Raw genomic sequence first — 64,205 nt, forward strand, 5'->3', positions numbered from 1 at the left:
AGCATGCTCCCTCTTTGCATTTTGTGTGTCGTTGGACTTGATTAATTATGTTCTTTTAATAATCTGAGGTGTTCGCGACCAATATTTCAGACGTATTTAGTGGGCATGGATCATCACGGAGAGAGCGATGTATTGTATTATTTCTAATTAATACATCTCGTGGGTTCCAAGCACTGACATGCTGGTCAAAGAATGTTCTTGCCTTTTCAACCTCCTCATTATTTTCCCAATCAAGATTGTCCATTCTTGGTGCATCTTGGAGCCAAAGGAATCCATGTATGTGGGTCGTTCCTCGATGCTATCATTCATATCTATACCAGTAGTCTTTTGCATTCAGGAGTTTCTCGATGACTTCTTCACGAAAGATAGTAAATCGTTGATGCAAGTATAATGATGTGTATGTGGGTTATTGATCACATTTGTAGATGGTGCTTGTTTGATTGCTTTGTTAAACTCATTTCATATGTGAGTAGTTGTTGCAAATCTGGCTACTTTGTGTCAGTTGCACTTAGTGTGAAGAACAGTGTGAGTGATCCTATTTGGTTAATCATGTTGGATAATTCAGAGCAACACTTGCTCCAATATGGCCTCGTCCCTCTCATTGATGACCCAAAATGCATAATCTCTTCAGCTAGTTGTGTGTTTGAGAGAGTTTTGAAGTGTGCACGTAGGTTTTCAATAGTGGCCGATATGTTCTCTTCTACGTATTTTTTAATGAAAATTGTTGCAAGTCGCTGACTGTGATGCCGCATCATAAGATTGAATACAAAATATTGAAACCTTGGATGCCTTCCAAACCTTTGTTCATGAAACCTTATTAGGTGTAATACATAATCATGCATTTTTACCTCTTTTAATCATGGTTGGGGTTGTAGAACAATACCATTTGGAAAAAGTGTAGGGAACGTTATCTCAAGTAAGCCCTCAGTATTATATTCATTAACTCGAGACATGTCAATTGTAAACCAAGCAATACTTTCACTTACACTATCTTCAAGCTCCAATGTTTGCTTCATGATTTCAATTTCACAGTGTTTATTTGGTAATTTAGCCACAAAGGATGATGTGCTTGTTATATCATTTTTGGATTGTTCTTCATCACTCTCATCACCGGTATTTAGCTCCATAAATTCATCATTAGTTTCAATGGTATGTAATATGCCAGAAATATTAGTTCTTCTTTCAGGGAGTTCTAACAAGCGACCATCATTGATTACAACATCTTTATAGTACAGATCATTTCTAACTTTATATTCCAATGCATCTCTAACATGTGACCTCCTCACGTAGCATTCATAACATTGACCTTGAGTATTTAATTGACGTATTATAAGTACATCTAAGTCATAAACTCTTCGTGGAAGCTCCTTTGCTATACTTTTTATGTCATGTGGGAAGCTAATTGTGTGTCCACTATACTTGTATTGACCTCCAATAGTATGGCTCACTTGCAAGATAGGATTTACTCTAGCAATAAGCATTTCTTCTATCTGAGTTAGCTTTTTTAGGACTACTGGCTGCTCTCCAGGGTCCATGTTATTGGCTAGTGAGAAGCAATGCGTGCCTTTTTCATTAAAGAACCTTCGACAAGTGGTAGCAGGGTTTGACGAACAAAAGAGCATGTCTGGGTAGGACTCCTTACACACATTGCATGTTCGTAGGCTACCTATTGTGTCTAATCTTTGACAAAATCTCTTCAATGTCATTGCAAAGTTAGGATTATTTCTAAATGTAGGCATGTGTATTATTTGTTGTTGTCGTTGGGTAGCTTGTTCTTCTTTTCTGAGGTGCCTACGTGCAGCTATTTGATCTTTGTGATGTGCATAATAAGCTTGACTTTTTTTTTGGCGTTTCTCTCTTCTTATTTATATTTGCCTTGGGCTAAGTTGGGTGTATTTAAACAACAAGAGAGTGGTGGGCGGCAAACAAATTATGTTTTTATCTCACCACAAATTCTCTAGATAAATTTTCTAAATTCATGACACGCATAAGTTTATCCCAGGGAGAAGTTTCCTTCACCAAACAGTAGGCTTTAGGTTTTACCATCCATTTTCCAGTTTCACGCCATGCTAAAGTTAACCTGACAAAGTAAATGGGTGCATGGCAGTCTTTCAATTAATTGATTGTGTAAAACAAATGTGTGTGTCAGTTGGTGGTTTTTTTAATTAACCGCTATGGTAAAAAATAAACTAGTTTTATTCTTGTCATTTTATAGATTATGAAAAAATATTTTAAAAAAATATTTTCATCGCTCTTCAAAATAGAATGAGCCCTAATGGTTAAATTAATATTAAATTGATATATTAATCTAATTTTCTCTTTCGGTAAACCATGCGATTTCATGTTTTTAGTAAATAGAAAGTCCTATAATTATTTTTATCATTATTCTTATGATATTCTAATGCATGTAACATTATTGTTAATTTCGTGCATTTGACAATGTAGTTGTAGTCCAATTAATTTTTTATTTAATAATATGGCGGTGATGCATTGACCTGACAAAGTAAATGGGTGTGTGGCAGTCTTTCAATTAACCGATTGTGTAAAATGGATGTGCATGCCAGTTGGTGGTTTTTTAATTAGTCACTATGGTAAAAAATAAACCAGTTTTATTCTTGTCATTTTATAGATTATGAAAAAATCTTTTAATTTTTTTTTTCATCCCTCTTCAAAATAGAATGAGCCCTAACGATTAAATTAATCTTAAATTGATATATTAATCTAATCTTTTCTTTCAGTAAACCATGCGATTTCACGTGTTTAGTAAATAGAAAGTCCTCTAATTATTTTTATCATTATTTAAATGATATTCTAATGCATGTAACTTTATTGTTAATTGTGTGCATTTAATGTTGTAGTTGTAGTCCAATTAGTTTTTAATTTAATAATATGGCGGTGATTCACTAGAAGCCCGTGGACAACGTTTGTGTTTAAATAAACCTCTAATTTTCCCGGGTACTTCCACTTTGCCCAAATTTAAGCAAACTGTCTCCGTCCAACTTTTTCCAGGTGCGTGAGACATTTCAAGTGGGCTATGCCCACGTTATAATAGCCTATCAACTAATAAAATCAACCATTACTAATCAAGTCATTGTCCATTGTCAAACAAATCTAAAGCTATAGGATATGGAACGGCTTCACATACACTAAGTTTACACTTTTAGACTTAAAAGTGTTAAAAACTCAGAGTTCATTGCTTATTAGTTTGATTGTTTGTTTGTTTGTTTGTTTTTATCTTGTAATCAATTTAAACCAGTTCATCTTGTAATCACATCTTTTATCTTTGTTTTATAAATCGTTGCTTATGTTTGGATTATATACTTCTTAATAATATACATATTGCTGCCTTCTTTACTCAATACATATCCATATATCTAATATAAGATTGGGCTATGTAGTATTGTTCTTTGCTCTGACTTCATCGCTGCACCTTAGCAAAGTATTGTCATTGTGAGGAATACTTCCATAATGCAGTAACAAAACTTCCACAAAAGGCTTCAAGACCCCATGGTGAGCATGGATTTCATCACCCATCATTTGTCTTAATAAAACTCCACAAAATGTTGAATACTGCGTTGATCAAAAACAAATTTGAAATATTGAAAAAATATTTTTTATATTTTTTCTAGTTTTTTCTACATGTTAATAATTGGGTTTTTTGAAGGCCTTCGAGGCATTTTCAGCCCTTGAAACTTTGGCGAATCCTTTAGAATGTTGTCGTAGGCATGTTCTTTGAGGACTTCACCTTCAACTCTTGGAGACCTTTCCAATGAGTTAAACGACTCGCAATTTCAAGTCCTGATTAGAAAGTTATGTCTAGTCAAAGTTGGGACAAAATTTGATATAGTTTTTTTGAAAATTTCTTAGTTTGGGATTTTATTATGTAATAAACAAATATGATTGTTGATTTTCGATTCTCAAGGGTTTTTTGTGACCCTTGGAATCTCATGAGCTGTTATATGTGTTGGAAACCAATAACACTGAGAGGGGGGAGGTGTGAATCAATGTTATACCGAAATAGTAGATTTTAGCCTTAACAAAATATTCATACACCAACCAGTATACCGATATAAACAGAATTGAAAGAAGTAAAGCAACCAATAAGCCAAACACATAAATGAGAATCACAACACAGATTTATACGTGGAAAACCTCAATGAGGAAAAACCACGGTGGGATTTGTGACCCACAATATCAATCCACTGGCCATATGAAAAAATATTACAATATATGAGGGGCCTACACTTGCAGAAAGGCTTACAACCTAGAGCACACTGCTCAATCACAATAGGAGCCTCACTGACTACAAAAAATTCTAGACAACAATCTGGAGAAGTGTGAACTGCTAAGATAGCATCTTTAATGCCAGAATACAGTTCCGGTTTAAGCTTTGTCTGTTCTGGTTAGAAACCCTAAACCCCTTTACCGGAATAACCCTTACAATAAATTCCTCACATACATAATCTCTTTGATATATTTTGCATCACATTTCATTTACATCATCATCCATTACATCTATATCATGTCTATCTCCTTATATCAAAATGATATAATCAAACTGCCTTATATACCCTACACAAATTTATACCTTATGTCGGCTTACAAAGATATATACAATACCAAATTACATGTCGACCAGATAACATAAATGTATAAACATTAAAATCAATTGCCGATGTCGGATCCAAGATATGTCAGCCTCCAATACCGATAACCTTTACTATATCATGTCGACTTGCATTGTCAGTGACCAAAGAAATCTTCTGACCCGCTGGTGCCGGTGCTGGTGTAGAATCTGTGAAGTGTCTGTCGATACACCATAGAATCAAAACATGAAGCCGGAACACAAAATCATGTTGCCATCAATGACAACATAGTGAAACCAACCAATAGAGTGTCAATTGTCAGCAATATGTTGGATTTTCGAATTGAATGGATTACTTTTTTGCTTGCTTTGATTATGTGTTTACCTTGTTTGTGTAAGCAAATTCACAATACCGCAGGTTCTCACTTAGGTGTTGTCATCAGAATCCATAATTTGGATTAGTGGTACTAGAGCAAGTTCGCTCCTGTATGTCATATCACACGCGATCAACATATCAAAGATTGGGGTTGGAAACAATAAATCCTTCATACTACCTTCCTTTGAGACACACATGATCCCAGATGGATAAGTTGCAGACCGACGATGACATTAAAGCGTTGGTTGCAAATGCATTAACAAAACAACGTGAAGAAATGATGGAGCAGTTCAAGCAAATGCTGGAAAGTCGTGGGTCACAAGCAAACCCACCATTCACAGGTTATACACCATTCAAGGTGCAAGTGAATTTCGATATACCCACATTTCAAGGAAAGATTGATGTGGACATTGTTGATAATTGGGTTTCAAAACTAGAAAGATATTTCTCTATCAACCAGTTCTCAGATGAAGAGAAAATAACTCTTCTCAAAGATGAAAATCATTTGAAAGATTTGTGGGAAGCAAAGTTAGCATCCAAGGCAGAAAAAATTGGTAGTACTTTTATTTTTTATCAAAAACCCACATGGGGAGAATTCATGGAGCACGTAAAGGACAAATATTTTCCTATAGATACATATGAACAAAAATATATGCAGTGGCAATTGCTTCAACAGAAAAAGGACCAAACTATTCGGGAATATACTAATATGTTTCATGCTTTAGGAGCAAAGCTTGACATCAAAGATTGTGAGAAGCACCGAGTTCTAAAATATCAAAGTGGGCTCCATAGGTATATCCAAACCGAAATGGAATTCCTGAACATAGAGACTTTACCTAGTGAATAGTGAATATAAATTTGCTACAAAAATTGAGGAGAAATTCAAACAGAAAGGAAGGAGGGATAACTTCACAAATAACAAATTGAAGGGTGAAGGTGGCAAAACTACATGGAAACAAACCTCCAAGGAATCTTCTCCCAATTCACCACTAAAAAAGGCATGGGGTATGAAGAAGGCACAAGAGAACGGTATGTAATGTGAATTCCACAAAATTCCCTCTCATAACACAAAAGATTGCAGAACCATAAAGAGTTTAATGATGGAGACGCATGAGGACAAGGCAGAACCTAAGGTGGTAGAATCTTGCACAGAAGAAAGTCATGAACAAGTCATTGAAGTTGATCCATATGCAACAGTATCTACTACAAAGATATTGCCTCGGGAGGATGAGGAAAGATTGTTCAACTCATAGATGTGGGTTGGAGGAAAAGCCTTGCACTTTATTGTTGATAGTGGAAGTCAAACGAAACTAATATCAGCAGAGACTATGAAGAGATTGAATCTGAAAACAACAGCACACCTGCAACCCTATTTAATGGGATGGGTAAGTCAAGGGAGAGATATTCAAGTGCACCAGCAGTGTCACCTTTCATACTCTATAAAGCGTTTCAAAGATGAGGTAATATGTGATGTAGCTCCTCTAGATGTTTGTGATGTTCTATTGGGACAACCATATATGTACCAACACCATGGTGTTTATGAGTCTAGACCTCGCAGCATGACAATCAGATTAGGTGAGCAGAAATACCAAATACCAAAGGTAATCCCTGCATACTCTACATCTTTGATTAGTGCTAATCAATGTAGGAGGTTGGTTGCCAGAACGAGAACATTCATATTATAGATGATTCATTCTAAAGAAGAAAGGAAAACAATATATAATTCCCATGCCATCACAAACACCACAACACTATTGAAAAGATCAATGGATCAGATTTTGATAAAATATGAGAATCTGTTTAAGTTACCAACTGGTATACCTTCACACTGCCAAGTAAGACACACTATTGATTTGATACAGGGAACTTCATTACCTAATGAACCAGTCTACCGTAGATCACTATTAGAAAATAATGAAATTAAGAGGCAAATACAAGAATTGATTGAGAAGGCACATATTCATCCAAGTGCATCACCTTGTGGTAGTCCCATTGTTCTGACAAAGAAAAAGGATGGAACTTGGAGACTTTGTATTGACTATAGGGCCTTGAACAAGATTTCAGTCAAAAATAGGTATCCACTTTCCCGGATAGATGACCTTTTGAACCATCTTAGAGGGGCCCGATTCTTCACAAAAATTGATTTGAAATCAGGATACCATCAAGTACCAATTGACTCAGCTGATGTATGGAAGACAACTTTCAAATCTAAATAGGGATCGTTTGAATGACTAGTGATGCCTTTCGGTCTAACAAATGCCCCAACGACATCCATGAGAATGATGAATGATGTACTCAGACCGTTCACTAATTATTTTGTGGTGGTATATCTGGATGACATACTCATCTTCAACAAAACTTGGGAGGAACATTTGCAACATGTGGAAAAAAATCTCTCAACTTTACAAGATCATGGGCTTTATGCAAACAAAGAAAATTGCTCCTTTGGTATGAAGAGTATTAGATACTTAGGGTATGTTATTGACAGTGAGGGTGTCCATGTTGATCCTGAGAAGATACAAGTGATTAAGGATTGGCCATCTCCTAGAAATCTCACAGAGTTACAAATTTTGCTCAGGTTGGCAAATTTTTATCGCAGATTTGTGTTGGGGTTTTTCCATTTGTCTTGGCCTTTAAATCAGTCATTGTAGGGGGAACACAAACAAAGTTCAAATGGACAAGTGCTCAACAAAAAGCATTCGAGGAGTTAAAACGAAGGTTATGTTCTGCACTAGTTTTATCTCTTCCTGACCTACAACAGTCATTTGAAATACAAACTGATGCATCAGAATATGCCCTAGGAGCAGTCCTCATGCATCATGGTCACCCAGTTGCATATCATAGTGAGACTTTTTCTGATATAGTGCGTTGGTATGCCACTTACGAAAAGGAACTGTATGTTATCGTTCAAGCTTGTAAGCAGTGGAAACATTATATTTTGGGTAAGGAGACTGTCATCCACACAGACCACAAACCTCTTCAATTTTTGCAAACACAAGGGAAGTTGCAGAATGATCGACATCAACGATGGTCAGCCTATCTTCAACAATTTCATCTCAATAACAAAGTAGCAGACTGTTTGAGCAGGCCTCCGATTGCATCTATAAGTATGGTATTGGACTTATGTGGTCATCAAACTGAAGTCTAGGCTCGCTTGTATGAGAATGATGTTGAGTTTGCAGATGTTTATAATCAATTGGTGAAAGGAAATCAAGTGAATGACTTCTATTTGCAAGATTGAATGCTTTGTCACCTTGTCCAAATCTGCGTGCCCGATGCAGAACGCAAAAAGATGATATGGGAAGCTCACTATAATAAGGTTGTTGATCATTTTGGCATAGGTAAGACTACTGCTATACTTCAGAGGTATTTTTATTGGCCAAAGTTAAGAAATGATGTCATTTCATATATTCAAGCTTGTATTGCATGTGCTATTGCGAACCCTTCCAATCATAAACTTGGACTATATTCACCACTTTTTGTTCTTGAAAAACCTTGGCATTCAGTTTCTATGGACTTTATGTCTGGTCTTCCTACCACCAAAAGAGGCCACGATTGTGTGTATGTTGTGGTAGATAGGTTCTCAAAAATGGCAGTAATAGTGGCTTGTAAAAAGACAATTTCTGCAGAGGACACTACCAAGCTTTTCTTTGAACACATTTGGGTTCATTTTGGTCTGCCGAATACCATTATTTTAGATAGAGACAGGAGGTTTCTTAGTAAGTTCTTATCTACATTATGGGAGAAGATGGACACATAATTAACAAAGTCTATTGCCTTCCATCCTCAAATAGATGGCCAAACAGAGATAGTGAATCGGATGATCATTCACATCCTACGCTTGTATCACTCAAAACATCCCCGCACATGGGATGAAAGTCTTCCATATGTTCAACATAGCTACAATAGGGCAATTCACAGTTCGACTGGTCACAACCCATTTGAGGTTTGTCTTGGTTATCAACCACTTGCACCCATGGATGTTGCCATACCACTTATTCAACCTGATTTGATTTCTACATGTTAGTAAAGAGGAAGATAAGGCAACACAGTTCATTGATAGAATTCATCATCTGCAACAACAAGTTCATGAAATCTTGGAGCATACCAATAAGAAATATAAGGAGAGACATGATGAGCATCATACTCCTCATAATTTTCAAGTCGGGGACAAGGTGTGGTTGCATATCCAAAAGGAACGATTGCAGGGTGCCAATAGGAAGCTTCGTCCTATGTGTTATGGGCCATACACAATCATCAAGCAAGTTGGTGATAATGCTTTTGAGCTCAATTTACCCCCCTTTCTGGGTCTTCATCCAATATTCAATGTGGAGCTCTTGAAGCCATATTTTCCCCCACTATTAGGTGTTGCAGATGTGGCAGAAACAATTTCCACTACAAAATTGAATCCAGATGAAGCTTCTCCATTCCAATGTGATCAGATTGTGGACACCATGGTGAAAACTCTTAAAAAACAGCATATCTATCTGTACAAAGTGGTTCGAGCGGGGTAGATTGCTCAAGAAGGAAAGTGGTTTACTCTGGAGCAGCTCCAGCTCCGTTTTCCTCATCTCATCGAGAGTGTTGATGCAATGGGGCCCATTGCTTTTCAAGGGGGAAGTAATGATCAGAAACAAATTTGAAATATCAAAAAAATATTTTCATATTTTTTCTAGTTTTTTCTACATGTTAGTAATTGGGTTTTTTGAAGGCCTTCGAGGTATTTTAAGTCCTTGAAACTTTGGCTAGTCCTTTAGAACGTTGTCGTAGGCAAGTTCTTTCAGGACTTTGCCTTCAACTCTTGGAGACCTTTCCAACGAACTAAATGGCTCGCAATTTCGAGTCTTGAGTAGAAAGCTATGTCTAGTCAAAGTTAGGACAAAATTTGATATAGTTTTTTGAAAATTTCATAGTTTTGGATTTTATTATGTAATAAACAAATATGACTGTTGAGTTTCGATTCTCAAGGGGTTTTGGTGACCCTTGGAATCTCATGAACTATTATATGTTGGTTTTTCGAATTGAATGGATTACTTTTTGGCTTGCTTCAATTTTGTGTTTACCTTGTTTGTGTAAGCAAGTGCACAATATCGCAAGTTCTCACTCAGGTATTGTCATCTGAATCCATAATTCGAATCATGTGTATTATCATTGTCTTTACCATTGCTTTATGATCTTTATCATATACATATCGATCAGTATTTTTCATCCTCTGGTATTGATGACCTTGGTCATTCTTTGATGTCAAAGTGTAATAGTTGTCTTTTATGAACTCGTCATTTATAGACTCCTTATAACTTCCCTATGTTATCGTTGTATCGGTATTTCTCCTTCTATTGAGGCAATTCTTTATAGTTGGTTCTTTCATGAATTTCACTTGTATGCTTAATGACACTTTTCTCCAGTGATGACATTTTGCTTAGTGTCTTGAATATGATCATCATATTCAATGTATATGGCAATACCCATGCCACTCATTGAACATATTGAACGAACTCTTCATAACTTTCATAGTCTCATATGTCATCAATGATAATGATGACAACTCAATTACAATCTTTCAATAATCTCCTTGTTCTTCCTCTGACATTAATGATACCCGACTTTTTTATATATCTAGACATATATCTTGATACCTTAATATATTCTTTCTTCTCCTTGTGACATCCTCACTCTTATTGTTACTTTGGTCAAACTTTTTAGACATTAATGACAACAAGTTCCAATTTCTTAACTAATGACAATCTCATCTTTGACATCAATGACAACATTCTAACACAAGATAATCGGTTGGTTTGTGTTAAAACTCCAGATTGTTATATCACTGTTAAAAAGATAAGTAATTTAAGAAACATGTACTAAACTGAAAATAGGATTATAAGAATAGTTATTTTCTAACTAAAGAGATAGTAATTTGAAATTAAAACTCTTCATAAGATGAGTTTATGAACATGTCATCAATTCTCTCTTGATTTGGAATCTAATTCAATAAACAAGATGATTGTTTCTTTTTGTTGAGTCTGACATTAAACCTCCAATAGTTGTGTTGCATGTGAATTAGTAGTTCAGCAGAGGTTAGGTCCTTGATATTTATATATTTCTGAAAAGGTCGGTTGAGACTGATTTTGTCAATGTGTAAGAGTCCTATTGTGAACCAACTGGTAATACTCTTTGGGTCAGTAGAACCTTGATTTTTATGAGTCTTGAGTTAGATGAACTCTAAAAGAATCAAGTTGAGTAAGGATGGTGAATTCTAACAGAACATTTATGTGCTAGAATATAGAAACCTTGGCCAAGGTGGCACTACTATGAGCACGCAACTGTCAGTTCACATGAACCAGATATGCTTGTTAGTTAGATGGTCATACTAGTTAGGGGGTACTTATAGTGTATAATCAGCTAGCTACATGTAAGTTCTAAACACCAGGCTCAGATGGCAAGATGGCATTAGATCTAGTCCCTAGTCTATACCCTCGTGAAGGGTCGGGTCTCTTTCAGTTGGAAGGGACATGGGAGATTGTCAAGTCTGTGGTTGGGTGGAAAAGACTTTGATGATACTCTCCCTCACCAGACTATGTTGAAGCTTCATTCAAAAGAACTCTAGTTGGAAAAGTTAAAAGATAGTAATCTCTAAACTTTATCGCTTTTCATTAATAGTTAACTTATTAAAAAGTTCTCTCTCATCTTAATGTTTATCATGGTTAGATGTATTAATTCTTGATACTAATTTGAAATATCTTTCTTTCAATTAAAGTAGTTAGCTTTTCATTTAATGTTGAAATCAATTGAAAGTTAGTTAAGATCAGTTTATATAGTTATCTTACATATTCAGCTGAATTTCACTTACTTAGATATTTAGTTTGCTTTCATCTTTGGCCCAAGTTGTTAGGAAGTTTTTATCTCTAGCTTCTTTTGAAATGAATTTTAAACATTTTTTTTGAGTTAGTTTAGTGGTTGTTACAAAATATCTATAGAAACTTGCCAAACCATGATAACTTCTTGCTTCAAACATGCTTATGGGTGATGGCCAATCTACAACTGCCTTGATTTTTTTGGGGTCCTTCTGTAAGCCATCTTCTAAAATAACAAATCCCAAATAAATTTATTCTTTTTTCATAAAGCTACATTTCTTGAAATTGACCCAACATTTTTCTTCTTTCAATCTTTGCATAACAAGTCTCACATGCATAAAATGTTTTCTGTTCTCTTTAGTAAAAACCAAGATATCATCCAAATACACAATGACAAACTTACCAAGGAATGGCTTTAGCACCTCATTCATTAGTCTAATGAATGTACTTGGAGCTATCGTTAAGCCAAATGCCATGACCAACCATTTGTACAATCCATCTTTTTTTGTGAAAGCAATCTTCCACTCATCCCCTTCTCTACTTTTTATTTGATGATATCCACTCTTTAGATCAATTTTGGTGAAGTACTGGGCTCCACTTAGACAATCCATCAAATCATCCATAAGTGGCAATGGAGACCTCTATTTGATTGTTATCTTGTTGATTGCTCTTCAATCCGTACACACACACCATTCCCTATCCTTTTTGGGTGCCAAAATTGTTGGTGTTGCATATGGGCTTAAACTTTCCCTAATCAAACCTTTATCCAACAATTTTTGCATGTATTTGTTTATCTCTTCTTGTTCGATAGGAATCATCCTATAGGTGCCTTGTTTGGAAAACTTGTTCACAATATCAAATTCATACAATGGCTTATACTCCTCATAGGTGGCAATCCATCTGACAATTCCTTTATCAATATATCAGAAAATTCCTCTAATAATTCTTTGATTTCCATTGGAATTTCTTGTTCCTCATTTGTTGTCCCAACTTCCTTTGGGTTAAGAATGAAAACAAAATATGTTCCTTCTTAATCTCCAACAAAAATTATTTTTAGGAAATTATACACACCTTTGCATCACTGTCCACTTCCTCTTGCTTGTCCTTCAATGGACTCAAAATATATGATTTCCCATCATTTATGATTGTTTAGGTATTTTCTCTATCATCATGTACAAATTTTCTATCGTATTGCCATGCTCAACTCAATAGAACGTGACATGCATCCATGGGCATTATATCACACATAATTTCATCTTTGTTATTTTCAATTTGAAAACTAACCAAATAGCGTTCACTTACCAATAGTTGATGACCTCTTTGCAATTTAAAAGCTTTGTAGGGATTATGATGCTTTATCCTCTTCAATTTTAGCTTTTCTACCATATCTTGTGACACTAAATTATCTGTGCTACCACTATTCACAATTGCCTTGCAACATGTCCCACCTAACTTGCACACAATTCAAAACAAATTTTCCTTTGTGTCTGTTCTTGCTCTCTTTCTCTGGGTTCAAAATCACTCTTTCATCATCAACAACTCTCCTTGCTTAGGTTCTTTTGTTTCTTTTGGTGTAGCTACATTGTTTGAGCTATTGTGATGTAATTCCTTACATCATTGGCCTTTCCACTACTTTACTGTACTTAAGGGCATTTGAAGGCTTGATGACTAACCTCTCCACAATCGTACCATGCACCAAGAAATCCTCTTCCTCAAACTTTGCCGAAGTAGCCTCTTCCTTATGAAAAGTCTCCTCTCAAGAAATCTCCCCTTCCTCTTGTACGAGAGATATAATTATTTTGCAATGAGCTTGATTCACCTTCTATTGGCTGCCCTCTTCTGCTATTTGATTGTACTCTACCTCTTGAGAATTTTCCTTTGCCTCTAAAATTACCTTATTACTTCTTAGCCAATTTGTCTTCCACTTTTAGAGCATATTGATATGCTTCTTCAAGTGTCCTCATTCTAACCAAGCTAATCTCAATTCTATCCAGAGGCCATTAAAGTATCTTGACACCTTTTCATCACCTTCAACATGCCCAGCTTGAATACATAGCCTATAAAATTCTTCAATATAGTCCTTACACTCAAACTCTTTTTGCTTCAGATTTTGTAACTTCCTAAACAAGCTGAGGTGATAGTTTGTTGGCAAAAATTTAGCCTTCACCTTCATCACCATTTGATCCCATGACCTTATCTTCTCCTTACTTTTTCTTTGTCTATTTGTTTGTTTGCGATCCCACCACAAGGATGCATGTCCTTTAGCTTTGTACGAGCAAATTTTACCCTGTTTGAGTCTTCTACGCATTTGAAATCAAAGTACTTCTCTATTTCCAAAATCCAATCTATGAGTTCTTTTGGGTTCATATTCTCATGGTAGTTTGGTGGATCCAATCTTGGCTTGCTACATATAATTTTTGATATAACCCACAAAAAATTTCCTTCTTGCTCATTCATCTCATCTTCTGTTCCAATTTTAGGTTCCTCAATTTCATCTTCACTAACATCTTCTACACATACTCCCCTCTGTTGTGTTGTTTCCGTAGCATCCAATCTTCTTGTTATTCAGCACAACTTATATGCAATTTCTCTTGTTCTAAACCCTCTTTCTATGTTCACCATGCCTCCACAAACCCTCTATAGTTGCAAGTCTTCACTTTCTCACTTGCCAACAACAAATTTCTCTAGGGTTTCTTCTTGACATAGCTCATTCTTGCTCTAATACCAATTGGTGTAGCTCGTTGAGGATCAACAATTTTAACAAACTGTCAATCGAAGCAGTAATTTACATAAATTCTTCACCACAAAATTTTATTTTATTGAAACAAAAGTTACAGCTACAACAAAGGAAAATGAACCAAAATACATTACCAAAACCTCAACAAAGTTTAGAAATATATATTATCTTGATTGGGCCAATTCCTTTGCTCTCGCACTCTTATTTCCATCAAATTTCAATGATACTTCACATATTCATCACTAGAAAATTGGACTTTTTAAATTGCTGGGTGTTTTTATAGGTTAGGTGCCTCTATTGCGGCTATTTTCATTTCATTTCCATAAGTTTTTATCCCTCTCTCTTTTCATTTTATTCTTGTGCTGGGCATTGGACTTCTCCCTCTATTTTTGGCACTTCAACTCTGCCATAAATGAATTCCGTAACTCCCTTCTTGGTGGCTGCAAATATCCCAGTAGGCATCCTGTTTTTGGCGCAGGTTTCGATTACACAGTAGTGGATTCTTTTTCTCAATTTGGGTGACCCATTCATGATTCACTTTAAATCAATTTCAGTTGCAAATTATTTAGGAATCCTTCAATTACTAAAATTGACCCTCTAGCGGAGTATGAAAGGAATTTATAAAAATTGATTGAATGAAATTAGCAATATATGCCAAAAATTGTCCTAAAATTTGATTTTTTTTTTGCATAAACATTCACCTGGAAGTAGATTTTCACCTAAAAACTGACCAGATTACGTAGAATGACCTCATGATACTCCCCTCAAAGCCATTTTTATCGAGCTTTAGAAAAATTTAAAATTATTATTTTCCAAAAACAAAAAAATTAAATCTCTTAATGGGAAAATATTCCAGTCATAAAAACTTGGCAGACTGAATGAATGAAGTTATAAATGCCTCTACAGAGTGATTTGACACTAGCCATCACTGATCTTTATAATTAATTATTTTCATGATTTCCCAGTTGAGCTTGTGAAACTGTGACTAGGCAAAAATGTCACAAAACAAAACCTGAGTCGACGAAAGACTTCTACACCAACTAGAGACTAAAACAACCTTCTGCACCAAGACAAAATAATAATGATCACGAAAAAATATTGGGATGCAGGATTGCCTGTGGATCTGAATGCTCCTGCTTTAAAAGTCATAACAATCCACCACAATCATTGGTGCCAAATAATGGATAGGCATCAGATTCAGAAGAAACTAAATTGGCTGGTGTTTCTGTGTTGGTACAAATAATAGTTGAGCAGAAAAGATCTCGGTACTTTCCAGTCACAGCTAAGTTGCAGAGAATTTTGTTGTGTTAGGAGAAGTAACTTAGTGGAGGTACAAAATACTTCAGTTTCCTCCTATTAGCTTGTATTAGATTACAAAAGAACTCAAGATTCTTCTGCTTTGTAAGATGTACAAGCTTAGCTTCCATCTGTAAATAGTCTTTGCTTACTGTGATGCTTCTCACATATACAACCTGGTAAGGGGTTTGCGTAGAAATATTCCTCAAATTTTGGTAAATCACCAGCTTCTCTTTGATAAGGAGACCCGTCTCGATCAGAGTGTAGTTTTTTCATTTTTGATGCAAATTTCTTCCATGAAATTTGACCTTGATCTAAGTTATCTATCAGCTTCACCAGATTTTGCCTGTAATAAATTCCTACTTGTAAATCTTATTGCAAGTCAAGATTTCACCATGTGGAACATAAAGAATACACGAGAATAGGAAAAATATAGATATATTTAGAATATTAATTGGTTACCTGTCCGGATTGATGGTTTTCCTGAAACCTTCAAAACGCCTATGCCCTTGCACTGCTTTTGCCATGTTACCATCATAAGTATAAACAAAAATATCGCTTTTTATAGCCACTATATAATCCAATGCAGCAAGCCTGTTCTGATAGTTTTTAAAAGGTTCCAGCTCCTCTTCTGTAGCTAATGTTGAGTGGGTAAATATATTTGGAAATTCATCATATAGAGGCTTCATGCTATCAGTTCCATAAGCTTCCCCTGCTACAATATAAATATTTGTATTGGATGGAAATCCTAAGGCCTTCAACAGAAGAGAAGTCTCACGGGGAGTCATAGGACAACCACCTTGCCTTCTTTTCTCCTCACCGTCAATATCTTTCTCCTTCCAGTGATCTACTGCATATCTCATTTTCTGCAGCTCCTTAGCTTCTTCTAATGTCAAGTTGTGTGAACAGCCGGTGAATGCCAACATATCCTTCTCAAATCTATACTATTCCCAAAAGCAAATAAGTAAACATATAATTAGTAAATGTTCCAAAACCACTGTTCACCGGTTTACACCACTGACCTAATAGTAAATGTGCACAACACTGTTCACAAGTTTACAGGCATATCTGATCCACTTGCAACTTACCTTAAATGAAGTGCAATGTACGGATTCTCACTCTTGTGCATCCTAGATACCAAGGTATTCCCAAGTTCCTCAATGGATGATGTATATCTTAGTGCTTGAAAGTTTGCACGGCACCTCAACTTTTGAATGGAACTGGGAAGACCATTATTGGCAAGTCGAGAGTCCGTATGAGTGAAGTATAGAACCTTATGGTGCTTCAGTAAGGGAAGTATTTCTGTCTTATAATAAGAGATCTGCATCATATAATAGATTTACAACAAACTGTGTTGATCAATGACAACCACTAGTGATGTGTTTATTTGCTGAGCAACTTTGAAAGAAATCAACTGAAAAGACTGACCTTTGACCAGGATATAGGAGCTTTTTTCAAAGGCTCGACATTTGCATAAGAAGGTAGTAGGGACTCTACTATATTGATATCATCCTCCAAAGTTCTAATGAAGTGTTGCCAGTCAAAGAGATCCTTAAAGTCACTGAAACCAAAATAGCAACGTAAGAGCATTACAAAAATTAAAAAAAGAGCTTAAATAACCTGACAGATCAAATTTTAGGACCGACAAACCTTGGATCATTCCAGAAAGATGTATGGTCCAAAGAGGGGAGAACAAGAGTTACATTCAAGATTCTTGCCACAGCAACCATGTCACATATCTGCATTGTTCAATCCAACAAAATAAAAATGGCTCCTTTGGTTCTGACTCAAGAACATCTGACTTAATAAAGGATGATGTTAGATCTCAAAAACTGATGAACTGACAAATCAATGATACTCACAAGACCGGGTAACTAAGAGAGAGCATACCCCAGTTCGCATTTGATTCAAACCACCATTAGCATTGACTAGAAGGTAACCGTTTGTCTCTAACCCAGGCTCTGCAAAGAAGAAATATTATATTAATAACATAAATCACAATTACCAGAGAGCTAAATTGGCATGACAGAAAGATGCAATTTGGAAGCAATAACAGTTGCAACTTACTTGTATAAGTTTTCGAATGATGAATGCATTGCTCAAATCTATTGCTATTTGGCTTCAACCAGATAGCAGGATTCTGAAAGAGAGCGAAAAAACTAGTTAATAATCAATTTATTACTAGGTAGCTTTTACAAACGATCTAGCCTCCACCGAATTAACCTCCCAACATCCATCAAACATTTTGATTGCAGCTGCAAGTGGACCAAGCTGTCTATATGTGACGCTAATTGATCAGAAAACATCATTTAACAAATCTAAATAAGATAGACCAGATTCCCAGTACTAAATGATGATTTTGCCATTTATGTACCCGTAATTCCCCTATTTTGTTGACTTGAGTTGTAATTGATCTAATGGTTCAGTCAAAACAGATTGGCTGCTGTCCCATACCTCTAAAATCCGTTGAGCCTTCTTCTGCTTGGAATTTGTGAATGTTTGTAGAACTATTGAATTATGAAAAAGTTCCTGGTAATCCAACCAATGGCATTAATAATAATTGATAGAGAATAAAGATAACAAAAACTCTGAATACCTTAAATATTTTAATACAGGAGATAAAACAGAGTATAAATAGATCCATTCCAATGCAGTAGTTAAGCTTGTAACTTTAAGAAATGGCAAAAAAGAAATTTGATTGCATTCCTTGCCAGAAAATCCATCATAAAAATCTCCCACAAAATGTACAGAAAAGGCATGCCATGTGTTTGCCACAAAACATTAGTATTGTAAGCTTTATCTGGATTGATTAAGGTTAAGTATGTGAAATTTCTTATAAAACTAATAATGCCCACAATACTCAACTGGGGATTTGCTGGTTGGCTCTAAACACCCATATTCCATCTGTTGTGTTTTTTCATAATCTCTACGCAGGAGGCATAATCATGAATTCTGTAATCAGTTTGAAGCATTATCAGTGGCAATATTTCACTGCTCGGCCAATTTTTAAATTTGTAGAAATTGGATTTGTATTGTACAACATAGAATTACCGTTATACCTCTGGCGGTTATGTTCACTCAACTCATTCTGCAGATTTAAAAGATGTTTGATGCAGCAAATACAATTTCAAACCAGACTACTAATACAGAAAAGATAATTGGGATAATATAATGATAATCTACTGAATAAAGGACACAATGGAATTAAGAAAGTAAAACCAGCTATCATGTACATTTGCAAAATTTGAAAGACAGTTTACAGTTTAATACATGAAATATCTAAAGGGTAAACAAAAGCCTTCTAAATATTTGCACTTATATACTTGGGTTCCTATAATGTAAAATACCTAAGTTGCCGGTTCGGGTTTGAAGAACCGGTATGCCGGTACGGCAAAATTTTGAAAAGGGGTTTGGGTTCATTAGTACAAAAACATGTAAATTTTATATAAATATATATAGGCTTATAGCCTATAAGCATGAATTAAGATTAGCATGTCCATCGCATCATATAAACAACAAAAGCAACATAAACCTGTAATCATAGCATCACGATCATACCATAACAGCATCATTTACATCAAGTTTAATATCAAAAAGACAAAATATTCAAGTATCATTGTTTCAACTTTCAACAATTTAAAGTTTAATCATCAAATGGATTCTCTAATTCATCATCCTCATTCTCCTCCTCGTCATTGACATTAGATGAACCAATGCCAATGCCACTTACACTTGCACTTGCACTATAAGTTTGCTCGCTATCTAAGTTATCAAATGCAACAAGCTGAGAAGTGAAAGCATCCAAATCAGTATGCTCTGGCTCATCAAATGGATTCTCTAATTCATCATCCTCATTCTCCTCCTCATCATTGACATTAGATGAACCAATGCCAATGCCACTTACACTTGCACTTGCACTATCAATATGCTTGCTATCTGAGTATATCCCACATCTTCGTTTCCCCTTTCTTGTAGTCATGTTGCTTGTGTGAAATGAGCCAATTTAATGTTTTAAAACTCACTTTTAGGGTTATATTTTAATTTTTTTATGTGGTGGATTTTTAAAAAAATTAAATTTTGCAAAAAAAGCACTATTTTTGGGCCATCAGACCCTCAGGTTCGACCTGGGTCCTCTTGGGTTCGACCTGGTCCGAACTAGGCCTGTGAATCACAGACCCTATCCAAACCACAAGCGGATCGGACCAGGACCCTGAACCAGGACCAGGACCGGATCGGACCAGTACCAGGGGTTTAGGGGGCCGAACCCGGTAACCTAGTAAAATACAAAGACAATGAATTTAATACATTGAAATGCCTTGCTCTATATGCCAATACTTTCAAATTTGTTAAATTAGCTTGTAAATAGAGCCCTTATTTTGGGAAAAAGATCTACATGAAATAGGATTTTCCAGGGCTAGTTCTATGAGAGCAGATGCTTTCCGTACAGAACCCAATCTAATTGCATCAGAAGTGTGCCTCTGAATAGGAATTAGAATAATGGTATCAGTGTAATGAACGTGAGTTCTCTTAACTAACTAGGTACTTGTTGTGACGTATTCACACATCGCCCCATTGCAAATGGGGACCCCTACTTTTTGCTTTCTGGGGTTTGTTTTTCTAGGGTTTTTAGAGGTTTGTTTGTTAGCCTTTGCTTTTTGAGTGTCGCCAGGGGGATCACTGGATAGCAGGCTTTGCTTGAGCCGGGGTTAGTCCACGAGGCCCCCAGAATTAGGGTTTCTTTGAGAGTCTTCCTTAGGGCCTAGTTTTGCTCTTGTTGCTAATTGTGTCTTGCTTGGTGAGTGAGTATCATTCTTCAAGGTCCAAGACTAGGTCAAGTTGATGAGTGATGAAGTCTGGAATGTCCTGATCCTAAAATTTGGTTGTCTAGAATGTCTTGATCCTGAAATTTGGTCTAGAATGTCCTGATCCTGAAATTTGGTTGTCTAGAATGTCCTGATCCTGAAATTTGACTAAGTCTGGAAAACTGAAGAATCCTCCAAAAACTAGATTTTGCAATATAACTCCTGGAGGTTCGAAACCACTCTCAAACATCCTAACGGTATATATGGAATATAACTTAAAGTATAAAAAAGAAGAAAGATATAAGGAAATGTCACTTATACTTAAATGTTATCTTCCATAAAATGATCCTGACGGAGAGACCAAAATGTCAAATTTCGCTCCTGACCCTTCCAAAGGGTCCAAAGCAAATTTCGCTCTTGACCCTTCCAAAGGGTCCAAAGCAAATTTCGCTCTTGACCCTTCCAAAGGGTCCAAAGCGAAATTCTTGAAAACCTCATTTTCTCCCTTGTTTAGACCAACGTTCTAGTTTTGAGGTGATGGGATGTGAAAATGTGAAGGATTTTGGCCAAAATTAAGAATTTCGCTCCTGACCCTTCCAAAGGCTCCAAAGCGAAATTTTTGAAAACACTCATTTTTCCTTTAGCAAGAGTCAAGACCAAGGTGGAGATGCATGAGGAAGGATCTATGTTTGCCTCCCAAAGAGGATGAGAGTAGGAAAAGTCAAGGATCCAACCCAAAACATGATTTTCGCTCCTGAACCTTCCAAAGGTCCAGAGCGAAAATCTTTGTAGCTCTCATTTCCTTCCCAATTTTGGCTAAGTGTTGGTTTCTAGGGCATGTTTGAGGATGAATTGGTATGTTCTTGCCTTGAGATGGAATTGGTTGATTTTGAAGAGCAAGATTTTGGCCTAAAGGGGAATTTCGCTCCTGACCCTTCGAAAGGGTCCAGAGCGAAATTCATCATAAACTTCATTTGCTACCTTGTTTGAGCTTGAAACCTTGTCCTTAGGTGGAAAATGATCTAAGTTTGCTTCGTGATGTGGTTTGAAGTTGGAAAAGTGAGTGATCAAGCCTAGAATGAAGGGTCCAGAGCGAAAATCCTCTTAAAGCTCATTTCCTCCCTAATTTGACTAAATTTTGATTTGCAGGGTATCTTGAAAGGAAGGATGGATATCTTGTAGCCTTTGGAAATGTTTGGAAGCATTGAAATGTGAAGGATTTTGGACCAAAAGATGAATTTCGAGCTCATTTCCTCCCTAGTTTGACTAAATTTTGATTTGCAGGGTATCTTGAAAGGAAGGATGGACATCTTGTAGCCTTTGGAAATGATTGGAAGCATTGAAATGTGAAGGATTTTGGACCAAAAGATGAATGTCGCTCCTAACCCTTCCAAAGGGTCCAGAGTGAAATTCCTAAAAACACTTATTTTTCATTGGAGGAGGTCAAATCCTTGGTTTCTTATGGTGTGGATGGAAGCGAGATAGCATGCCTTTGCCACTTGAGGTTGTTTTGAATTGGAGAAATGAATAATTTAGCCCAAATCTTGATTTTCGCTCCTGACCCTTCCAAAGGGTCCAAAGCGAAAATCTCCCTAGAATGCATTTCCTCCTTTATTTGGCGAAAATTTGATGTCCAAGGCATGATGAGAAGGAGAATGAACATGACCTTGCCTTTGAGAGTGTTTGGTAGCTATGAAAATGAAGGATTTTAGCCAAGAAAGGAAATTTCGATCCTGACCCTTCCAAAGGGTCCAGAGCGAAATTCCTTACAAGCCTACTTTTTGACCTTTCTTAGGCTTAAAACCTTGTTCCTAGGGCGAAGAAAGATGAGATTCTACCTTGCAATGAAGTTTCAAGTTGAGAGAATGATGATTTTTGGTCAAAGATGAGATTTTCACTCCTGACCCTTCCAAAGGGTCCAGAGCGAATTTTCGCAAAACCTATCTTTTCCCTCAAATTTATGCCAAGTCTAGTGTGGGTCAAGATTAGAGGTGTCTTTAGGCATGTCCTTGAATTGCCAATGATTATCAAGTTTGGAGGAATTGAGCCAAATGATGAAAATCGCTCCTGACCCTTCCAAAGGGTCCAGGGCGAAAATTCTTCAACCACCTATTTCCCCTTGCAAAATCATGTCAAACTTGGGTTGGATGTGAGAGGAGAACTGTTTTCTAGCCTTTTGAGGTGAATTCAACTTGAAATGATGGAGGAATAAGCCTAAATTAAGAAATTCGCTCCTGACCCTTCCAAAGGGTCCAGAGCGAATTTTCTCTAAATCACCTTTTTTCCCAATTTTATGCCAAGCCAAGTGTTGACTAGGGCAAGTTTTGATGGGAGAGGTCCTCAGGAATGACTTTGACTTAGCAATGATTATCAAACTTGAAGGAATTGAGCCAAAAAGTGATTTTCGCTCCTGACCCTTCCAAAGGGTCTAGAGCAAAAATCTTAAAACCACCTATTTTCCTTGCAAGTCTAGTCAAACGTTAGGTTTTCATGGCTTGGATGGGTGCGAGGAGACATGTTCTTGCCTTTTGAAGTTAATTGGTGTTGAAAAATGATGGAAATTAGCCCAAACCAGGGATTTCGCTCCTGACCCTTCCAAAGGGTCTGGAGCGAAAATCTTAGGATCACCTACTTTCTTTGCAAGACAAGTTAAAATTTTGATTTTTATGGCCTAGATAGGAGTGAGGCAATGTGTCCTTAGTCTTGGAGGTGAATTGGAGTTGAAAGAATGAGGAAATAAGCCTAAAACAAGATTTTCGCTCCTGACCCTTCCAAAGGGTCCAGAGCAAAAATCCTAAAACCCATCATTTTCTCCAAAATTTGTGCCAAGCTAGCTAAGCCTAGACCTAGGTAAGATAAGCCTTAAGATTGCCCTTGAATGGATTTTGGTCACCAAAAATGTAGATTTTGAGCTAAAACAAGGATTTCGCTCCTGACCCTTCCAAAGGGTCCAGAGCGAAATCCTAGATAGGTCTTGTCCCTGGCCATGATTTTGAGCGAATTTTCCCTTTTAGGCCTTCCGAGGATCAAGCAAATGTTGTCAAGTTGAAAGATAGATCCAATTGAGGGAGTCAAGGGGAGACAGAGTGAGAAGAATGGAATTGAGTGAGGGAAGACAAGCTAGGAATGAATTTCGCTCCTGACCCTTCCAAAGGGTCCAAAGCGAAATTCTTCAAATCAACTATTTTTCCCTTGTGTGAGGCCAAGACTTTGATTCTTAGGGCGTGGTTGAGGATGGAAGGATGTTATTTAGCCTTGCAAGATAGATTGGAGTGAAGAAGATGAAGGATCAAGCTTAAAACTTGAATTTTGCTCCTGACCCTTCAAAAGGGTCCAGAGCGAAAAACACTAAAACCATCCTTTTCTTTAAATTTTGTGCTAAGTCAGGCCTGGACTAGGGTGAGAAAAACTATTTGGAATGCCTTGGAAAGATGTTTGACCTTCAAAATTGTGAATTTTGAGCTAAAATGAGAATTCGCTCTTGACCCTTCCAAAGGGTCGAGAGCGAAATTCTAGATAGGTCCTGTCCCTGGGGAGAACCTTGAGTAAACTTCATTTTGATGTCTTCTTGTTGATGGTTTAAAGGTATAAAATGCTATGTTAGAATAAATATATTTTGTGTCCTTAATCATCTTATGGTTTGTCTTGCAGATGAAAGAAGACCAGGCCAAGACAAGGACGACCTTCTCCAGTCCAGCATCATCAGGGACGACATCTTCCAATCCAGCATTCCAAGGAAAGGTACATCATCCATCCTGCACATCAAAGACAAAGGAGGTTAGAGCGAGGGTTCGTTGGAGAAGCAGATAGTTTCAGAAGAGTTAACTAAAGTTAGCTTCTCAGCATCACCAAATTGAACATCAATCAAGTGTCGGACAAGGTGGTGTCCCAGTCATCACTCCTCCATGTCGGATTGGTCCACCCTAGCGTGTCCAGATTCAATGTACCTAGCTCATCAAAATGGCACAAACTTCGATGTACCTACCCTGGTTATCCATTGGTCGATTATTCCAGAGAAGACATGTGTCCAAATAATGCAATTATTTCATTGGTCAGAATTGAGTTTGTTGTAACAAACCCTAATTAGGGTTTTCATTGTAAAATCTCGGCCATTGATCTCAATTTGATCTTAGCCATTGAATTGTATTAAGGGCACTATATAAGCCCTGGTTCCTCATTTTGTAAAGGCTAATAATAGGGAGTCAGTAGTTAGAAGGTGAATAGTTAGAAATAGTGAATAGTCAGTTGATAGAATAGCAATTAGAGTAGAATAGCAATTAGAGTAGAATAGAAAGAGATGGCAAAGATTGTTGCCAAGATGTTGTTGTAAAAGACTTGTAAACTTCATTGAAGAAATGGTGAAATCTATGGGTCGATTCAACAATTTGCATGGTCTCTATACTTCTCAGATTTGATTTCATGTTATTAGATGAGTGGAAGAAATGTGTTTGATTGGTGGTGAAATTTGTATATCCATACTACTAGCAGTTTGTTGATTGCAGACTTGCCTTGTGTAGTCAACTGGAATCATTCAGATTGAGCTTAACTTCAATTGTCGCTTCTTCATTGACATGCATCAGCCTGATGGTGTCTATGCCTGTAGTGATGATTTGAACATCATAAAGCTTTCCTCCGAAGATCGCACTAACCTTGTGGAGATGGTCCTGGGATGTCAAAACAAGACTTAAAATTTCATCAAAGGTCATTCATTGCTCTTACATTCTTAGTGTCAGAATTAGATCCTTTCCTCGCCCTCATCCTTTTCTCTTTTTTTCAAAATCTAGGCTAGTGAAATCCTGTGTTCCAGTAATATTCAAAGCAAATCAGACGTTTAGGTCGTCAAGTGTAAGTCCCCTTGTGATTCCAGCAAAATCACATCATACCACAGAGAGCTTATCCACACGTAGAGATCCTACATAACAGAACCTTGGAGTTACTCCGACTGATCCTTCAGCGAGATCTTCAGCAGTCGGGAACTTTGTTCAAGAGAGGATAAGATACTTCGGTATTTTATTCTGTGTTCGCATGTGCATGAAAAACACATCAACAGTACTTCAGTCAGATTTATATGATCCTTTCATTTAACTTCGTATTTCTTTAGACTTTTTGTTTCCTTTCTGTAATATACAAACACAATGAATTTAAAGCATTGAAATGCCTTGCTGTGTTTGCCAAGACTTTCAAATTTGTCAAATTACTTGGTAAATGTTGAAATCCGATAGCTAGAATCGGATTATAAGTGCAAATTAAATAAACATATATATGAGCAAATTACCTCCATTGGGCTGGGCCCAAAATTGTATTAATGTAACTTGTAAAAGCATCTAAATCGGGCCTCATTAAGTGCTAAAGGCTACATATAACGTGTTTGTAATCTGGACTCAAATTGGGCACTAAAGTGAAATATGAATGTAATTTAAAATAGAGTCTTAGCCGACTTGGAGAAAAATGTAAAGATAAATCTTGTATATAAGAAGATTCATCTTAGTTTCAAATCATTCAATTCAAGCAAAACAATCTTCTTCATTCTAGCGAATTCTGATTGAAGCAACTCAGCAACATTCAGCGACATTATTAGCTCTCCAAAGTTCAGCGAATTGGTCTTCAAGGTTAGCGAATTGATCCTCAAGCCTAGCGAAGTGGTTAACAAGCTTAGCGAAGTCATCTCCAAGCTTTCGCTGCCATATCCAGTATGTTGGTTGATCTTCAGAAATCTGTAACAGCAACATTACTTGGCGAATTTGTTCCAGCACTTCAGCAATCTGACTTGGTTGAATTATGCCCTAGTTGGTTGACTAAATCAAATAAGTGATGCTTGTAATTTTGCTCATATATAAAGATTTATCTGGATCTTTGATGCTGGGTTTTTCCTCCAAGAGGGAGGTTTTCCCAAGGTATCTTTGGTGATCTTTGTGTTATGCGTATGTTCATTTCATTTACTTTTTGTTAATTAATTAAATCTGATCACTAAATTAACATGGTATGAGAGCTTGGTTCGTAAATAGTTGTGATCAGATTTGTTAATTTATTTGTTTTTCAGTCTAACCTACTGTTCAAAGTTTAGACCGCATGGCTTCCTCTCTTAGGGCTGAAGAAAGGTTGGAAGGCTCTGCAAATTACACCTCTTGGAAAGTCAGAATGTTGATGGCTTTAAATGACCTTGCTGAATATGTTAGCAAGGATGCTGAAGAACCTACTAACAAAAAAGAAAAGGAAGAATGGAAGGACTTTCAAGCTCGAAGGTTGATCATTGATTCCATCAAAGATCATATTGTGTCATCTATCTGCAAGATGAAGTCCGCAAGAGAAATGTTCAGCACATTGGAGAAGATGTATGAAGTCAACAACACTAGCCACATTCTTGCCTTGAGGAATCAGCTCACTCACATCCAATTGGAGAAAGGGGAATCTATCACCTCCTACTTCATAAGGATAACTAATCTAAGGGATCAACTTTCAGCAGTTGGAAAGGAAGTTGAAGACAGTGATCTCACCTTGACTGCCCTCAATGGCCTTCCGCCAACTTGGGAACCATTCGTTCAAGGAATCAGTGCTAGGATCGAGCTTTCCCAAGTTTGAACGATTGAGGGGAGATTGCATCCAAGAAGAATCTCGGCTAGCTGCTAAGGGAGCAATTAGGAACTCTCATGGAGGAGATCATCACATGCTTGCAGCCCAATCAGTCAAGAAGAAAGGTGGAAATTGGAAGAAGGGCAACTTCAAGAGGAATAGAGATTTCAGACCTTCAGCAAGCCATGATTCAAGAAAGAAGCCAAGAGATCTCTCACGCAATCGCTGCTTCAGATGTGACAAGTTTGGTCACTATGCGAAGTAATGTCAAAATCAGCTCAGGCAAGGAGAAGCAAATCTCAATGAAGTTGCAGAACAGAAGAACAATGAAGACTTCCTCTTCATCTCTGCCTTGTCAAGCAATGTACAGACTAACTGCAACACATGGTTGATCGACAGCGGCGCATCTAGACACATCACAGGCTACCAAGAGCATCTTTCAGACTTGATAGAGAAAGAATCCAATCTTCATGTTGTAATTGGTGATGACGCTCAATATTCGGTAAGAGGTTTCAGTAGTACTTCAGTAAATTTAGATTCTGGTATCTCTCTACATCTCAGTGATATTTTATTTGTGTCTAGGATTAAATGGAATCTTGTCTCCATTTCTACACTAGAAGATAACGGTTATCAAGTAGCATTTTTTGAGGGTAGAATACTTGCATGGCCTAAGAAATCTAGTTTTAAATTTGCTCGTGTCATTGGTAATAGATATGATAGCTTATATAAACTTTCAGCTCAACCAGTTCAAGCCCTCATTCATGAGGCTCCCGACATCAGCGAACTATGGCACAGGAGGCTTGGTCATTTACACTTCCAAGCGCTTCCCTCACTTGAGAAGATGGTCAAAGGTATGCCTAAACTTAGTCAATTTTATGATGATACTTGCAAAGGATGTGTTTTAGCTAAGAACACTAAAAGTCCATTTTATAAAAGTGAAAGTAGAGCTAAAAAAAAATAGCACTTGCTCATTCGGATTTATGTGGACCTATGTCTATTGCTTCACCTAGTGGATTCCTATACTATGTTGTATTCAAAGATGATTTCTCTAGAAAGACTTGGATTTACTTTCTGAAAACTAAAGAGTCCGATAAAGTACGTTCAAAGAATTTAAGGCTTCAGTTGAAAATCTAACTGGAAAAAGAATTAAAGTTTTAAGGTCTAACAATAGAGGTGAATACACCTCAAGTAGTTTTCAAGACTTTTGTGTAGAGACAAGAATCAAGAGGGATTTTTGTGTTCCCTACAATCCTCAGCAAAATGGTGTGGCTGAAAGAAAGAATAGATCCATTGTCGAAGCTGCTAAGGCAATGATTCATGACCAGGACCTATAGACTTTCTTATGGGCTGAGGCATCTAAAACGACAGTGTATATTCAGAATAGATGCCCTCATCGTGTGTTGAAGAACATGACTCATGAAGAAGCCTTCACTGGAGTCAAACCTGATATCAGCCACCTAAGGATATTCAGAAGCTCTGTCTATGTTCATATACCAAAGGAGAAGAGAACTAAGCTAGAGCCATCTGGGAAGAAGGGTATCCTTGTTGGATACAGTGAATCTTCCAAAGCATTCCGAGTCTACATCCTAGGACAAAGGTACATTGAAGTAAGTAGAGATGTAACTTTTGAAGAAAATATTGCTCTTAAGAAATCGAAAGATTCCTTGGTTGATAATGATAAAGGACTTAATGAAAATCAAGATATGGATGTTGATACTAACCCTGAGATTCATAGGGAGCCTATTGAGCCCTCTAAACACATTGAGCCTTGTGATCCTTTTGAGCCCCTCGATCCAACTGATGGACCTAGAGACATTGCAGTTAGTAAAAAGAGACCACTTTGGGTTAGGAACATCATCCGAGAAGCTGAAAAGTTTGCAGCTCCCAAAGGAACATTCAGAGAAAGCAGGACACCTCAGAAGCTCTCCAACCATGTTGAAATGATGTGCAACATTATTGAGACCTAACCATCAAATGTAGGAGAAGCTATGAACCAACAAGCATGGAAGTTAGCCATGGACAAAGAGTATCAATCCATCATCAAGAATGACGTCTAGGATATTGTGCCTAGACCTAAAGGTAAGTCTGTTGTATCCTCTAAATGGTTGTTTAAAATTAAACATACTGCTAATGGAAGTATTAAGAAATATAAAGCTAGATTTGTAGCTCGTGGTTTTTCTCAAAAGGAAGGTATAGATTATGAGGAAACATTTGCTCCTGTTGCTAGATATACTTCTATTAGAACCATTATAGTTATTGTTGCAGCTAAGGACTGAAAGTTACATCAAATGGATGTAAAGACTGCATTCCTTAATGGTGTCATTGAGGAAGAAGTTTATATTGAACAACCAAGAGGTTATGAGATTCATAGTAAAGAATCTCATGTGTGCAGACTGAAGAAAGCTCTTATCAGCCTCGAGCAAGCTCCTCGAGCTTGGTATGAAAGGATTGATAAGTATTTGGTTAGCTTAGGATTTTGTAAGAATGATGTTGATTCTAACCTTTACTTTAAAGTATTTGATGGTGAAATGCTAATTCTAATTTTATATGTGAATGATTTATTTCTAACTGGTGAAGATAGTCTCATCATTAGATGCAAAAAAGAATTTGCCACTGAATTTGAAATGAAAGATCTAGGTCTAATGCATTACTTTCTAGGGTTAGAAGTATGGCAAAGATCTAATGAAATTATTCTTAGTCAAGAAAAATATACCATTGATATATTGAAAAGATTTGGTATGATGGATTGTAAAACTATGTCTACTCCTATGGAAACTAACTTGAAGAAATTGAATTTATCTGCAGCTAACTCTGATTTTGCAGATCCATCGGAGTACAGGCAGTTGATTGGATCCTTGATGTATCTAGTTAACACTAGATCGGATATTTGTTATGCAGTGAGTGCCCTTAGCCAGTTCATGAACAAACCGAAGCATGTTCATCTTGTTGTAACCAAGCATATCCTGAGATATTTACGAGGCACAGTTGGCTACGGGTTGAAGTATCCAATCAACACTGTCATCACCTTGGAAGGCTACTCTGATTCTAATTGGGCAGGAAGTGTAACTGATAGGAAGAGCACTTCAGAAATCTGTTTCAGTTTGGGTTCTGTCGTGATCTCCTGGGCCAGCAGGAAACAATCCTCAGTTGCATTGAGTACTGCAGAAGCTAAGTACATTGCGTCAAGTGTGGCGTCGAGAGAAGCAGTGTGACTTCACAAGCTTCTTGTTGGGTTTTTTGGACAACCTTGGGAACTGTTGTGACATTTTCACACATCGCCCCATTGCAAATGGGGACCCTTGCTTTTTTGCTTTTTTGGGTTTGTTCTTTAGGTTCTTTAGGGTTTTGTTAGTTAGCCTTTGCATTTTGAGTGCTGTCGGGGCTATCAATAGGGTAGCAAGTCCTACTTAAGTGATGCCCTGGTCCTGAAATTTGGCTAAGTCTGGAATGTCCTGAAATTTGGCTAAGTCTAAAGTCCTGATCCTGAAATTTGACTAAGTCTGGAAATTGAAAAACCTCAAAAAACTAGATTTTGCAATATAACTCCTGGAGGTCTGAAACCACTCTCAAACATCCTGAAAGTATATATGGAATATAACTTAAAGTATATATGTTTCTTCTTTCTTATACTTAAATGTTATATTCCATAAAAGTTATCCTGATAGAGAGTTCGAAAAGTCATATTTCGCTCCTGTCCTTCACTGAGGATCCAGAGCAAATTTCGCTCCTGTCCCTCCCAGGAGGACCAAGGCGAAGCGCTCCTGTCCCTCACCAAGGGACCAGGGCGAAAATACTTATTTGAGCCATTCCTGACCTTGTTTGGATGAATTGAGACATCAAAGGCATGGTGAAGGGAAAAATGAGCATGATAGAGCATCCAGACTTGATCAAAAGCAATGAAATGATGAAGTTTTTGCCTAGAAGGTCAAATTCGCTCCTATCCCTCACTGAAGGACCAGAGCGATTTTCTTTATATGCACAATTTTAGACCTTTTTTTGGACATTAACTTTTATTCATAGCATGAAGCAGGATGATATCTTCCCTAGCAAAGACATTTCATGGTGAAAAGTGAAGCATTTGGGCCTGGAGGACAAAAATCGCTCCTGTCCCTCACTGAAGGACCGGAGCTTGAAATCCAAAATTGCCTTGTCCTTGAAAGATTTGAACGATTTCGCGAATTGAGAAGATCAAAGGAGATACATTTTATCAGTTGAATATAACTTGAAAGCGCAATCATGAGGAAAATTGACCCTAGAAGCAAAATCGCTCCTGTCCCTCTGCCAGGGACCAGGGCGAATTTAAGTGATAGCTCCCGTCCCTCTCTCAGGGACCAGAGCGATTTTCCTTATAAGACAGGTTTTGGGCGAAGATCAAGTAAGTGTTAAGTTTGAGACAAGCAAAGGAGGCGTAACGAGTCCGTTGAAGATAATTTGAAGATTGTAAAAACGCCAAGTGAAGCCCATATTGTCCTAGGCACTCCTGTCCCTCTCCCAGGGACCAGAGCAATTTCTTCCTTAGACAAATCTCTCACCAAGATGAAGCAAATTACATGTCAAGGATGAGTGAAGGGGAGCATAGCGGATCCATTGAAGATGGTTTTAAAAGTTAGCAAAGCATGATTGAGCCTACAAGTGAAAGTTCGCTCCTGTCCCTCAGCCAGGGACCAGGGCAAACTCAAGGTTATTTAATATTCCCTCCAAGCTTAAATCACTCCAAGCTAAGATACAAAGGGGCAATGATGTTTGGAACGCCTCGGAGAGAAAGTAAAGTATCAAAGACCGCAAAGGTGATGGAAATGCCCAAGTTCGCTCCTATCCCTCTCCCAGGGACCAGAGCGAAATGTTCAAGTGTGTCCAAATTTAAGTTGCCACTCACATTTCAAGTGTTCAAAAGGGAGTAAGGAACATCATTTTACACCGTGAAGACAGTTGCAAGTTGATATAAACAAGGATGAGCACAAGGAACAAAGGTTCGCTCCTGTCCCTCACCAAGGGACCAGGGCAATATTTACTCAAATATCAAATTTGCACTGTAAAGGACGAGTAAAGTATGCATGGAATGAATGGATAACATTGTTACTTGCCTTGCGATATAAATTGGTGATTAAAGAAACAAAAACCCAAGGAAAAAGGCAAGTTCGCTCCTGTCCCTCACCAAGGGACTAGGGCGAAAGTACTTTAAAGCACACTCTGAAAGATCCCTGATAGATCTTTGCTGTTAACCTGCTGTAATTTTTTTATTTTTAATTTTGTTTTCCTGTTTATTTAAGTTTTTCTTATAGAACTAGACAGAAGTGCAGAAAGGGTTGTTTGTTTTTGTGTTTTTGATTGTTTAATAGCATAGGAAGGAATAGATAACAGCAAATATGAAGCAATACTGAAATAAATGAGGTATACAGCAAAAGTCAGAATTATTGCAAATCGTACCAGGCAGATTTGTCTGAATTACAAAGCCAAACAATGAATCCAATGTATTTCCCAAGCTCTCATACAAATTCAAAGTCAAACTGGAAGATGAAGAATGTTCTCCAACCCCACATACACTGGAAGTGAATACAAGCAATACCCTATACACCACGTGGTGTATTTGCTGCAAATGGCATTCCTCCAGCTGCAATGAACCACGTCTCCACTGGAAAGATGGTAGGCCACGCTGAAACCCTACTGAGAATTGATGCCTCTGTCCTTAATCACCACACACAATGCCTTATAAGTCCGGTGCCAAAGATTGCTGAGGGCTACGTCCCAGCCAATCCTTATCCTGGGGTTTGCGTCCCAGTCTAGAAATCGCTCTCCAGAGCAAATTCATACAAGTTGTCAAATATGCAAAAGATGATCATAGAATGAAGCTCCTATCCCCTTATAACCCCTCTCAATTGCAAATAGAACCCTAATTGTCTCCAAGTGGCATGGTCTAGTGGAAATGTTATAATTTCTTATTTTAAAGTGGTCATGTTACTAGAAAATGACCTTTTTCCTCATAGACAGAAATCCGCTCACTGAATTGCCCTGAGACCAAAGAGAAAGATTTAAAGAATTTCAAGATCTTTCCAACGAGCTATCACACAATAGGGTGCGCATCCAGATGAGGCCAAAAATCCCCTTATTACTCCAAAATGGCTAACAACTTAGCCTTATTTAATTATTAAACGCTAACTTAGGAAATATTAAAAATATAACCCAAATAGCCATAAAATGCCCAACTGACATTACAAACCCTAAAATCATCCTGTCACCTGTCTGTGACTGAAGTCGGAAATCAAGGATTCACTGGTAGTCTCATCCCTAAAATCTAGGGATGCTCCTAAAATTTAGGAAACAAGCCCAATCTCTCTGAAACTGAACCCAAAGAGGCATCTCATGGAGACCCAACCTTGGGCATGATCAAACCTCCTAAAAAGTAGGAACTGCCTCCTAAAAACAAGGAATATCTCCCAACTGATCAATAACTGCTAGAATACCAAGTCTCCAACACTGAATAACCATACCGGGTCTCTGTCCAACCCTGTCAGCCTACAAGACCCCATAATAAGCTGACTCACATGTCTCTGCTAGACTGAGCTAGAGTGGGGACATGACACACTCCTTCCACAAAAGGGACGAATTAAGCTCAAGATTCCTAATTAAAATGCTATTTTGGACGTCTAAGACAAGACTCTGAACGTGAAAAACATGAAAAACAAGGCCAAAATGAAGGAGCGCTCCTATCCCTCTCCCAGGGACCAGAGCGATGTGGTTAGTGTCCCTTATTCCTCCCATGCTTAGGCACCAATATTTTCGAATTACATTAAAATGCCAAATTCGATAAAAATGTGAAAGATTTAATTAAATTGGTATTTAAAAATAGCGCATGGACATTCAATAATTAATTTAAAGCCTTTAAAAAATCGAAGTTTTTAATTACAAAGGCATTTAATTAATTATTATTATATTAAATTTTAAAAAAGGGAGCGCTTGGGGTATTATTTTGCAAGGTCGGCCCCCTCTTTTATTAAATTTTATTTGTTTTTTTGGGCCTATTTTCCAAGTCGGCCTAGGGGCAATTATCAAGATGAGCGCCTATATAGGAGGGGTGTGTTGAGCATGTTAATCCATCTTTCAATCATTTGTCCAAGTGCGATTTTGAAGGAACAATAAAGGAGTGCGAAATCTGGCCTAAGGAGGGGCGAATTTAGTTGAAGACTAAAGATGGAGCGAATTTTCCTCAAGACGTTGAAGGCTAGAAGTGGTGAAGTTGATAGAAGAAGCACATTTTGAAGACTTTGATCCACATTTTGCCTAGCAAACTTGCTTAATTTTGCATCTTTTCTTAGAGTTAATTCCCAAGTGGAGGTGTGGCGAGATTCTCCTAGTCTCAATTTTGAATTTTGAATTTTCAATCTCAAGTGGCTTAGTTAAATTTAGGAAATGATAATTAAAAGATTATCATGAGGTTTCCTAATTTAAAACTTAAATCCTCTTTCTAGTTTATATTTCCACGTTGCAAAACATGTTACTAATTTTGAAATGTTGTGTAGGTATCAAGATGGCGACTCCCAAGCTCAAAGGATTTACAAGTCGAAAGGCTCTCATCAAGGAAAATCAAGCCAGATCAAGGACGATCAAGTAAGGACAAGGGCGACCTCCTCTAGCCTAGCATCGACAAGGACGGCCTTCTTTGGACTAATGTCATCAAGGGCGACCTTCTCCAATCCAGTATTACAAGGCAAGGTACATCATCATCCTGCAAATCAAGGACACAAGAAGTCAAAGCAAGGGTTCGTTGAAGAAGCAGATAGTTCCAGAAGAATTAATTAAAGCTAACTTCTCAACGTTACCAAATTGAGTATCAACCAAGTGTCAAATGAGGTGGCATCCTAGTCATCACTTCTCCAGTCAGTGTGGTCCACCTCAGCATGTCCAGATTCAATGTACCTAACTCATGGAAGGTGGCACAAACTTCGATGTACCTACCCCGGCTATCCATTGGTGGAATTTTCTCGAGAGGACATGTGTCCAAGCAATACAATTTTATCATTGGTCAAGCATTAAATGTTATGTAATGGTTGTAATAAACCCTAATTAAGGTTTTCATTGTTGAATCTTGGCCATTGATCTCAAATCGATCTAAGCCATCAAATTGTATTGAGGGCACTATATAAGCCCTGACATTTCATTTTGTAAAGGCAATTAGAAAAATAGTTGGAAGCAATTAGTAGATAGAGAGTAGTTAGAAGTTGATAGAATAGCAATTAGAGTAGAGTAGAGAGAGAAGGCAAAGATTGTTGCCAAGATGTTGTTGTAAAAGACTTGTAACTTCATTGAAGAAATGGTGAAATTTATGGGTCGATTCGACAATTTGCATGGTCTTTATACTTCTCATATTTGATTTCATGTTATTAGATAAGTGGAAGAAATATGCTTGATTGATGGTGAAATTCACATATCCATACTACTAGCAGTTTGTTGATTGCAGACTTGCCTTGTGTAGTCAACTGGAATCGTTCAGCTTAAGCTTAACTTCAATTGTCGCTTCTTCATTGATATGCATCAACCTGATGGTGTCTATGCCTGCAGTGATGATTTGAACATCATAAAGCTTCCCTTCGAAGATTGCACTAGCCTTGTGGAGATAGTCCTGCGATGTCAAAACAAGACCTAGTTAGAGTTTCATCAAAGATCAATCATTGCTCCTACATTCTTAGTATTAGGATTAGATCCTTTCTTCGCCCTCATCCTTTTTCCATTTTTTCAAATCTAAGCTAGTAAGAGCCTGTGTTCCAGCAAAGCAGATCAGAAGTTCAATCATCAAATGTAAGTCCCCTTGTGATTCCAGCAAATCACATCATACCACTGGAGCTTATCCACACGTAGAGACCCTACATCAAAGAACCTTGGAGTCATCCTGATTGATCCTTTTTCGCGATATCTTCAGCAATCAGAGGCTTTATTCAAGAGAGGATAAGATGCCTTTGGGTATTTTATTCTGTGTATGATTGTGTACAAAATACACGTCAACAGGAACCCACAGCCATTCATTGTGACAATCAGAATTGTGTTAAGATGTCTGCTAATCTTGTGTTTCATGACAAGTCAAAACATGTGGAAACTCATTATCACTATGTTCGTGATATGGTACAGAGAGGTGCCATTCAGCTGAAATATGTCAGCACAAATGAGCAGATTGCAGATGTTCTCACCAAGCCGCTAGCTCGTGTGAAGTTTAAGTACTTCAGAGAGAGACTTGAAGAACACAGCTCTGGCAGAGAGGGAGTCTCAGTCTCAGTGATGCACTGAGTTGCATCTTCCACCCTCTGCGGGCAATGCAAGGTGGAGTCACCCTCTGCGAGCAATGCAAGGTGACATTGGGTCCTTCTCAGTGAGAAGGTTGAGGTGAAAGACCTCCTCCACCCTCTACGGGCAATGCAAGGTGGATCCATCCTCTACGGGCAATGCAAGATGTATGTAATACAAAGATCCATGATGTGCTATAATCCTCCCTAGCTAAGAGGGAGTGTTGAAATCCGATAGCTAGAATCGGATTATAAGTGCAAATTAAATAAACATATATATAAGCAAATTACCTCCATTGGGCTGGGCCCAAAATTGTATTAATGTAACTTGTAAAAGCATCTAAATCGGGCCTCATTAAGCGCTAAAGGCTAAATATAACGTGTTTGTAATCTGGACTCAAATTTGGCGCTAAAGTGAAATATGAATGTAATTTCAAATAGAGTCTTAGCCGACTTGGAGAAAAATGTAAAGATGAATCTTGTATATAACAAGATTCATCTTAGTTTCAAATCGTTCAATTCAAGCAAAACAATCTTCTTCATTCTAACGAATTCTGATTGAAGCAACTCAGCAACATTCAACGACATTATTAGCTCTCCAAAGTTCAGCGAATTGGTCTTCAAGGTTAGCGAATTGATCCTCAAGCCTAGCGAAGTTGTTAACAAGCTTAGCGAAGTCATCTCCAAGCTTTCGCTGCCATATCCAGTGTGTTGGTTGATCTTTAGAAATCTGAAACAGCAACATTACTTGGCGAATTTGTTCCAGCACTTCAGTGATCTGACTTGGTTGAACCGTGCCCTAGTTGGTTGACTAAATCAGATAAGTGATGCTTGTAATTTTGCTCATATATATGAAGATTTATTTGGATCCTTGATGCTGGGTTTTTCCTCCAAGAGGGAGGTTTTCCCAAGGTATCTTTGGTGTTCTTTGTGTTATGTGTATATTCATTTCATTTACTTTTTGTTAATTAATTAAATCTGATCACTAAATTAACAGTAGATAGAGCTCTTATCCTGGAAAAAAGATCTGCATGAAATATAATTTTCCAGGGCACCAGCCTCCTTAAAGTTAAGAAGTTCATGAAATGGTCAATACAGTAACATGTGATCAGGCACTTCTTTGAACAGGAAAACATAAATGTAGGCCCATCCCCCTTCAGGACACACAGTGATTCGATTAATGGACATTTAAAGTTCACAATATGTACATTCACCAAGTACCTCATGCTAATGGAGAAGGTGTTTTGAATAGATCGCTGAAATTAGTAAAAGATATAATTTGCAGAGCCTTGTTGATTGGCTGCCCACCTCAACAAAACATGATAGAATGAGTCATCTAACAATTACAGGGCCCATGTGTAAATCATGAGTCTCACTGAATCAAAATAAAATCTTCTATCACAAGCTCATGCGATCTCATTGATTTTAAAAAACAAAGGTCCTACATGAACAGATTCTGATCATGAGTTTAAAAGCTTCAAAACTAGATCAAAATAAATGTAACTCCTGGATCGAAGATACAATCTTTACATGTGAATGGTGGTTGCACTAATTTTATGCTATGTAGGTTTTGTTTCACTGAATGATTGACAGAAAGCAATGCACATGCAGAGTTTGCAGATTGTGTAGTTCTCAGTTAAGGTCGTTGGGAAAGCATGTTCATTACTTGAACAGAATAAAGGGCTTCGTCCTCAAACCTCTCATAACTAAAATTTGAAATGGTCACATTAAGTAATCAGCTAATTAAAACATCAGATATTTAAAACCATATATGTAAATTATTTTATCTAAATCCATTTGTCAATTGATTGTCATAGTTCCACGAAGTTTCTTGATGGGGGGACACGGACGGGTTTTGGAAATGGGGGACAAAGGGCTTAAATTTAGGGACGGTGAGGGGACAGCAGGGGGACAATGGCAGAGTGGTGGTGGAGAGCAGTGATGATATAAAAAATCGAGGTGAATTGAAATCTTGAAGACAATATCTGCAATATAACATAGCTGTGAGTGCCCCATGAAAGTCCAACTGGTTTTCACGAAGTTAAAGGTTGCAACCAGTATGTAATGGCATGTGCCATGTAGCAAGCAACCTAGCAGCATCCCCAGCAAAGGTGGTGGAGGTGGCAGAAGTGGTAATGTTGTGGCTAGACGTTTCCCCCAAGTCCCCAAGTCTCAGAAATGTCCCCCTACAGGGGAGGTGGGCTTTTTCGAAGGGGATACGTCCCTGTGGAACACTGATGACACCATAAACTCTATCTGTTATGTGTGATCATTCAAACTCAAGCCAATTTTATTAAGAATCTCATGCAGATAAAGGCCTCCACCCTTCAAACAACTCTAACACAATTGCAAACAACAAAAAGACAAATGAACACAGTCATGCATAACTCAAAAATTAGTTTGAATATTCCATTTCATCATTTAGCAATACAAAAATTATTATAGAAGCAAACAGTGTCATGATCCTCCTCCATTCCTTCCTCTTCTCGCTCCAAGCCAAAAACCCCAAAATATAACCCGACTACCACCAACCTGCTACAAAACAAACACTCCAAAAATAGGACTATCGCCTCAAGAAACATGTGGCAACAAAAGCGCACCAAAATTAGGGAACATGAAAATAAAGAGGAATGCATCCTTGCAGGAGCTAACTCAGATATGTCATTTTTGAGAATCTTCGGTTAGGTTATCCTCTCCATCTTTGAAAGATTTTGAATCTCTAGGTTCAGAAGAGCTTGAATTGGAAAGCTTCAAGAGATTACTATTATCAAAAACTATCCTTCTGACTTGAAGAATCAAGCCACGGTATTCCCTTCCACCACATTAGATATCTTTACAAACCGTCACAGTTTTTCTTCTTTCACTTCCAACCTCTTGTTAGAACAAAGATCCTCTTCCTCTACTGCTTTGTTCTTTTTCCCTTTTCTCAGCTTCTTGAAGGCTTGGTACTCCTCCTCCACTGAAAATCATCACTGCTCTTTGCATTGCTCATACCAACTCCTATTACACCTACACAAATCATTAAAAACAGAAATAAAGTTACGGGGATAAAAATTTCCCATTAATAATTTCTCCTTGTCTGCATTATGCCATTTAGGCAATGCTTTCCATTTCATATTTTGTGAGGTGGCCTTCATTTCTTAGGTTAGTGTGATGTGGTTCACAAGTCAAATCTTTTTGGATATTGTCCTTTGTACCATAACTGAACACATCTCTACTCTCTCCCTAGATCATCCTTGTTCCCTCCTTAGGGAAGTGATGATCTACTCCTTTTTCATCACTAATGGGATTCTCTAAACATTCTTCTAGCTGTTTCTGCGACTTGTGTTCTCTAAAAGCATTAAATCTTCATCACATATGGGGCTCTCAAAGATCTCCATCTCTATTGCAGCTTCCTCTCCAGCATGGATTGCTTCCACTACTACAACATTTTAAGCCTCCTCTTGTGATAGGTTGTATTCCTTCTCATTGCAGTCTTTCAACTATTCTCTTTTTGCATTATAATCTTTAATGGCTTCCCCTTCTTTGGGGTAACACAACTCAACAACTCCATCAAACTCATTCATCTCTTTATCTCCATCCCATTCATCTAACTCTGCTCTCTATAACTCTTGGAAGACCACAATTAAGGGTCTTCTATCCACTAATATTTTGGCAAACCCTCAATAGATTTAATCTTTCCTTGATCCAACAATTCCACCCCTTGACTTATCCTTAACTCAATGGCTTTTCTCAATGAAAATGGCTCTTTCTCACAAGGTGAGTATTTATCTCACCATTCTTTTTCACCTTCTCATAACTCTTCAACACCTTTGTTGTAGATTTATTTTTCTTTGCTTGCTTATTGTTGCATAACTCAAATTCCTCCAACAGGCACCATAACTCTTCCAACTCGATCTCTATTTTTTGCAACTCTTTTTGTTGGTTCTTTGTTAGCTTTTGCCTTCGCCTTTGTCTTGTCTTTGCTTCCACCCAGATTATCCTTTTTCTGACATTATAATCTAACTCCATATTTGACTTCACCAGCCAAAGCTCAAATACACAACTACCTCTCCTTTCCACACAGGTCTCCCTTTTTGCACATAGTGGTTCATAATAGCAACACTACATCAATCTTTTAAACTGGTGATACACTTTTCTCATTAAAAAATCCATCTCTCCTGTTCTTCAAAGACATTGAACTTTCAGTTTCCTTCTGCATAGGATGTAAACTAGAACTATAGAAACATAGCAGAACATAGGATGGGAAAACATGATAAACACAACCATTACAAATGAAATACAACAATTAACTTTTGTATTAAAATAACAACTCATCACAGCTGCTCTTTTTGAACAAGATTCAGTCTCTCCTTGATTCAGAGTTTATTTGTACCTATTTTAACTAAGTTGCTGGTTCGGGTTCGAAGAACCGGTACGTCAGTACGGCAAAATTTTGAAAAGGGGTTTGGGTTCGTTTGAGTTCGTTAGTACAAAAACATGTAAATTTTACATACATATATATATATATATATATATATATATGCAGCCTATAAGCATGAATTAAGATGAGCATGTTACATAGCATCATATAAACAACAAAACCAACATAAACTTGTAATCATAGCGTCATGATCATACCATAAGAGCATCATATACATCAAGTTTAATATCAAAATGACAAAACATTCAAGTATCATTGTTTCAACTTTCAACAATTTAAAGTTTAATCATCATGTAGTGCCCACTCTCTTTTTGGCTTGTCAAACTCTATGGTTTTAAGTTTCTGTGTGGCTTAGACCCTTTTGGTGTTGGTCAATTTTAACATTAGATATGATGCTTATTATGTCTCTTGGACTTATATGTGGTATTCATGTTTTATGCTTTATGGATCGATGATCATGTCTATGATGTGATTATATGATGTTATTTATACTCAGTTAGTCAGATGATAATTGAGATGGATTATATATGCGTTGTTAGGATTCAGTCATTATATTTACGAGTAACCTACGTCGCTTCCATTCCCTTTTCACAGTATGATGTTATATGGATCATATGTATATATATGCTCAATAGTTTGTTTATGCAGTTGAAAGTACTGAGCATCGACTCCACCTGAATCTTCAAGTCTGAGCATGCTCTATGACCCAATAATGTGGAAAATATGGAGTTATCGATCAGACCCTTGACTTGACCATCGTTCCCATGGGAACGAGATTCTTGTCAAGTACCCTTGTGGTTGATTTTAGTCTTGTGGTTATCCGGTCATGTCCTGTTAGTGTTTGTGTTTCGTTGGTTCGCAGTTCGTTATTCTTGGGTGCAATTCTATGTTTATTTAATATTGTGTCAAGAGGAAATTAATAATTAATACATTAATGATTTGATGAATTTAATTTATCAATGTTACTAATAAATGGCAAAATTGTTGCAACGTTATACTAAATTAATTTGTTTAGCAAAATGTTTTAAATTAGTTAACTATTTTGAAAATGATTAATTAAAAAGATTTAAATATTCATTTTGGTATTTTTAAATGTGCTCATATAAATCAAATTTAATCAAATTTATTTATGGAGAGGGGAGTTTTTGAATTATGTCTATTTTTGGAGGTAGTGGGGTAATATCTTGCATGCAGATTTTGATGGGGGAGTGTTGTGACGTATTCACACATCGCCCCATTGCAAATGGGGACCCCTATTTTTTGCTTTGTGGGGTTTGTTTTTCTAGGTCTTTTAGGGTTTTATCTATTAGCCTTTGCATGCTGAAAGTTGCCAGAGGGATTATTCAGAGAGTAGGCTCTGCTTGAGCCAGGGTGAGTCCCTAGGGCCCCAGAATTAAGGTTTCTTTGAGAGTCTTCCTTAGGGCTTGGTTCTGCTCTTGTTGCTAATTGTGTCTTGCTTGGTGAGTGAATATCATCTTTGAAGGTCTGAGTTAGGTCGAGTTGGTGAGTGATGAAGTCTTGAATGTCATCCTAATCTTCAAATGTCCTGAAATTTGGCTGTCTGGAATGTCATCCTGATCCTGAAATTTGACTAAGTCTGGAAAACTGAAGAATCCTCCAAAAATTAGATTTTGCATTATAACTCCTGGAGGTCCGAAACCACTCTCAAACATCCTAACAGTATATATGGAATATAACTTAAATGTTATATTCCATACATGAATCCTGACGGAGAGACCAAAATGCCAAATTTCGCTCCTGACCCTTCCAAAGGGTCCAAAGCGAATTTCGCTCCTAACCCTTCCAAAGGGTCCAGAGCGAAATTCTCCATAAGACATTCTAGTTTGACCCAAACTTAGAACTAACTCATTCCCAGGCATTATTGAGGGCAAAACACTTGTTTGGATGAAGAAAAGTGAGAAATGAAATCAAGATTTGAGCCTAAATGTGAATTTTGCTCCTGATCCTTCCAAAGGGTCCAAAGCGAAATTCTCACTATACACCTTTTTTCTCCTTGTTTGCACTGGAAACCTTGATTCCTTGGGCATGGTAAGGGCAAATTGATATATTCTTGCCCTAGAAAGTGATTTGAGGTGTTTGAAAGTGTAGATTTTGTCTAAAGCATGAATTTTGCTCCTGACCCTTCCAAAGGGTCCAGAGCAAAATTCACCTTGTCCTCTATTTTGCTCTTTCATATGGCCAAGTTTTGGATTTTGAGGCATAGTTGAGGAGACTTGGATGCATGTTTGCCTTGGAAAGAAAGTTTAAGACTACAAAATGGTCAAAATCAACCTAGAATGGAAATTTCACTCCTGACCCTTCCAAAGGGTCCAGAGCGAAATCTTCCATTTGACCTTCTATCTTGCCTAAAATGATGAATAGAGTTTGAAAGAACCTTGAAATTGATCAAGTTTGAGAGAGAATTGGATAAATCAAGATTTTCGCTCCTGACCCTTCCAAAGGGTCCAAAGCGAAAATCCTCATAACCCTCATTTCCTTCCTAATTTTGGCTAAGTGTTGGTCTCTAAGGCATGTATGGAAGTGTTTGACATGTTTTTTGCCTAAGGGAATGAGTAGAGGTGGAGGAAATGGAGGATTTTAGCCTAAAAATTGAATTTCGCTCCTGACCCTTCCAAAGGGTCCAGAGCGAAATTCTTGAAAACACTCGTTTTCCCCTTAGACAAGATCAGGACCTTGGTGGAGATGCAAGAAGAATGGTCTATGTTTGCCTCCCAAAGAGGATTGGAGTTGGAAGAATCAAGAATCAAGCTCAAAGCATGATTTTCGCTCCTGACCCTTCCAAAGGGTCCAGAGCGAAAATCCTTATAGCTCTTATTTTCTTCCTTGTTTTGGCTAGGCGTTGGCATGTTGGAGGGTTGAATTGGTATGTTCTTGCCTTGAGAGGTAGTTGGACACTTTGAAAGATGAAGATTTTGCCTAAATCATGAATTTCGCTCCTGACCCTTCCAAAGGGTCCAGAGCGAAATTCTTTATTAACCTCATTTGCTTCCATGCTTGGGCTTCAAACCTTGTTCCTTAGGTGAAGAGTGATGGATTTTTGCCTTGCAATCGAGATTGGGATTGAAAAGATGAGTGATCAAGCCTAAACCAAGATTTTCGCTCCTGACCCTTCCAAAGGGTCTAGAGCGAAAATCTACCTAGCCCTCATTTTCTTCCTTGATTGATCAAATTTTAATATCCAAGGCATGTTGAAAGGAAGAATGGACATGTTTTTGCCTTTGGGAATGTTTGAAATAGATGAAAGGTGGAGATTTTGTCCTAGAAATGGAAATTCGCTCCTGACCCTTCCAAAGGGTCCAGGGCAAAATTTCACTAGAACCACCTTTTTTCTCAATCTTAGGCCAAGCCTAGTGCAGACTAAGGTGAATTGTGATGAGAGAAGTCCTTCGGTGTGACTACAAGTTGCTAGTGATTATCAAATTTGAAGGAATTGAGCCAAATCATGAATTTCGCACCTGACCCTTCCAAAGGGTCCAGAGCGAAATTCCCCAAAACCACTTTTTTTTCCTCAATTTTATGCCAAGTTTAGGGTGGTTCAAGGTGAATTAGGATTGGGAGTGTCCTTAGGTGTGACCTTGACTTGCTAGTGATTATCAAAATGATGGAAATTTGCCCAAATCAAGAATTTCGCTCCTAACCCTTCCAAAGGGTCCAGAGCGAAATTCTTCAAATCCACCATTTTCTCCTTGGATCAAATCAAACTTTTGGTTTTTATGGAGTGGATGGGAGTGAGAAGGTGTGTCCTTGCCTTTTGAAGTTGATTGAGGTTGAGAGGATGGAGAAATAAGCTCAAAACAAGATTTTCGCTCCTGACCCTTCCAAAGGGTCCAGAGCGAAAACCCTAGAATCCATCTTATCCTTCAAATTTTGTGCTAAGTCAGGACTAGACCAAGGTAAGAAAAGCCCTTTGGATTGCCTTTGAATGATTTTTTATCACCAAAAATGCAAGTTTTGAGCTAAAACATGAATTTCGCTCCTAACCCTTCCAAAGGGTCCAGAGCGAAATTCTGGATAGGGCCTGTCCCTGGGAAGGATTTTGAGCGAACTTTATTTTAAAGTCTTCTTGTTGATGATTTAAGGTGGAAAATGCTTTGTTGAAATGAACATGTCATATGTACTTAATCACCTTTTGGTTTATTTTGCAAATGGAGAAAACCAGGTCAGGGCAAGGACAACCTCTTCCAGTCCAACATCATCAAGGACGACCTCTTTTAGTCCAACATCATCGAGGACGACCACTTCTAGTCCATCATCATCAAGGACGTTCCACAGGCAAAAGGGAAGACTCAAGGTGTTCAAGGAATTGCCAGCTACCTCCAGAATTTTCACTTTGCCACACTAAGGAACCACAAGATGACAATGAAAGGCATCGCCAGCATTTCAAGGAGAGGTACTCGATTCATCAAACACATCAAAGACAGAGGAGAATCAACCAATGTCGGTACATGGGTCTATTGAAGAAGCAGATAGTTTCAGATTAGTTAATTAAAGTTTGCTTCTCAGCATCATCAAATTGAACATCAACCAAGTTACAAGTGTCAGACAAGGTGGCATCCCAGTCATCACTCCTCCAGTCAGATTGGTCCACCTCAGCATGACCAGATTCAATGTACCTAATTCATTGGGGACTACACAAACTTCGAGGCACCTACCCCTGCTTCCTATTGGTCCTCACTCTTGGAATGTAATTTTCTAATTGGCTAAGGAAGTTTGTTGTAACAAACCCTAATTAGGGTTTTTATCTTGTAATCCTAGCCATTGATTCTAAATCAATCAAAGCCGTCTATTTGTAAAGGGTTTCTCTATATAAGCCCTGGCTTCTCATTTGTAAAGGTTAATAGTTGATAGTGAATAGTTGTTGGTTAATAGAGAATAGATAGTAGTGAATAGTCAGAGAGTAGGAAATAGTTAAAGTAGAATAGAAAGAGAAGGCAAAGATTGTTGCCAAGATGTTGTTGTAAAGGACTTGTAAACTTCATTGAAGAAATGGTGAATTCTATGGGTCGATTCAACAATTTGCATGGTCTCTATACTTCTCAAATTTGATTTCATATTATTAGATGAGTGGAAGAAATGTGTATGATCGATCGTGAAATTTGTATATCCATACTACTAGCAGTTTGTTGATTGAAGACTTGCCTTGTGTAGTCAACTGGAATCATTCAACTTAAGCTTAACTTCAATTATCGCTTCTTCATTGATATGCATCAGCCTGACGGTGTCCATGCCTGTAGCGGTGATCTGAACATCATAAAGCTTTCCTCAGAAGATCGCACTAACCTTGTGGAGATGGTCCTGGGATGTCAAAGCAAGACTTAGTTAGAATTTCATCAAAGGTCATTCATTGCTCTTACATTCTTAGTATTAGAAATAGATCCCGTTTCAACCCTTCTCCTTTTTCCTTTTTTTCAAAATCTAGGCCAGTGAAATCTTGCGTTCCAGTAATATTCAAAGCAAATCAGATGTTTAGGTCATCAAAGTAAGTCCCCTTGTGATTCCAACAAAATCACATTGTACCGCAAAGAGCTTATCCACACGTAGGGACCCTACATACAAGAACCTTGGAGTTACTCCGATTGATCCTTCGACGAGATCTTCAGCAGTTGGGAAACTTTGTTCAAGAGAGGATAAGATACCTTGGTATTTTATTCTGTGTTCGCATGTGTACCAAAAACACATCAACAGGGAGTTACTTTTCGAAAAAGATATCTCCCTGTTGCTTTTTCGAAAAAGCAGGGAAGAGGAATTTTGGGTATTCCCGTGAAAATTTTGGTTCGGAAATTGGGAAAATATTTAGGGGTTTTGGGGTTTTGATATGGAGTTTGGTCTGGAGGTATTGAAGAGGCTCTCAAATCATTCAAAAGAAAATTTGTGGATCTCTTGCTTCAACGGGCGTCGAACTCCAAGTTGGAGATGTTCTTTTGATTTCGTTTATTCTTTGTAGATTAATGGATTAAAGATTTCTATAGGATATTGATCTTTTAAGTTTTCATCGCCTTTCACTGTATATTGTTCCAATTTCCTTGTCGTTGTCAGGTTGAATTTGTTTTGGATTATTCATGTTTTGTCTGATAACTATCTGGCTCTAGACTTTCTTTGTAAAGCCTCTGTTCTTTTTCGCATGCAACATAATCACCCCCTTTAGATCTTTGTATGAGTCGATTGCTGTAAATGGTTTACCTTTTGTTTTCATGGAATGTTTTTTTTTTTTGTAAGCTTCTTTTCAAAATCGACTAAAATGTTGTCTTAAACAAGTGAGGTTCTGTGTCAACCAATAGCTGCAAGGTATTAACCAATAGATTTTCTAAAATAACCGATCAATATTATCGGCATGTTCCTTTGTTATTCGATTGTTGAAATCGATTTGTAATCCATTTTATTGGTTACCTTTTTAAAATGTTATACATTCTTAGTTACCAATAGTTGCATCGGAATGCATTGACTGATTGACGCTCTGATGAACCCACTCTTTATCTGGTCTCTGTTTGTCGTCTTGCGTTTGTGCTGGCTCAGCCGATCGGTTCTTCTATCTGTATGCTTCCTAGTATGTTTGGTAAGTACTTCCTTTTGTTGTCCAATTTTCTTAATTGGCGTGTAGTCTTTGTAGAACCGATTGCTATCGGTATGTATCCCTTATTTATAATGTAGTTATCTTCGAGATCGGAGGATTCTTTTCCTCTAACCGATTAATATCGACATCCAAATCCTTTATAACCGATAGGTATTATCAGTAAGCTTGTTTTATCAGATTGCTTTCAGAATGGCTTAACTGAGATGATCGTGCTGTTTCTTTTTTTTATGTTAAGTACTCTCGATAACCGATTGTAAAAATCGGTAGGTTTCCTTCTCTCCAACCGATTTATATCAATATGCTAATTCCACTCAGCGATTGATTTATTATCGCTATGTTTTCATTGTTTTGGGTTGCTAGCAGATTTGTTTTATTGGGGCGTCGACCCCTATCCGATTCTGTACTTTCCCTTTGGCAGCATTGTTATTTAGTTTGATAATGGGAATTAAATTTGTGAATGCAGATATATATATAAGTATATATATATAGATATGTATATAATTATATAATTTTAGATTGTTTTGTAATTTATTATATGTATATTTTTTTTTACTGCAGATATATATATGTTTGTGTGTGTGTGTATTTATATAATTATAGGTTTACACATGTTAATTTATGATCTCTCGTATGCTCAGTATCATTTAATAAATGATTTATGGTTCCTCACAATGTGTTATGGCAAATAGTAGTCTTACCGTGTAAATTTGAGTTATAATAAAAAAAATAAATAAATAAAGGTTAATGAAGATTAAATAATGTGATTTATTTCTAGTATAAAATTGAGTAATAGTTCATATGTGTGACATGAAGTACTCCGTGTTTTTGCTTTTTGTATCTTTTGTGCAATGTGAAGATTGGCTATCATAGTTGGAATCACGGGGATGTTGTTTAATGTATTTGATTACCAGAGGCTAAGGGTTGGTTGTGTTCCTCACTGTGTTTGGATATTCTTCGTCTCTCAGTGTTATGTGGTTGGTGTCTTGTATGTCTTTAATGCTAGTTGGTCTTTCCTTGTCTACATTGCACCTTCTAGTTTGTAAACTTGTTTCTAGCAAGTGAGTCAAGCCTTGCTATGGTAGGGGTCTTGTCATCTTGTGGTTTTGGGTGTCATAGACTCTATGATGTATTTTGGATTCCTAGGTGCAAGTCAAGGGGGAGTGGCTTTCATTGGGGGTCGGGACCCAAAGAGGTCGCCAGGGTAACTCAATGAGGGTTTAGTAATTAAGTGAAAATTCTAAATAATGAACATGGGTGGGTAGCTAGTACACATTAAAAAAGATAAATTGTTGCCTCTCTTACTCTTAGACACATGTTTAGGTTTTGGAGTAAGTAGAGAAGGCCTGAAAATGGCGTCCACCAATCTTGTCCCTTTGAAAGGTTGGTGTGGTCCACTAGTGTTTGTATGGGGGCTGGGGGTCGGTAGAGGTCACCAGGGTAACCCAGGATGGGGGTCGGGACCTAGTGAAGACTCACCAGGGTAACCATGACAACCTAGTGATGACACTCTTCCCTATTGCATACCTAGTGGTCTCTTATTGTTATATTCTTTTGGATTGCTTTGAACCTCTGGAATCCATTGGTCTCCTTATGAGTCTCTTGTGATAGTAGTCTTGTGAGTCTCATGTGAGTCATTTGTGTATCCTCATATGTATATCTTCGTCTTGGGTCTGGCTGATACCTCCTAGCACAGAGGGTGGACCTGATGGTTGGGTGGAGCGCTTTTTGCACCCATTGGGCTTTGTTCATCCTTCAGCATGATCATGGTGGCTCGCGTGAGGATTGAAGACTTACATAATGATCCAGATTTATGTATTCTTTTCATTATTTGTACTCTTGGAGATTATATCCTTATGGATACATTGTGATGTAATTGATGATCATTTGTATATCCTCATGACAATGTATTGTGTATAATGTTTATATGTGACATAGATGTTGCTTCATTTCATGATTCATGTGGTCATGTATGTTGGGTTATTGGTAATGTTGAGTAACGACGTTGTGGGGCCTTGAGGACTATTGCTAACGTATAATTATTCATCTCATTCTCTTATTATGTTGTATCTTGTATTTCCATGCAATTGTATGGTTTATCTTTAAAAAAATTGTTCGCATTTTCATTGGTTTATTTGATTAAGTCCTCTGGGCCTCATAGCGGGGCCGTTACACATCAAATGGATTCTCTAATTCATCATCCTCATTCGCCTCCTCCTCCTCATCCTCCTCATCATTGACATTGATATTAGATGAACCAATGCCAATGCCACTTGCACTTGCATTTGCACTATAAGTTTGCTCTCTATCCGAGTAATCAAATGAAACAAGCTGAGAAGCAAAAGCATCCAAATCAGTATGCTCTGGCTCTATGTCCCACATCTTCGTTTCCCCTTGCTTGTAGTTGGGTTGCTTGTGTGAAATGAGCCAAGTTAATGTTTCAAAACTTACTTTTAGGGTTATATTTTAATTTTTTATGTGGTGGATTTCAAAAACAATTAAATTTTGCAAAAAAATAAACCATTTTTGGGCCATCAGACCCCCGGGTTCGACCTGGGTCCTCCTGGGTTCGACCTGGTCCAAACCAAGCCTGTGAATCACGGACCCTGTCCGGACCACAAGCGGACCAGACCAGAACCCCAAACCAGTACCGGACCGGACCAGTACCAGGGGTCTAGGGGGGTGAACCCTGCAACTTAGTATTTTAATATCACTTCCACAATCTAAGCTCCCCTATCCATTTGCAACTACCCGTGTAAGTGCCCATGCTTCCCCTTTAACCACAGAAACATAACAGAACTTAAGCAAGCAAACAAGGCTCCCATAGCATTGTTCCTTACACAACCTTCATGCCAACATCCTCTCATGTGGATCTATTTGCTCTGATACCAAAAAACTGATGCAGATAAAAGCTTCCACCCTTCAAAATTGCAAAGAACAAAAAGACAAATGAACAACAGTCATGCAGAACTCAGAAACTAGTTTGAATATTCCATTCCATTTCGCCATTTACCAATAGAAAAATTATTACAGAGAAGCAAACTGTGTCATAATCCTCCTCCGTTCCTTCCTCTCCTCACTCCTAGCCAAAACCCCCAAAATGTAACCCGACTACCACCAACCCACTACAACACAAACACTCCAAAAATAGTACTCGCCTCAGGAAACAGCCGGCAACAGAAGCACACCAAAAATATGGAACATGAACATTAAGAGGAACGCATCCCTGCAAGAGATGACTCAGATATGTCAGTTTTGAGAATCTTCAATTACATTAGAATCTTTAACCATGGTTTCTTTCTCATACAGAAGCTAAAGGTTACTCTGACATGTTAAGAAAGGTTTAGTTCATTTCTTGAGAAATCTTTGAACAATTTAAGACATAGTTTCCAGTTCACTTTCTTTTGCATTTGATTGCTTGAGTATTGGATGTTTTGTAGCTAACTGGAAAATGAGAGTACTCCAATTTTGAGAAGAATGGCAAATATGACTTCTTTTATAATGGCAAATATCACTTCTTTTATCAGGCATTTCTTCAGAAATCTTTGAACAATTTAAGACATAGTTTCCAGTTCACTTTCTTTTGCATTTGATTGCTTGAGTATTGGATGTTTTGTAGCTAACTGGAAAATGAGACTACTCCAATTTTGAGAAGGATGGCAGATATCACTTCTTTTATCAGATACATTTTCTAATTCTTTAGGGTTAGAAGCTCAGGGTTACCCTGCAATGGTAAGAAGTGGTTGATTTATTTCTTCAGAGTTGTATTCACAATATCCAATAAAGATATCGTAAGATATAATTTCCAGAACTCTTTTGTTTTGCATATGATTGCTTGAGCCTTGAGCATTGGATGTTAGCTAGCTGGAAGTTGAGACAACTCCAATTTTGAGAAGAATGGCAAATATCACTTCTTGTATCAGGTAGATTTCCTAATTATTAATGGTTTATTTAAGTTATGGCAGAAATTTAGCAAAACAGAAAAAAATATATGCTCCAAATATTGAGATTTTAGATTTATGGGAATAGTAAACCTTTTGTTGGGGGGATTTAAAGTTTCTCAATTTTCTTATAGGCTCGTTCTCAGTTGTGCTTATTTAGGATCGTTAAATACTTCTGCTGACGGATTTCCATCCAGACTTAATGGGTTGAAATTGTTTTTGACGCAGATTCCTAGTTAATCCCAGTAAATCGTTTAGCCTGATAGACCTAAGTTGCAGAAGGTGCTAAAAAAAGGATCATGGTTGCCTTGATCTCCAAACCCAACGAGGACAATATAATCGAACTTTCATGGGAAGTGGCTAAGGCAATAATAGCTACATCCAACCAATTCTACTTAAGCCAACTCTAGCTCAATCCAAGGGCACTCTGTAATGCCCCCATACCTTTCGCAACCAAGAAGAAAACTCCATATTCTTACCATAAACGGCATATCACCCTTCCCTCAAATCAACCCACTCAAGGCTCTCATTTGGCCTAACATCCATCCTAATTCTGTGTTTCAATCCCATCCAATCTTCACAGAAATCATTTGCTAGGTTTATATGAGTTCACAAATTCAAATGAAAATGTCAGTTACTGGCAAGACATCCACAGTCCATGTAGGGTTCTGAAAAACAAAGAAGAATGTGAAAGCTAGTGCAACTAACGAAGAGCAGTTTTGGGTAAAACAAAACCCACCTATCTCAACCGCCTTGATATCTTGTTTTTATCGCAAACTACTGACCAGGATGCGAGTTCAGACCGGCAAGCGGACCATACCGTTTTTATCACGTATCACTAATAATGATGGATGAATAAATGGATAGATAACGCATATACCTCTATAGTAGGAATCAGAGAAAGATGCTGGCGAGTTGGTACAATGGGATGGGGAAGAGGCGAGAACCCAACGCTAGATGTATCGTATGAGTTTTAAATGGAATCAGTATTGCCACTCTCCTGGCTCTATCACAGAAATTCTCTGCTATGGACCAGTCAATCCATGCCTGGGACACCCTCAAAATTTCCAATATTCCAAGTAACTAAACGAAGAAAAGAAGCTATTCAATTAATATTTCTATATGACACAGAATTGAGATGACTGTAGACTGTAAATCCTAATCTAAAGATTCTTTGATTAGTTCTAAAACCCACACCAACAAATCCTAACTATGCTTGCAAAGGCCTGTCAAGATTTTAGCATGGTTAAAATAAATCCCAGTTATTAGAAGCCGTACTTTGGAATTTTTTTGAGTATACCCATAATCTGGAAAATTGTGAACTGATATGAAATAGCATGAGTTGTAAGTCTAGTCAACAAAATGTATAACCTAAAATTCAATGAACTAAAACTACCTAGGTCTCAAACTAGCTAGACACAAATAAAAAGGAAAGAAAATATTTGACACCTTAGATCGTGTGTGGAGATCAGTGTGAGATGCAATCCATCCAACTGTTTCAATTTTCATTAAAGTGAGGATAACAATGAGCAGCCCACAGAAACAGAACACCCATTGCCTGAAACTCTTATCAGATTCTTTGACAGAGCTGGCAATGGCTGCAGAGTTTTTGAGCAATGTCTTGATGTGCAGAGACCTGTGGCCTGAGTGTCTTATCTCAGATGCATGTTCTCCTCCTTCGTCCCTGGTTACTGCTACCTCTACATCTTGATTGGGGTTCTTCTTGAAGGAGAGAGCTCTTCTCGTAGTGGGTCCTGAATATCTAGGACTGTTAACAACCTGCCCATATCCTTTACTGTCATTCCCCATCATTGCAGATCCTTCTCCAATGTGATTCACCGTACCCATATTTGATCCCAATCCAATCAATGCTAATTCTATAAGAACAAATGCTTTCGTTGCGGAACCCAATCTTACTGCACCAGAAGTGTGCTTCTGAAAAGAAATGAGAATAATGGTTCCTCTTACTGCACCAGAAGATGCCTCTGAAAAGAAATGAGAATAATGGTACCTCTGAAATGGACGAGGAGTTCTCTAACTAGGTACTTCGGTCAGATCTGTCTAGTCGGTTAATTGTACATTAGATTTCTTTTTGTTTTTGCTGAACTTTAAACCTTTTTTTTTTTTTTGTGATCGTCATATTCATCCATTAATACGACAAGTCCAATACTCATTCAGCTTTCAAGCAACCTGCATTTGAATGGTCGCAAAGTCAAATTTGTCCAATGCACTTGAAAGATCTTGTCGGTGTCCGCAACTTGCTTGCCTATGATAAAGTGGGTCCGTCCGTCCAGAAACCCAGTATCAAAATTTTCTACATTCAAGCTTTCTGGGTCAGCTCATTAAGGACAACAGTTCAAGTCATGATTTAAATGCGATCTGATGAGGGATCTCACTCTTTGAAACTTCTGAATTAATCTGCTAATTCTTCTGATATATTGTATTTTTTTTAATTAAAATCACTTTTATTAGATCTTAACCTCTACTTTAATGGTGAAATTTTCCTTGTTTGATAAGCAATTTTTACAGATAATCATATCTTAAACTCATATTCAAGGTTATTGCATTTGAGCAAGTGGGTCTGTTCGTCAAGTGGGCCAGAAACCCATTCTGAATTTTCTGAATCGCTTGTTTTAAAATTCTAAATTTACTTTAATTAAATAATTGGATCTTCTCCTCGTTTTTAATGGTGGAATTTTCGACCTAATTTAATAAGCAATTTTTATTGATAATCGTAACTTAATTCATGCATTAGAGAAGTGAATTGAAGCAGAATCTTGACGAATGTGTTTTAATAAACAATTTCATTAAATAATCACTTCTTTGATCTCATATTTACAAAGAAAGGTATTCAACTGCAATCTGTGAATATTTTTTTTCTATGAAACTATTGTTATAATGAAAATTCCAGTGTTTACTCTAACATGAATAAAGTAATCATTGCATATGTTCGCTTTTTTGGTCTTTAAATTATATAAAACCAAAAGGTTAATCCTTATTACTAAAAGGAGAATGAAAGCGCAATAAGTAAAAATAAGCAAATAATACTAGGTAAAGAATTGAGAAAGTAATATTATATAAATTTTGTTTTTTTAATGAATAGAGAAATTATAAATTTAATTTTGTTTATGATTTTATTATAGGTTATATTTAATGGTCTAGTTTAATGTTTTGTAATAGATATAATATTGTAGAGTTCTTTAAAAAGTAAGATCATGAAAAAGTAACATCATAAAAAGACAAAGAAAGTAATATAAAGGGGATGTCTCAAGTGAAGAGAATATAATATGTAAAGACATAAATAACATATGAAAGATATAGTTGATAAGGGCATAGTGTGGTGGTCAAGTCATAACATTGTTATGGGAACAACTTCGGTTTGAAACCACATTAGACCGTTGTGCTTGCAAATTGTGGGTCTTCACCAGGTCAATGTGCTTGTGGGCTTGAACAAAAAGTGTTGTTGAATTAGGGATTGAGGCCCCCTAATGTGGTCTTCATGGTAAAAGTGGGAAGAGATCCCCCGTAAGTGTTCTCTTTGGGCTCAGACCATGCTAATAAACAGAGGGTTCCTCATATACAAGCAAACAAGACATAATATAGAAGATGAAATGAAAATGAAAAGACCACATAACTATGAATGAGCTTGATGACAAGAGAAGAAAGGAGTACAACAAGCAAACAAGATATGTTTTGGTCATCATGATGAGTGTGGTTACCAATCACTCTATTAACTTTGTATCATCTCAAATCCATTAGAAAAACAAAACAAAATAACACATAAGAGACAAAGAAAAGTAATGACACAAATCATACCACCTATAGTTGTAGTTAATTATGTTAGCATGTACCACTAAATGTAATCTCCCTTCCTATGTAACCTAGGAATTAGAGGACAATTGCATATACTCCCTAATTACAATATCTTATTTTGTGTTGAACATATATAGTTGGAGACAATTGAATAATAAAGGATAAAGTATATAGTAGTCTCTTTTGATGTATCACTAAATAACTTGCTAGGAACTTGATGGGTTTGTTGTTCCCGAATACATCTTGAACACATACAATACTAATCTGCTTATAGTAATCATAATGCTATTCCCAATATGTTTGATACATACTTGTAATATCTGATATATATTATGGTAGTTGTGTTGAATATGGAGTTGAAATCTTGTCAAGATTAGGGCGATGATATGCCTGATTTTTGCAGGCAATAATATCCCCTATGTACGGTGCTATTTCAAACGTCTAACTAATTGGGAGATGCATACGATTAATGGCCTTTGACCTGCTTACATGAGCTCTTTCAAATCTAGAAACAAAGGATAAAAATACCCAATTGATCCCACAATTCTTCATTATTTGTTATCTTTTTGGGTCAAAGATGGGGACATGACAATCTCCCCTCCTTGAAGATGCTTGCCCACAAGCATTCTTAAATTTTGTTATGAGGGTCCTTGACTTTGAAACCTTGTACTTAGATGAGTGAAGATTTTTAAGGATAACCTGTAATTACATTATGAACCACACATGCAAATATACATATATACCTGTCCCATTATAAGGATTAAGCAACTACATCATACATAATACAAGCATGTTAGAGTTTGGGAGGAAGAGACGGGATGGGATTGTTTGGAGTCGTTTCTACACCAAGCCCAAGGGAGGTTGTTTCTAACCCCCATGCTCAACTTGGAGGCTCCTACTCACTGTCCCATCAAGGCCTCATCTCCCTAAAAGTACTTACCATCTTGTGAAGTTGCGAGGAGAATGTAACCAAGTTACTTGACTCTTCAATTGTAAGGACTCACTTCAAGGTCACTTAGGTGTTGTGAATTTTTTAGATTTGTCAAAGCAAGGAAGGGTTATTTTTCTTATTATATCTTTAAGATCCTTGTCAGATTGTCTGTTCTTTTCATATTATGTATGGCCTTCATTTTGCAATCACAATAATCTCTAAAAGAAAAATTCCCCTTTAATTTGAGGTCAAGTCTAGAATAGGCTTCCAAGATGGTATCCACATCAACCAAGGGTGGAGTGTTTTCTTCCTCACCTTCTTCCTCCTGAACTTCATTAGGTAGGAAGGGGGTTCTAGTTGGCCTCATATTGGAAGTATTATTGTTATGATTATTTTTCGAATGGTTGGAATCGATGTCCCTTCCATTACTTTTGTGGGGTCTAATCTGATTGTTACTGATTGATTGTATACCTTGAAGGAGAATTTGATTGGTTCTCTCATTTTGTCTAATCAGTTGTTGGGTGGTTTGAGTTGTTTGCTCCATAAAGGTTCTCAAATCATTGCTCAATTGTTCACTCATCTTGTTTCCCCTTCTCTGCATTAATTAATATTCCACAGGATGGCAGGAAAGTTACTCCGATACCACTGTAATGTCCCTTCTTATATAACTTAAGAATTAAAGGATAACTGCTTATATTCCCTACTTACAATGTCCTGTTTTGCATTGAACATATATAGTTTGAGACAATTGAATAATAAAGGATAAAGTATGTAGTAGTCTCTTTTGATGTAGCACTAAATAATGTGCTACAAACTTGATGGGTTTTTTGTTCCCAAATATATCTTAAACACATGCAATACCAATCTGCTTACAGTAATCAGAATGTTTTTCCCAATATGCTTGATACATACTTGTAATATCTAATATATGTTATGCTTGATTTTTGCAGGCAATAATATCCCCTATGTATGGTGTTATTTCAGACGTCTAACTAATTGGGAGATGCACACAATTAATGGCCTTCGACCTACTTACATGAGCTCTTTCGAATCTGAAAACAAAGGATATAAATACCAAACTGATCCCACAATTGTTCATTGTTTGTTGTCTTTTTGGGTCAAAGATGGGACATGACACTAAATGTGTATTTACATTGTCTACATTCTAACTAAGAACGTGGAAACAACACAAACACAAAAAAAAGTGATGATGTGAAACTTATAGCTCAAAGTCTCAAGCAAGGATCTTGGAAGGAATTCATGCAAGAAGATCAGCCACATCCCAATGATGAAAATCAATAGTCATTTGTTCTATTATTATATTCTCATGTGGTCATCACAATACTAAGTAGTGATCTTAGTAAATATACTTGAAGGAGACTCAATTTCTATTTTTCTTCTCTTGCTCATTACTTTTGTTTCTTTGAAGGTAGTTCCAAAGATAGATTTTGAACATGTTTAATATTCATATTCTTTGGTAATTAGATTTGAAGACCATTTCAAGATAAAATAAATTTAGATTTTTAATTCACAATTCCTTTGTTATTTCTTCGGGTACAATATGTAATTGGTTGCTTGTGTTCACCATTTGTAATATTGGGCCTTATAAAATCATATAGATTCTTATGGTCTTATAAATTATTTATTCTTCTCCTTATTGTCCCTCCAATTTCTCGCTTATGAAAATTATATGAGTCATGGAAATAACACTTATCCTCGTATGGATGTATAGATTCTTATCCTCATATGGTCCTATTTATTATTTATTCTTCTCCTTATTTTCCCTCCAATTTCTTGCTTATGAAAATTGTATGTCATGGAAATAACATTTATCCTCATATGGATGTTCCTTCCATGTTTTTGTATATGTGACGAAGTAAATGGCTTAATTTAGATTAACCTCATAGATCTCTAGTAATTTTAATTGCGTCACCCTTTTTAATATTTTTAATGCATTCATACAACATAGATGATATTGATTGACATTTCTTTATCCATGAATGCCCATGTGATACAAATTTGTTTAAAAAAGAAAAGATACGAAATAAAGCTAGCATTTCCTTCAAACTCACCTTTAAAGGTAAAATAAAATGTATCTCATGGTTCCAATTAAAATATCATTATTTTTCAAAAGATCCACAAAATAGCATATGATTGTCACTAAAAATGATGACTATATAAAAAATATTTTGTGCATACATTATATTAAGAATTTGGATCAAGAAGTATATCATTCAATGATTAACCATTCACATAACCTCTAACACACAGTGGTCCATAACATGTATTTTGAGGAATCTCGTCATGTAAAAATGTATTTAATGATATAAAAAAAATCACTAGCATTTAGAATACCCACAAAATGGTTTATGTTTTCAAACAAAAAAATTCACACTTATTAGCTTGATTGTGAATAGGAAAAGAACTAGCATAAACTCTCTCTCTTTTGTTAGGTGGGACATTTGAATGATTTCTCTCGTTATTTACACCCTCAATGTTTTCTATTCATTAATATTTTGGGGCATAAAAATGGTTTAGTTTGTGTGGCATGATATCTTTGTGTTTGTGGTTGTGAAACTAGGTAGGAACTTGAATAAGGATTGCAATATTCTTTGTGAAGGGGAACTTATGTGTAGGTTAAGATTCACTCAAATAGACTTGTACCTAGACCAACAAGGTTTTTGCAAGGACAACAATTATTATTCCTTTAAATACAAGATTCACATGAGTTCCAAAACTACCCAATACACAAAAAAAAACATGCATAAAAGTTGATCTTATGTACCAAAAATACCATAAAAAATAATAATGTGCACACTAATTAATCTTACACATAAAAATACATGAAAGCAAAAACAAAAAATTGAGTGATGCAAGCTTGTGCCAACCCCAATAATTCTCATAAGTCAAATACAACAGTTAAAATATTATGAGCACGGTGCTTAAAATTTAGCATTGCATAGATTAATAAATCAATCACCCAAGACATCTTGCTTCACCTTCAAAAATCCATTAATCATCCTTTGGTCCCTCACCTTCCCAATGAATAATTTATTCATTATATGCACTCTATTGGGTCTTCTTGCTATCGCATGTCTAATTTGGTGCTTTCCTTAGTCATTCAATTTCTATATGGTTAAATATCCAACCCTTCAAGCAACCTGATGTAATGTGTTGTTAGAAATTATACATGTTATTCAACATGGACTAGTCTTCTTGGAGTTTAACTTATTGTAGGTTCCTCTACGGAACCATTTTAGGATGAGGGGTTTTGTTCACCTTGTAATCCTAAGCTTTGATTACTTGTATTTAATTATGTATATGATAATAATGTATGACTACAAACATGTTAGAGTGGAAAAAAATGCAATGCCCATGTGTATGTGGACATTATTTAATTATTATTTATTCTTCAAGATAATTGGGATATTGTGTAAGAAGATGTTGAATAGGGATGTAACATTGAAAAAGTTAAAAATGTGAGTTATAGATCATCTTTCCAACAATCAAATGTATTCATGGATCATATAAGATTGGGATCTTAAATTTGATTGTTATGATAGAATCTATACCATATATGATGCATAAGAAAGGCGCAAGATGTGTAAGAGGATTTGCACACTACTCTAAGATGCTTGACCATGATCATAGGGACATTAAATTTTTGTTGTGGCTCACGATTTTGGATGTCATTAATGGTTTCTAGTTTATAACATTTCTATATATTGGAATCATGAGATAGTGGAATGCAAGGATTTTTGTGCATATTCTTCTCCTTTTGATTTATTATTAGATAAGTGATTGTATTGTATAAATAGTGTAGACACTTAAAATTGTCCTGCCACAATTAAATAAATATTTTTATTTATTTAATTATTTTTATCGTAAGCCTTCTATTAATTAAATTTTATTTATTTATTTAATTAATCCATTTATCCTCTTCTAGCCTTTCCTATTTAAATAAATATTTTTAAATTATCATTTCCTTCAATTAGATAAATATTAATCAGTCCTTCTTATATTAATTAAATAAATCTTTATTTAATTAATTCATTCATTAGTTTTTTTCCCTCCATGACACACGTCATTTATCTTACCTTCCCCTTTCATAATTTATTATTTTCTCTACCTACCCTTTAATCCTAGCCGACCATTTATTCTTTCACCTCTTAATCTTCTCTCTCCATTTTCTAAAGTGTCTTCTATATAAGAGGATACTCCCATCCTTTCAATCCTAATCAATCCAACAATCTAATGAAATATGCAATCTAGCCTTCAAGAGATCAAGAGATTTTACAACCACAATCCGTTCTTTGTTGAGCTCTTGTGCACATACAAAATCTAAGAGAAAATATATCAAACAAGATCATTGGAGATAGGAGACAATGGAAATCAAACCCTACTTGACATGTGAATGATATTTTTGTTTCATTTATAGATTTGTATGTTCTTAGGTTTCTTCATTGGTGTGTGGTGAATGCTTTGTTGTAGAACTAGGGTTTTGTTGTGGTTGGATCTCTATGGTTTTGCAATAGTTTATCATCATCATTTTTCATCGTATACAGATTGATTAATACAAGCTTGAGTCTCTTTGGTGGTGGAATTTTTTCTCTCAAGTTTTACCTTGTAAAGCTAGTGCTATGGTTAGCATTTCTTATATTTTCTTCTTCATTAGTTCATTATTTTTATCATCTTAATTAGATGTCCTATCAAATTAAATGTCTATCGTGATAATATTTTCACTATGTAATTTACCCTATTAATTAACATTTGGTATAAAACTACAACTTGACTCATAAGGGAATGTCTTTCTTGCAACGTTATAGTTTTTTATGGTTGCAATGGGAGTATTTTTTCAATGATTTTTGAAAGTTGAAGTGTGGTTAGAGAAGCCATGTCAATCACATCATGATCAAAGATTGAGAAGTTTGATGACTTCATATTTGAGCTATTAAAACTTAAAATAAAGGATTGGAAGAGAAATCAGTGGACTAATGTTACGAGACAAAAGAAAGATCTTTCTTCCTCCTCTTCCTCGAGTTGTGGGTAAAATTTCATCCCCCTCTTGATATGGGGTTGTATGTATTGTTGTTTGTGTGTTGTAAATGGTCTATTAATGGCTTATATAACTCTATAAGAGGTTTGTTAATGGACCGTGTATCTCTGCCCTTAGGGATTTTGGCTATAACAAGATCAACACCCTTTTTATTGCTTAATAAAAAAACAATGTAAATCAATTTCACAAAAAAATATTCCTATTCTTTAGTTTGTGCTCATTGTGAGATACCTTTGGCATCATTTCATGAATCACTTCCTAACTACAAAGAGTATATCATGTTTATGTTATTTAGGAAGTAGATCTACATAGAGAAAATATTAAGATAATACAAAACACTCATAAAGTAAAAAAGAAAAACCTTACATATATTATTTATAAAATTATTTGGGATACAATCTTTTTTATATGAACCATGTCCTTTGATGTGAATATAAATTCAAAGATTCTCTAGTAGAAAGATAAAACAAGAGAAATAAATTAATAAATATCAAAGACAAGTGAGGTATATCTTTAACTCTAATATTCAAATAAAATATCTTTAAAGTATAAGTGAGGTTAGATATACTTACAATCAAAGAAAGCTCTATTAGTTTATCATTAATCATCTTCTTCATTTTCTTGAGATACCCATGTTTTTCCCCTTTTAAATCAAAATTTTAGAGGTTCTTTTACTTTTCCTTCTATTTGTTTTTTACCTTCTTATAACTAGCATTCGTAAGCCTCCTAGAGAATCACGTCGACTTTATCGTTTTCTTCTCAAAAATTCCCCTTGTTATAATCAACTTGCATCCCACAAAAAAATATCATTCATATCTAGAAATTTTAGAGTAATTAGGGTACATATGAGCTCCTAATGAGCAATAATTTTCTGGCCTAATCTATCTCCATGTCACCTTTCTCATTCATATAATCTATAGCTCCTAAGGTATTGTTACCCATAGAATAGTAGGAAGTAATGAGTTGAATTGTTGTATGTCAAGATTGGGAAGAGTATTATGATAGACAGTAACTTAGTTATTTCGCCTAGTCTAAATATTTTCTCCATTTTTTAAATTTCTAGATTAAAAATAATCACTTTCTAGCTTAGAATGGTTTGAAGATCTTTTATTAAAAACTACAAAATGTTGACCTTTAAAAACAAATAAAAAAGTGTAGAGGCTTAGGCCTATGTGTGCACACTAAAGGATTGTTATGTTTATGTTGAATGGGTTATCCCTTAATATGTATATGTCAAATCATTGTTGGGGGATAATGGTTCCACTTTGTGATGCATCCCCAATACAGATGAGATATATTATATGTACAAAAAAAAACCCTCTATTGCCACCATATAGGTGGGGGAAAGGAACACATACTTTTATTCTAGTTTGATCTATAGTCAACAAAAGTGTGTTTGCTATTAATTTAATAAACAACTATTGAAATTTGTAGACTAATTCAATAGAGTTTCAATATGATATCACAATTGTTTATTTTATTTATAGATGCCCTTATACAAAAATTGGAATAAAGGAACAATTCCAACATGCAATCCCTTTCCTTGAGTGCAAGGATTCTATATAAATGGCATTGATGGTTGCCATGTAACTACAACTACTAAAATTGATTCTTGTGACAATCACAACCCAACAAGGTATTATCATATCCACTAGTAATCCAAACATAATTAATATAAATTATACTAACTACATCAACCCTCCTAAAAGGAAAATCTTTTCCTAGACAATAAGTAACAATAATGCATACACTATTGAGGGGAAAACAAAAGAAACATCCTTAGAGGTGCAACACCACAAATATAATAAGATTGAGCGGAATCATGAGATGATGTTCCATGTAACTTCTAAATTTATACCCATTGCCTCAGCTAGTGAGGAGCCAAAAATTCTTGTTCCTCATATATAGCCTCCATTAGCTTAGCCTTGGCCTTCTTATAGGGAACTTAGAGTTTTGAAAATTTTCAATAGCTTTTGTCAAACTTATTATTCTCTTAACTCTATATGCTAGGCATATATGGCTAACTAGGATTACAATACGTTTGATCTTCACATTCCTCTATAATTTCTCAATATTATTTATTCATTTGTCCAATTCAACAACGATAATGTGTTGGACTACTATTTCCATCTGCAATATAAGATAAAGATATTGTGGAGTATAGTCCAAGCAATTTTCCACCAAAGCCACCAAAAGGGCAAGGTATCCTCACTAATTCACTTATGTTTCATCTCTACTAATTTTGTATTAGACCACTCATTAAAAATGTGGATGAATTATGGCACTCTCCTTCAAGCAATTGCTAGATACATCTAGCCACCTGTAAATCCAAAGAACAATTGAGTACTATACAATAACATTGCAATATCTACAACTTTGCACATTATGTACGCCATGGGCTCCAAATCTTAAATATATTAATAAGGCATAGTGGATTAGTAGGATCTAGCTTTAAGAGTTGAATCAAATTGCCCTCACCTTCATTAAACATTGGGCTATGTCACTATATCTACATGTGATACATTATCCTACTCAAGCTATTGTGGAGGAGCGATTTCAAGTTTAAAAAGTACAATCTCTCATCCATGCATAATAAGTGTCAATAGGAGTTCTCAATCAACTTAATCACTCATCAATGTGTTCAAAAAGTTCTTTGAACAATTATACTGACATATTAAGATCAAGGTATGTTTATCTCTTCATCATCTTTGTTGTCTTATTTGATAAGCTCTTCTTTGGCAATGATTCAACTTGGGATTTTTTTTGTTTTCTCAAATTATGATCAATATGCCTTCTCTTCCACTATTTAAATACACAAATATTTTCATGTAAACATAAACATAGGACAACTAAAGTTATAGTTTGTCTCATACTAACTTATCAATTACCAAAGATAAGGCATGTGTATACACTACATCCAAAGAGTGTATTGACATGTTGTCATGCAAAATCCCTTATGCTTT

General features: G+C 36.5%; 1 protein-coding gene across 1 annotated transcript; it reads right to left on the reverse strand.

Moving 5' to 3' along the window:
- Positions 1–15,404: 15,404 nt before the first annotated feature.
- LOC131043541 (O-fucosyltransferase 35) lies at positions 15,405–54,013 on the reverse strand. The gene is made up of 9 exons (XM_057976753.2): positions 52,892–54,013; positions 18,300–18,374; positions 17,913–17,985; positions 17,736–17,806; positions 17,496–17,584; positions 17,274–17,406; positions 16,934–17,166; positions 16,308–16,784; positions 15,405–16,191 (listed from the first exon to the last, which is right to left on the reverse strand). Exons 1-9 carry the CDS (start codon positions 53,288–53,290, stop codon positions 15,966–15,968), a joined length of 1,776 nt encoding a protein of 591 aa, XP_057832736.2. The 5' UTR covers positions 53,291–54,013; the 3' UTR covers positions 15,405–15,965.
- Positions 54,014–64,205: the final 10,192 nt, after the last annotated feature.

This window comes from Cryptomeria japonica, chromosome 2, assembly GCF_030272615.1.
Source record: "Cryptomeria japonica chromosome 2, Sugi_1.0, whole genome shotgun sequence".
In the NCBI taxonomy this organism is placed as follows: Eukaryota; Viridiplantae; Streptophyta; class Pinopsida; order Cupressales; family Cupressaceae; genus Cryptomeria; species Cryptomeria japonica.

What these genes read in the sequence shown, in the direction of transcription:
- LOC131043541 (XM_057976753.2), bottom strand. Translation starts at nt 53,290, where the DNA reads ATGGGTACGGTGAATCACATTGGAGAAGGATCTGCAATGATGGGGAAT. An exon ending in AGGCTCAACGGATTTTAGAG is followed by an intron (nt 17,986 to 18,299) that starts GTATGGGACAGC and finishes GCTCTCTTTCAG; the next exon opens with AATCCTGCTATCTGGTTGAA. An exon ending in AAAACCATCAATCCGGACAG is followed by an intron (nt 16,192 to 16,307) that starts GTAACCAATTAA and finishes AATTTATTACAG; the next exon opens with GCAAAATCTGGTGAAGCTGA.